This window comes from Salmo salar, chromosome ssa29, assembly GCF_905237065.1.
Source record: "Salmo salar chromosome ssa29, Ssal_v3.1, whole genome shotgun sequence".
NCBI lineage: Eukaryota > Metazoa > Chordata > Actinopteri > Salmoniformes > Salmonidae > Salmo > Salmo salar.
Genome location: NC_059470.1, coordinates 28,069,452 through 28,141,540, shown reverse-complemented (window position 1 = coordinate 28,141,540; position 72,089 = coordinate 28,069,452). Strand labels below are relative to the sequence as shown.

The window sequence follows — 72,089 nt, the reverse complement described above, 5'->3', positions numbered from 1 at the left end:
GAAGTAGTTATTTCAGTCTAATACAAACAGGCCTAGAACAAAATCGGAGAGAATTATGCTATAAGGAGTAATCCAAATTACATAACATGGTCCCAATTATATAACAACGCAGTGATGCATGCATCCAACGACACAAAATACATTCAGCGTGAGGCTGAACGCTTGCTTGCATAGTGCAGCCAAGGAGTTCATGAAGCCAGCTCTTCATATCGATAGGTTTTAAAGGCAAGGCGCCTGTGTACAACAGCGTTTGTGTCTGGTTAAAAATGACATGATCTAAAGACATTTGGAAATCGGGTGTAGCATCGACAGGTTGCACGGAGAGAGGTGAGAGGCTTTACTGATCGCGATGGAGCAGGGCTGCATATGGGGGTCGTGGGTCGAAGGGAAACATTCTGGCAGAGGGCTTGCGTCTGGTCATGGAGCTCAGAGCGATTTAAAAGCTTCTTATGGTGAGGACAAGGAACATGTCGGAAAAATAGCGTAGACTGAGCTGCAGAGTTGCCTATTCCTGTTGTATTTTCTACATGCACATATACAGTGATATGCCCTTCCAAGCCCTACCCAAAAGTGCAGTATTCAATAGAAAAAGTATAACTAACAAGTAAAAAAAATGTAAATATGGGAAATAAGAAATGAGAGGAAATATATACATGTGCCATTGCCAAATGTTCAATGTGCAGGGATACTGGAGTATAGAGGTAGATATGTACATGTAGGCAGGGATACTGGAGTATAGAGGTAGATATATACATGTAGCCATGGATACTGGAGTATAGAGGTAGATATGTACATGTAGCCAGGGATACCGGAGTATAGAGGTAGATATGTACATGTAGCCAGGGATACTGGAGTATAGAGGTAGATATGTACATGTAGCCAGGGATACTGGAGTATAGAGGTAGATATGTACATGTAGCCAGGGATACTGGAGTATAGAGGTAGATATGTACATGTAGCCAGGGATACTGGAGTATAGAGGTAGATATGTACATGTAGCCAGGGATACCGGAGTATAGAGGTAGATATGTACATGTAGGCAGGGATACCGGAGTATAGAGGTAGATATGTACATGTAGCCAGGGATACTGGAGTATAGAGGTAGATATGTACATGTAGCCAGGGATACTGGAGTATAGAGGTAGATATGTACATGTAGGCAGGGATACTGGAGTATAGAGGTAGATATGTACATGTAGCCAGGGATACTGGAGTATAGAGGTAGATATGTACATGTAGCCAGGGATACTGGAGTATAGAGGTAGATATGTACATGTAGCCAGGGATACTGGAGTATAGAGGTAGATATATACATGTAGCCAGGGTTACTGGAGTATAGAGGTAGATATGTACATGTAGCCAGGGATACTGGAGTATAGAGGTAGATATGTACATGTAGCCAGGGATACTGGAGTATAGAGGTAGATATATACATGTAGCCAGGGATTAGGAGAAAGTGACATGGAGAAACGTAAATAATAATATTAACAATTATAATTACATTATAATTATAATAATAAACAGTATGGCAGCAGCATAAGTGGTGGGTGTGTGCGTGTTGGTGTGTGTGTGTAGGTACGTGTGTGCGTGTTGGTGAGTGGGTGTAGGTACGTGTGTGCGTGTTGGTGAGTGTGTGTAGGTACGTGTGTGGGTGTGTGCGTGTTGGTGAGTGGGTGTAGGTACGTGTGTGGGTGTGTGCGTGTTGGTGAGTGGGTGTAGGTACGTGTGTGGGTGTGTGCGTGTTGGTGAGTGGGTGTAGGTACGTGTGTGGGTGTGTGCGTGTTGGTGAGTGGGTGTAGGTAGGTGTGTGGGTGTGAACTGTGAATGTGTGCCAGAGCGTGAGTGTATGCGTCATATGCGGGTATAAGCCTACATGTAAACATGACTGTAAAGTGACGGTCAGCAGGAATATATAAATACTTATGGTAATATGCCAATGGTAATATATACATGTAAACCGTAGTAATAGTGACCAGTAGCTGGATAAATAGATAGATACTAAAAGTAATTGTAATCAACAGTCAATGAACGGCAGTGTAGTGGTAGTAATACATATAATCAATAATAATTTTAGCAGCATCGTAGGCGTAAGCAGAAGTTGTTAGCCATCTTATGGCCAGAGGATAGAAGCTGTTTAGGAGTCTGTTGGTCTGAGGCTTGATGCACAGGTACCGCCTGCCGGACGGGAGCACGAACAGTCCACTCCAGGTGGCTGGAGTCATTGGCAAATTTTCGGGCCATTCTCCGATTCAAGGCCTGTATTTGAAGTGTAGATTATTTGATATAACTGTGGCCTTGTAAAATAATGATATGAAGAACATGTAAAATAAATGAAAATATAAAAACAAGTCGAGAAGCCACCGCTTTATTACAAATGCCTGTTTATGTTGGACATGGACATTTGAAGATGCAAATATGTTAGCCCGAGCCAACTCCATGCCAAAAGCCAGCCCTATGATTCATTTCAAAATCCGGATTGGAGTTCTACACGTAAAACTTCTGCAGTCCTATTCTTCACTGCACTAATCTCTTAAAGTTTACGTTATTTTAGTCCCAGTGCTGAGAGATCCTATATCAGGATGTATGCCTATAGCCTAGGCTATTTTTAGATAAGCATACATACAAATGAGTTAGTTTATGAGGATCTGCTTAGAATCAAATTGGGCTTAACTATAGCCTAAGTAAATACATGCATTTACATTTGTTCATATTGCTTTTTATCATGACGTAACAGGTACTCATAAAACATCATTCATACAGCTACATGCAGGGTTGGGGAATAACTGATTACATGTAATCTGATTACAAAAAAAAGTATAGGCCTAACTGTAATCAGTTCTGTTACCAGCAAACATATTGTAATCAGATTACAGATACTTTGAAAATGTAGATGATTACTTATTGGATAACCTTTACATTCAGAAAGGATGTTTGCGAAAAGAAATACATTGTCACATCTTTCTGTTTTCCCAATGACATTCAATTCCTCATTGAAAAAAAGGCGCGAGTTTAAGTTTGTTCCACCTGAGTCTGACCATAAGTCAGAGAGCGCTATTATGACACACCAAATGGATTTCATGTATCATTTTTGTCTTCTTCCAACGCGTTTTAAGGTTGAAAGTAATCAGATTACGATACCGAGTTTAGGCAATCCAAAAGTTACATTACTGATTACAATTTTGGACATGCAGGAAAATAACTGATTACATTTAGAAAGTAATTTACCCATCCCTGGCTACTTTTACACAATTTTTATATGGGTAATGAATACAAGAACAAATGATCGGTCCATAGGCATACTAATTTACAAACACTCATTTAAACTATAATCACTTACATGAGCAGACCTCGAGAAAAAGTGTTGCTTATGAAATTTTAAATAAAATTAAAGTCCTGCCTCGTGTCCTGACCGAACAATCAGTTTCTGAATCCATTTAAGGCAGATTGACACCGGAGCCCCGAGTGACCTCCGGGGTTAAAGGACTCATTTCACATCGACCCCAAACAGGCACAAACTATACCATACCAACTTAGTCCCAGTTCTTATTCTCATGATTTATTATTATTTATAACATTGAAGAATTGTTGAAGGTAGCAAATAGGCAATTCGTTCTCCATGGTCCACATTTTACCATCGACAAGGCTAATATCTGACAAATCTATAGTCAATTTCTAATCCTTTTGAACAAATGAGTGGACGTCCCTTATTTTAAAATATATTTCACAACAGCTGTTAGTTAGACGCACCTGACTTAAATATCAAACTATTAGAGCTGAAATAAGTATAGCGATTTCTCCTCTCTTGAAGCGCAACGGCCGATGACTCCACCATGTCTAACGTGATCTAACTTCATAAAAATAACAGTAAGTATATAACAGCGACTGCAATTGTTGCTATTGTAACCGTTTATCAGGAAAACGTTAACTTTATCCACGACAAACAGATATCGTAGGCCATAGGCTTCCGAATTGACAGAAAAACATTAATGCATGAAATCACACTGGAATTCCTTATGCAGATGGTTTAATATGCCTGTAGGCTATTATATATAGGTATATAGAGTTGTTAAGGCTCAATATAAGATACGTTAATTGTATCAATATTTTAAATTCACATTTGCCTATGAAATATGTTTCATGTAGGCTAGGCTAAAACAATGACATATTATTCTATAAAGTGTTATGTAGGCCAACAGCAGCTACAGAAAATATTCCCACCAGAATCTACTGAATATCATCATTGCCTAATATCCCAGCGGTAGCCTAATGCATTGGTTTTACTGTGACTACCTACCATTGCTTCTAACGATAAAACGTTAACATTTTAATTGTCAAGTAGCTTTATAGAAAAAAAGTATGTCGCTCTATTCTGCATTCTAAAATGACAGCTCAAAAACGAGCATTCTCGTCATTGATAAACGCCATTGTTTGTCGAGGCTGTGGACGTGCCCGCGCCCGCGTACACGCCTGCGGGTATTTAGAGACAATCACGTCCAGCGGTGACCTTTGGCCCCTCATACCATGAAATTAGGCTCCGCGACATGCGCTGAGTGAATGCCATGCACGACCACAACAACAAATATAGCTACAAATAGTCTATTGCTCTACAATAGCCGAACAAATGATTAGCTCATATTTATTCATTCATTTTTAACAACAAATAGGCTAGCCTATTTTCCATTAGGAAAAATGTCCAAGCAATGTCTAATTCATGGACACAACCTATACCCACAGTCCCTTAATTTTGAGATTAGTTAAATGTTTATGCTTATTAGGACACATTTTTATCTTAATTATAATTTATCTTAATAAATAACTGATTAACTGAAACTTAAATGAAGTCAAGTCATCAACTTTGGAATTAGCATGGATATCAAGCCTGAAAAGGAGTGCCACGGAAAAAGAGTAGGCTATTGAACACGAAATAAAAGGAGAAACATGAAAATGTCATTTCGGTGAATAGCAGATTTGTGAGAAAAGAGGGACGCTATAATGCATAGAAGCCTACACAAACACTTTTATTAGCCTAAATATGGACAAATGCAGCAGGCTGTTATACACTACAAGACCAAAAGTATGCGGACTCCTGCTCATCAAACATCTCATTCCAAAATCATGGGCATTAATATGGAGTTGGTCCCCCTTCGCTACTATAACAGCCTCCGCTCTTCTGGGAAGGCTTTCCGCTAGTCGTTGGAACATTGCTGCAGGGACTTGCTTCCTTTCAGCCATAACAGCATTAGTGAAGAAGGGCACTGATGTTGTGCAATTAGGCCTGGCTCACAGTCGGAGTTCCAATTCAACCCAAAGATGTTCGATGGGGTTGAGGCCAGGGCTCTGTGCAGGCCAGTCAAGTTCTTCCACACCTATCTCGACAAACCATTTCTGTATGGACTTCGCTTTGTGCACAGGGGCATTGTCATGCTGAAACAGGAAAGGGCCTTCCCCAAACTGTTGCCACAAAGTTGGAAGCACAGAATCGTCTAGAATGTCATTGTATGCTGTAGTGTCAAGATTTCCCTTCACTGGAACTAAGGGGCCTAGCCCGAACCATAAAAAACAGCCCCATTCCTTCTCCACCAAACTTTACAGCGGGCACTATGCATTGTGGCAGGTAGCATTCTCCTGGCATCTGCCAAACCTTTTTATTAGGGGCGGCAGGGTAGTCTAGTGGTCAGAGTGTTGGGCTAGTAACTGAAAGGTTGCAAGTTCAAATCCCAGAGCTGACAAGGTACAAATCTGTTGTTCTGACCCTGAACAAGGCAGTTAACCCACTGTTCTTAGGCCGTCATTGAAAATAAGAATTTGTTATTAACTAACTTGCCTAGTTAAATAAAGGTGAAATAAAAAACCAAGATTTGTTGTGTTGGACTGCCAGATGGTAAGTGTGATTAATCACTCCAGAGAATCCATTTCCACTGCTCTGGAGTCCAATGGTGGCAAGCTTTACACCATTCCAGCTGATGCTTGGTGTGGTGTGGTGTGGTGCTAAGGCCTGTGTGCGGCAGCTTGGCCATGGGTTTCCATGTTTGGAACTTGGTAGTGAGTGTTCAGAGGACAGACAATTTTTACGAGCTATGTGCTTCAGCACTCGGCAGTCCTGTTCTGTGAGCTTGTATAGCTCCTAAACGTTTCCACTTCACTAGAGCTAGAGCTGACAGCTCTAGCAGGGCAGAAGCGTGACAAACTGACTTGTTGGAAAGGTGGCATCCTATGAAGGTGCCACGTTGAAAGTCACTGAGATCTTCAGTAAGGCCATTCCACTGCCAATGTTTGTTTGTATCAAACAAGCTAGGCCTACACTTTTCATTGGAAATACTCCCTTCTTTTCACATTTAAAGTTATACAGTTCTTAAATTGCTGCATTTTGAAACACAATAGGAAACTTTGTCTGGCTCTCCTGCTTCCACTCAGGTTTCAGCCAACTTTTGGACCACTTCTTTAAATTGGGTATTCAGGGTCTGGAACAAAGGGGAAAAGCAGGGTATTCAGGCCACATTGTATTTAACCCTTAAGGGAGCGCAGGAGCAACGGCCTTTCAACCCACCTCTTTTACGCTTCCCGAAATCAAACAGGATATATGAATGAATAATACAACGTGACGTGACCAACCCGGTGTTCCGGTTGTTCATGTCACGGTGGATCTCCGTTAATGGTTTGGTTGGATTGGGTTTTGTTTGGAGGGTAATCCGACCCGGACCTTAACCCCGGGGGGAACCGCAGCGTCAACAGACGTAGTCGAACATCTTATAGGCCCAATACTTTAAATATGCGAAACTTCAAAACATGTACTAAATTCAAATTGCTTTTGCTGGAATCCAATATGGCTGAGGAAATATTCCTGGTTTATATTGCATGCTGAACGGATGTCAAGCCCTTTTGTGAACGCAAGCCTGCTTATATGATACTCACTTATATGTCAAACTACACAGCCTGTTCTTTGATGTGTTCGATAGTGAGAGTTGTCTGAAGCCAATCAAGCAATTATCAGATCAGAAAAAATACATGATGTCTATTCATGGAATAGCTGGTGAAGAACGTGAACCTTTTGGATGTTGCATTGAACTTAAGTGACATATTTGTATTATCTAATTGTCTTAAAATGTGACAAGGACACGTTCCAAGTTAAAGCGGCAATCAGAAATGAACAACAAAGCATTTATAGACAAAGCTATGGATGTAAGGACTGACCATCCACAATATCAAAACTATAGTTTTTTAACCAATTATAGTTTGGTGGGTGCTTATTTTTGTCATTTTTCACACATGTACAAGTCTGTATTAAAAGTATTGCCCCTTTAGGTGAAAATTACCCAAATTCCCCTTGGGACCCCCTCAGAGTGGGGTCACAGCCAGGGTCGGCCATTATCAATGGTGACCATGGAGCAATTAGGGGTAAGTGCCTTGCTCAAGGGCACATAGGAATAGTTTTCACCTTGTCGGCTCGGGGATTCGAACCAGCGACCTTTCTTTCAGTTACTGGTCCAAACTTCTAACCACTTGGCTTCCTGCCACGCTTTAATTTATTCACAAACATTGGATTAAAACAAGCTTATATATGGGGTTCTGATTGGGTACGACAGTTGAACTAAGCTCGTAAGGCATTTACGAGTTATACTCTTCAAGAATCAATGTGTACATACAATATAATGATTCATCAATGTGTACATACAATATAATGATTCATCAATGTGTACATACAATATAATGATTCATTTCTAAGTCTAAAAAGGAATGTAGCAACTACAGATTGGCCCTTTAGGTCAAAATGTAGGCCTCATTATTTCCCAATTCTATTGAAGCAATTGAATATTGATCAGTAATATTTTGATGTAAAATATGAAATCGATCAGCAGTGAGGAATGTGATGTAAAATCAGGAAATAAAGGTCGATCCATAGAGATGATAAGATTTTTTGCCTGTGAGAAATAATGACAATCTGATTAATCAAGAAAACGCACCTTTGCTGACAATTTGAAATGTTGCAGTGTTTGTGCCTTCATTTAGAAACCTCAACTGCCCCATGGGTACCTTACTGGTATTTGGCCTAGGCTTATTCAATAGGCCTAAATAAATAGTTAGGTTCAGTAGGCGAGCCTATCCACAATACCGGCTACTTCATTTCCCCAAGCTCTATAATAGCATTAACAATTTTTTTTTTTACAAGGCTTTAGCAAAATACTCTAGGATACGTTTGGTTTCGTCTAGGCATATTCATACAGCATGGAGTTAACTATTTATGAACAAGGCCTATAATTTCCGTTTATTACAATTCAATTATTGTTCTGTAGTGCATATATTTGACCTGCAGTCGAACCTGCTGGTTACCAACGTGATATATAGCCTAGGCTACATTCATATCGGCTATGCAACTTGAAAGTGATGCCAGTTATTTTTTGTTTGTTAAAACGTAATCCTCTCAAACCTAATATGACATGAAAGTGCAAATCTCGAAAAATATTTTCAGATTGAACCAACAAACAAACAAGAAAATGCAAACAGTCAGTCTGTGAAAAACCAAGCCTGGATAATTGTTCATATGTATCCTTTATGAAAAACAAAATGGCTTTCTGAGTGGAAAGTTTAAGGGAAGTACTCAGTCTAAGTAGGCTACAAGGCAGTGACAGTCTTTATAGTGACTTGTTGGAATATTATAGACCTACATCCTCAAGTTAATTATTCATTTGCACATCATTATATTGTTTGTTGGATCATCTTATTTAAAACGTACTTTACTGAGAGTCCAGAGATTATCCGTGTTTCATTACACTGGTATTCATACTGATCCCTGCATGCTATATAGGGCAGGTTTCCCCCAACTTTTTTTGGTTTTAATTTTTGGATATAAAGACTAAAAACTCCAGTAAATCAGCTCCAAGTGATTTTAATTGAGGAAATCTGTTCCAAAATATTCCCATGCATAATAGAGAGATATATGTGACTGTATCCCACTGGGCACAGACGTCAATTCAACGTCAATTCCACGTTGGTTTAACATAATTTAATTGAAATGATGTAGAAACAACGTTGATTTAACCAGTGTGTGCCCAGTGGGATACAAATGTAAGCAAGGTTTGAAATGATTATGTTTTAGTCAAACAGTATATCTGTTTGGGCTTCTTGCGGTCATTTTGCAGTCTACAAATTATTTGTAATTATGTTCGGCCCCTGACGTTCCGCTCAAATCGGCCAGAATCGGCCAGCGGCTGAATTTGGTTGATGATGCCTGCTATATGGGGTGTTACATTATGCAACTGTGTTCTATAAAATACTCTGTCACGGGGTCAGTCATTTATATTAAAACATTCGAAACAAAATGTTTAAGAAAATGATGGTTGACTGTAATAAGTATTGAAAATAATAAAACAGAATGAATCATTTTGAAGAATTGCTCGATATACATGGGCTATTCATTCAGTTAATGCTGAAAAAAGTTAATACAAATTCTAATCAAACGGAGGCAAAATGTTCCAATTCCGAAATGTTTTAATATCCATTTAACATGGATGTGATTCTTTGTATTCAGAAAAAATTATAAAAACAAAGTCGTTATCATGCTCGGTTTGTCACCGAGGAAAGGGTGACAGTTGAATGACAATGCATAATTTTAACCTGACAATGACTGAGCAGATGTCACGCATTTAAACAGGCCTAAAATCTTCTTTTCAAAATACTTGTCATTACATTAGAACTCTGTATTGGCATATCAACTGTTACGCGTTCACCGTGCGACGTAAACAACGCTTACATACGCAGTAGTCTAACAAAATCTGTTTCTACCGCGGAAGAACGAGACTGTTGTGCTGTGCTCGGTGCGGTGGTGTTCTGCCATAGTAGCCTAGGCTACACGGAGAATAAGCGTCTCTCTGCGTGTGTGCTGCGCTCTGCCGCAGTAGATGGGTTATGTTTTGTGAGCCTTGGTGGGCTGATCATTAACTGATTATAGACCTAGAATAAAAAAACAGCCAAGACAACGAATTACCTGTTAATAACTGTGAATTATGTGGACTTTGTTCTGTCTGCAGTTAGGCTATTCGTTTGTTTTCTTAAGTGACCATTTATATAAATGGGGTGTTAATTATATATATATAAAAAAATGTCATTTTTAACAGTGAGGAGAAAATTAGGCTTCTACTGGGGAGTAAGACACACACAGCTAAAATATATTCTGCAGCCCGTTGTAGGCGATGACACAATCTACAAGCGCCCCCTCCCGGCCACTGAAGGATATGACGCGCTCTCTTAAAGGGGATGTCAGGAATACCGGAAATAACATTTAAGGTGGAACGAGGGAGATACAGGCGCACCATCTGGGTGTTCTGCAAGGGATCCATAGAGCCCGCGAGAGAGTTGGTGTCAGGCTTTGGTGGTGTCATGTCTTTTGCTATTTAGTGTTTTATACCCAAACACATTACATTTATAATATTGCCGTGTTTGAGTAGGCAGTGTGAATTAGCTGCGGGTGGATTTGAAACTATTCAAGCTTCAGTCTCGGGTCTATAATTAACTGATCGGTGCATGATGCCTGGATGGCAGCAGATCAGATGTTGTTGCATGAAGCTAAATGATGAACAGCAGTGATGCCCTATGCCCCTCAACTCAACTCTGGACCGCGAAGCCAGTTCCACTGCATAAAAAAAAAAAAATCCTCTCTAAACAGGGATTGATTTAGACATGGGGCACCATGTGTGTGCAATTAATAATTAGGTAGAAGAGAAAGGCAGTGTAGGCTCCAGACCTCGTAGGGTAAGAGTTGAATACCCATGCATCCCCTGTGGTTTATGCTCTGTGTATAAACCTAATCTCAACCACCATTTCCTTTTTTACCTCTGTTGATTTTTATTTTACCTTTATTTAACTAGGCAAGTCAGTTAAGAACAAATTCTTATTTACAATGACGGCCTACCCCGGCCAAACCCTAACCCGGACGACACTGGGCCAATTGTGCGCCGCTCTATGAGACTCCCAATCACGGCCGGTTGTGATACAGCCTGGAATCAAACCAGGGTCTGTAGTGACGCCTCTAGCACTGAGATGCAGTGCCTTAGCCCAATAACCCACGGAGTCTACTTGGCCGGCCTCTACTTGGCCAGCCTCTACTCTCCACTAAAACGGTCACATAGCCTATATTACAAATAGCTTCCATAATAATCGAACAAAAAAAGAACTAGGCCTATTCCAAACAAATTCTCAGTAAAAGATCTAAGAAATAACTGTAGTAAGCATAGAAGCAGAGGATGAATGCCAACTGAATATGTATTAAACAATAGCTAAAAGGGGCTATGGGCTATGCATGGTAGGCCTCCACTTAAAAACAAAGTTATATCAAGAACTTAAAAGGGTTCCTCATCTGTCCCAATAGGAGAACCCGTTTTGATTACAGGTAGAACCCTTTTTACATGGGACCAAAAGGGGTTCTAACTGGTACCAAAGGAGGTTCTCATATGGGGACAGCCGATGAACCATTTTGGAACCCTTTTTTCTAAGGCGGCATTACAGCCATTATATATAGGCTATCTGAACAGCGTGTTGCTGGTGTTATTTCTGTGACAACTCAATCTCACCTCAGACTTTTTACTCCGCTGCTCTGGGGTTGACTCTACCAGACCCGTGTTCCCGTCAGCTGAGCAACGCTGAGACACTTGTATACTGACGCAGCATTAAAACGTGTGTGATGCAGGATTTTAATGCGTGATAGGCTCAACTCAATTCAGTTAGCGAAATGAAATGAGACAGATCGAGTCTACCTATATCAATGACTGCATGTAGATGTGTATTTTCTTTTGGGGGAAATACATTCACAATAGCCAGTGAGCAAAACACTAGGCCTGGACACATTTTTTTTTTTAAATAAATGAAAAACGTTTGACAAAACTAAGGAATCAATTATACTTTATTTCTAAATAAACAACAAAAAATATTCATAACGATAACTATTTTGTGAACATTAGCACATTGTTTCGTTTCGTCGTGTTCCTCATCGCTCTAAAACCAGAAAATAATTTTGATCCTATGAGATGCCACAATTTATAGGTATCAATTATTAATCAAATAGTATCAAAAGGCCAAAGCATAATTCAATTCAATAGGTCTAATATTTGATAAGATAATAGGCCTAAAACAACCGCATGGCTGTCAAAAACACCTTGGTAACCAACTCTGCTTAAATGAGCTATTTCAATGGAATTTAACACCCATTTCAGACGGAATGAACTGTAATATTTAACTTTACACAAAAATAGTAGTCTAGTTAAATAAATATATATAGAAATAAAAGGCCCACCTTTCATAAACGAAAATGTTGAAAAAAAGCTGTAATGATTTACATGTTGAACATGGCTATTTAACTCTGACCCTACGAGGTCCGGAGCCTGCTGGCTTTCTGTTCTACCAGATCATTAATTGCACCCAATAAGTTCCTGATTAGAGAGGAACAATGAAAAAACGCAGTGGAACTGGCTTCGAGGTCCATTGTTGAGTTTGATGGCCATAACCATGCAATTGTTTAGTCAAATACAAGAGAGAAAACTTCATTAAAAGGGCTTGCTGTCTGCAGTGACTATGCTTGTGTCAATGAATGATGTCATTTGTGAATCTATTTTAGTCTCCTTTATGTAGCCTGGTTTTAGTCGTGTGTGTCTCTCCTGCCTGTGCTGACTTAACACTTCCTCTCCAAAGAAATAAATAAAAAAGACTCACTGGCACTATCTGGAAAAATAAAGGACATATTAAATGTATAAAGCCCAAAAGACAGTCAGTGAAAATAATGACCATGTACAAAGTGGTCAAAACAGAGGTCAGTTTAGCAGCCGGTGCTTTATTGTATTGAAGCGAATGAGGATGGAATCGAGTGTATTATAATTATCAACATTATGTGTCAAACAATAAACATCATAGAACATGAGTTAACATTTCTCACAGGACACCAGCGGTTACGCCCACGGACCACCGGGAGACAGCAATACACACACACACACAATGCTTTAGCAATGTGTAGCAAGGACTCTGGGTCATATTACACACCTCACAATTTCCAAATAGTTAAAACCCCATAAACGTCACCATGTGTCTGTCCTCATATCTGTAATCATTAACACCTATCCGTGTGACACACACACACACACTTCATTCAGTCTTCCAGAATTCATACGTTAAAAAAATAAACACACAGTCAAACTGATACAGTCACACCGTACAATATTTTCCAAGCTCATGTGTGGTCATTTTGACTGTAGATGGATGCGCGTAGATGGGAAAAGTTGCTTTTCGCAAAATGTTGGGTTTAGTACGGCCTTTACATAGCGGAGGTTGAAGGATCAGCCAACGATGGACAAAACCGCCCATCTACGTCCCAGTGGACTGGGGAACAGTGGGGAGGGTAGTCCATAGTAGGAGTCCAAGTCTGTGACATGGGAGCACCTTCTCTATGGATCCAGCCACCATCTTCTCAGAGCAAAAACACATCCCCTGTGGGTGAGGGCAGGGAGAACTGTCCTGTGGGTGAGGGCAGGGAGAGCTGGCCCGTGGGTGAGGGCAGGGAGAGCTGGCCCGTGGGTGAGGGCAGGGAGAACTGGCCCGTGGGTGAGGGCAGGGAGAGCTGTCCTGTGGGTGAGGGCAGGGAGAGCTGTCCCGTGGGTGAGGGCAGGGAGAGCTGGCCCGTGGGTGAGGGCAGGGAGAGCTGGCCCGTGGGTGAGGGCAGGGAGAGCTGGCCCGTGGGTGAGGGCAGGGAGAGCTGGCCCGTGGGTGAGGGTAGGGAGAGCTGGCCCGTGGGTGAGGGCAGGGAGAGCTGGCCCGTGGGTGGGAGGTGGAGCAGGTAGACATTTCCTCTTCACCACTGATCCTGGGTCAGCTTAGAGTGAAGGTTAGGGAGCCGGCATGCAGTGGTTAAGGTTAGGGCTTAGGGAGCAGGCGTGCAGTGGTTAAGGTTAGGGCTTAGGGAGCAGGCATGCAGTGGTTAAGGTTAGGGAGCAGGCGTGCAGTGGTTAAGGTTAGGGTTTAGGGAGCAGGCGTGCAGTGGTTAAGGTTAGGGCTTAGGGAGCAGGCGTGCAGTGGTTAAGGTTAGGGCTTAGGGAGCAGGCGTGCAGTGGTTAAGGTTAGGGCTTAGGGAGCAGGCGTGCAGTGGTTAAGGTTAGGGTTTAGGGAGCAGGCGTGCAGTGGTTAAGGTTAGGGCTTAGGGAGCAGGCGTGCAGTGGTTAAGGTTAGGGCTTAGGGAGCAGGCGTGCAGTGGTTAAGGTTAGGGCTTAGGGAGCAGGCGTGCAGTGATGATGCAGCAACGTTAACATAAGATGGTGGAAGGGGGGAGCAACTCCTAACAGAGTCTAGACTGCATCTGTTCCCTAAACAGTGCACTATTTTTGACCAGAACCTGGCTAACCCTAATCCTAAACCTAATCCTAAACCTGAACCTAACCCTAAACCAAACCCTAATCCTAAATGGGCTCTTGTAAAAATGATTTCACTGTTACAGGGAATAGGATGCCATTTAATTCAGACGCATTCAAACTTCGGAGGAAGTCGTCAGCGGACAAGCACGACAAACACCATTACGACAGTCACACAAACCACAACACACGGGTCCCTACCGAGCAGCGGGGACGCAGGGTTAAGATCATCCCAGAGGCAGTCTCCACACCAAGAGGTAGACACACTGATCCAAGTTCAGATTTGCAGTACCACCCCCCCTCCTAATGGTGAAGGTTAGGATTTAGGGGAAGTAAGCGCCATCTGTGCCTAATGACTAAGTTCTACCCATAACCTCAGCATCAGAGACGGCCATTTTAGTTTTTATGTTTGAAAACTGAACTAGTCAAAATAATAATACAATTGTAACAATTTGACTCAACAATAATATATTGAAAACACCTTCTACACAGGAAGGGAAAACGTTGAAAATAAAACCCTATTATTAAAATAACATTTTAACTTTGTAAAAAAACAAAAAGTCATTAAAAAAGACAAAATGAAATCATTTGGAGTATAAAGGCACACCTCTTACACAGTGTATACGATGAAAACACAGTTGAAAGCATGGTAAGGAGAGACTGATGGGGTTAAGACTAGGAGAGTGACAAGGGATCTAAACAGCCAAGACAGGAGGACGATACCGTGGCCCTGCAGCATGTATTGGTTTTACAGTACATACAAGCATTCTTCATATAACACAACACTCTCATTAACTCAAACGGTGGTGCTTTAAAATACAATTATATTTCATGATTAAAATGCAACGTAAAAATATATGTGAATAGAATCTATGCATCTAAAACAAACAAACCATAATATGGAGTTTTTTTTGCTTGGGTTAGAACAGTGGAGGACGACGTCACTGGTTTAGTTGGTTACCCATCACAGGTACAACACCAGGCAGATTCTTCTCACTTGGTACAAGTCAGAGCTATATAGAGATAGATAGATATATCTCTGGAACAGGTATATTACGTTTCCCTTGTTAAAACCACGTCACCCAGTCGTTTCCCTTGTTAAAACCACGTCACCCAGTCGTTTGCCTTGTTAAAACCACGTCACCCAGTCGTTTGCCTTGTTAAAACCACGTCACCCAGTCGTTTGCCTTGTTAAAACCACGTCACCCAGTCGTTTGCCTTGTTAAAACCACGTCACCCAGTCGTTTGCCTTGTTAAAACCACGTCACCCAGTCGTTTGCCTTGTTAAAACCACGTCACCCAGTCGTTTGCCTTGTTAAAACCACGTCACCCAGTCGTTTGCCTTGTTAAAACCACGTCACCCAGTCGTTTGCCTTGTTAAAACCACGTCACCCAGTCGTTTCCCTTGTTAAAACCACGTCACCCAGTCGTTTGCCTTGTTAAAAACACCTCACCCAGTCGTTTGCCCTGTTAAAACCACGTCACCCAGTCGTTTGCCTTGTTAAAACCACGTCACCCAGTCGTTTGCCTTGTTAAAACCACGTCACCCAGTCGTTTGCCTTGTTAAAACCACGTCACCCAGTCGTTTGCCTTGTTAAAACCACGTCACCCAGTCGTTTCCCTTGTTAAAACCACGTCACCCAGTCGTTTGCCTTGTTAAAACCACGTCACCCAGTCGTTTCCCTTGTTAAAACCACGTCACCCAGTCGTTTCCCTTGTTAAAACCACGTCACCCAGTCGTTTCCCTTGTTAAAACCACGTCACCCAGTCGTTTCCCTTGTTAAAACCACGTCACCCAGTCGTTTCCCTTGTTAAAACCACGTCACCCAGTCAGGATCGTATGCATAACATTTGGTTACTTTTAGTATCTGTGCAAAATATAAAAATGTACCACCTCAATTCAAACCCGGACAAATTCAATGTGAGATAAAACAACAACGATGCGACAAAAGTCTGAATAACAGGCAGACAACAAGGTTAAAAGGAGAGGCTGACAGGTTGGCATGACGTCACCACTTAAACAACAGCCCCTTCCTTCCCTCTCATGAAACACTGACACACAGCAAACTCAGGCCTGAACCTTGTATAGAGATCTTTAACTGTCTCAGGGTTCTCCTTCTCAGTCCTGGAACACTAATAGTCATGGAGGCTTTTGTTCCAGCCCTGCTGTAACACCTGATTCAAATAACTAATTAAGGTCTTTCGTCTGGACCACAACCAGCTGAATCAAAAAACCAACTAATTAAGGTCTTCTGTCTGGACCACAACCAGCTGAATCAAATAACCAACTAATTAAGGTCTTCTGTCTGGACCACAACCAGCTGAATCAAATAACCAACTAATTAAGGTCTTCTGTCTGGACCACAACCAGCTGAATCAAATAACCAACTAATTAAGGTCTTCTGTCTGGACCACAACCAGCTGAATCAAATAACCAACTAATTAAGGTCTTCTGTCTGGACCACAACCAGCTGAATCAAATAACCAACTAATTAAGGTCTTCTGTCTGGACCACAACCAGCTGAATCAAATAACCAACTAATTAAGGTCTTCTGTCTGGACCACAACCAGCTGAATCAAATAACCAACTAATTAAGGTCTTCTGTCTGGACCACAACCAGCTGAATCAAATAACCAACTAATTAAGGTCTTCTGTCTGGACCACAACCAGCTGAATCAGGTGTGTTAGTGCTGGACAGGAGTAAAGCCTTCATACCCAGTACTCCTCCATGGCTGGGGTTGGAGGCCCCTGATACAGACAGATGTGGGTAAGACTCTGGTTCAGCCTGGTTCGATACTAGAGGTAAACACTAGGCCGTCTGTATCTGTCCTGAACGCACCCCTCCGCATTCTCTGCTGCGCACTACACTCAGGCCTTGTCCCAAACCCACCTCTAGTCCCTCCTACACCCTAGCCACTACTCATCTAGACACTTTCCCTAGCCCCTCCTACACCCCTATCAGACATTTTGGGGCTGAGTTAGATAGCTCCAAACAGTGCTTTTGTTGTGGTACATGTAACAGAACGAGAGATCATATCTCTAACATAAAAGTGCAACAATTTGTTTAAGGTGCTGATGGCAATTCAGGTTCAAAGGTCCATGAGGTATCATACCATCGCCCTGCCCTATCCCACAGGAAGTCAGACACACCACCTTCCTAATACCCTTTCCTGGTACCCTGCCAGAATGACATAAACCCGATCAGTCAATGATGTGGTAAATCTCTAAAGCCTAATGGAACTGAATGAAACTGTTGGACCAGTCGGACCTTGTGTCATTTCTGGTCTCCTCTCTGGCCATCCTTCCAGGTACCCTGCTATTCTCCTCTCTTCATCCTCGCTATTCTTAACTTGTACTCAGCCAGCGCGCTCACTAACACAGACACACACTGCACTACCACACACACACACACTGCACTACCACAGACACACACAGACACACACACACACACACAGACACACACACTGCACTACCACTACCACAGACGCAGACACACTGCACTACTGACCAGCTCCCAGTCTGACTAGACACAGCTTATCCTAACATCTCTTGTATATAGAGGGAGTGCTGGATGGAGGGACATATAGGAAGGTAGCTTTGGCAGGGCTAAATGGCAATTGGATGGTCTGGCCGACGGCCTATTGGAATAATACTTCCTACTTCCTGAAGACGAGCGAATGGTTTGGACTAGCCTCAAGGTGCACTTCCTATTTACTTCTACCTGCACTATTTACTCCGAGAGTGACCTCACTATTGTTATCCAATCACTGAGCCCTGTTCTTCCTCATTCTAACCCCACCCCCTCCCAAAGGGGAATACAAAACAACAAACAATGCAGGGTGAGGACGTGGTGTAAAAAAAACTATATTCCCAAAGTACACAAAACAAACAAAGACAAAACTACTGACTAGAACACCGCGTAACAGAGATCAAGTCAACAGAGACGATCCACCTATTCTCCTATCACACCTTATGGTCCCGCGTAACAGAGATCAAGTCAACAGAGACGATCCACCTATTCTCCTATCACACCTTATGGTCCCGCGTAACAGAGATCAAGTCAACAGAGACGATCCACCTATTCTCCTATCACACCTTATGGTCCCGCGTAACAGAGATCAAGTCAACAGAGACGATCCACCTTCACCTTTGGTCGGGTCCACCTATTCTCCTATCACACCTTATGGTCCCGCGTAACAGAGATCAAGTCAACAGAGACGATCCACCTATTCTCCTATCACACCTTATGGTCCCCAGTAACAGAGATCAAGTCAACAGAGACGATCCACCTATTCTCCTATCACACCTTATGGTCCCGCGTAACAGAGATCAAGTCAACAGAGAAGATGAATGTAAACAAATGATGGTTTTAGCTGCAGAGGGACACCCCTGCTAAAGGAGAAATGGAGAGAGAGATAAAAACCACCTCCACTCTCAGCAGCCCCCCCCCCCACTCCCGGGGGCTATGAGAGAATAGTGGTGATGAAGTCGTAGAACCTCTTGGAGTACTGCTCTGGGTTCACCGTGGAGATCTCCGCTCCCGCCTGCAGGGGGAGACACATGGTGGACGAGTCAGTCAGGAAGAAACACAATCACACAAAAATCACACTAAACAAGGTGCAGGTAGGCAGGCAGGCAGGCAGGCAGGCAGGCAGGCTCACTCACTCACTCACTCACTCACTCACTCACTCACTCACTCACTCACTCCGTGTTTGACGGTCTTGGCAGCGTGAGCGGCCTTCTTCTTGGCATCGTAATGCTGCAGAATATCAATGACTGCCATGAAGTACACCTCCTTCCTAGGAGCACCTGGACACAGACACACAGGATTATCCCTACACCTCCTTCCTAGGAGCACCTGGACACACAGGATTATCCCTACACCTCCTTCCTAGGAGCACCTGGACACACAGGATTATCCCTACACCTCCTTCCTAGGAGCACCTGGACACACAGGATTATCCCTACACCTCCTTCCTAGGAGCACCTGGACACAAAGACACAGGATTATCCCTACACCTCCTTCCTAGGAGCACCTGGACACAAAGACACAGGATTATCCCTACACCTCCTTCCTAGGAGCACCTGGACACAAAGACACAGGATTATCCCTGCACCTCCTTCCTAGGAGCACCTGGACACACAGGATTATCCCTACACCTCCTTCCTAGGAGCACCTGGATACACAGGATTATCCCTACACCTCCTTCCTAGAAACACCTGGACACAAAGACACAGGATTATCCCTACACCTCCTTCCTAGGAGCACCTGGACACAAAGACACAGGATTATCCCTACACCTCCTTCCTAGGAGCACCTGGACACAAAGACACAGGATTATCCCTGCACCTCCTTCCTAGGAGCACCTGGACACACAGGATTATCCCTACACCTCCTTCCTAGGAGCACCTGGACACACAGGATTATCCCTACACCTCCTTCCTAGGAGCACCTGGATACACAGGATTATCCCTACACCTCCTTCCTAGAAACACCTGGACACAAAGACACAGGATTATCCCTACACCTCCTTCCTAGGAGCACCTGGATACACAGATAGAGGATTATCCCTACACCTCCTTCATAGTTGGGATTTCTCACCATCTCCTAAACCCCTCCTCCTCTCCTCTCCACTCACCATCATTGCTCTTGATGGCATAGACATCTATGGTGGGGTCAAACTCCCCGGGGGACAGGGGCTTGGTGCTGTCCAGGGTGTTACTGGGGGAGTCAGGGGGAGTGCCAATCCCGCCATCGCTCTCCCCCTCATCGTCCCCCTCGTTGTCCTCACTCTCCACCTCCTCCTGCTCAGCCCGCTCCACGTCATGGATCCCCACCAGGAGACTGTAGTCCATCAGCTTCAACTGGGCCAGGAACTGGAGGGAGGGAGGGAGAGAGGGAAGGAGAGAGGGAGGGAGAGAGGGAGCGAGGGAAGGAGAGAGGGGGGAGGGAGGGAGGGAAGGAAGGAGAGAGGGAGGGAGGGACAGAGGGAGAGAGGGAAGGAGAGAGGGAGGGAGAGAGGGAGGGAGGGAAGGAGAGAGGGAGGGAGGGAGAGAGGGAAGGAGAGAGGGAGGGAGGGAGGGAGGGAGGGAGGGAGGGAGGGAGGGAGGGAGGGAGGGAGGGAGGGAGGGAAGGAAGGAGAGAGGGAAGGAGAGAGGGAAGGAGAGAGGGAAGGAGAGAGGGGAGGGAGGGAGGGAGGGAGGGGAGGGAGGGAGGGAGGGAAGGAGAGAGGGAGGGAGGGAAGGAAGGAGAGAGGGAAGGAGAGAGGGAAGGAGGGAGGGAGGGAAGGAAGGAGAGAGGGAGGGAGGGAAGGAAGGAGAGAGGGAAGGAGAGAGGGAGGGAGGGAAGGAGAGGGAGGGAGGGAGGGAGGGAGGGAGGAGGGAAGGAAGGAGAGAGGGAGGGAAGGAAGGAGAGAGGGAGGGAAGGAAGGAGAGAGGGAGGGGGAGGGAAGGAAGGAGAGAGGGAGGGAGGGAGGGAGGGAAGGAAGGAGAGAGGGAAGGAGAGAGGGAGGGAGGGAGGGAGGGAAGGAAGGAGAGAGGGAAGGAGAGAGGGAGGGAGGGAGGGAAGGAAGGAGAGAGGGAGGGAAGGAGAGAGGGAAGGAGGGAGGGAGGGAAGGAAGGAAGGAGAGGGAGGGAGAAGAAAATTAGTTGAGGGAGACCGGATTAATCCAGACCCAAGTATTAATTCACTCACATCAGAAGAAATAACAGAACCACACACACACACACACACACACACACACACACACACACACACACACACACACACACACACACACACACACACACACACACACACACATACACACATACACACACCTCCACGTCTTTACGTAGCTTCTCCAGGAACATCTTCTTGTTGTCGTCGTCGATGTAGATCTTCTGTCCATCGTTGATGAAGTCATTGTCCTTGTAGGTGGGCAGCTCCTTGGCCTGATGCCCCACACAGAAACACAGTCAGGACAACAGAGGACACACCTGGACCCTACAGCTATTCACACTAATAACAAAAAGTGCCAGGATTTACACTCTTTAAAATGACCCTCTGACTTACTGACTCATTGAATACATTGATATGAATCCTGTTTTTCTGTGACACCCTCATAGCAGCAGCAGTTTGAAACAGACAGTGGGAGCTCTATGGGGCTTGTGAGTTTCCATTGGGCTATCTGGCTGCAGTACCATGTGTGACCTGGGGTCTGTGCGGGGCGCTTGTGTGTTATGTGAGTGAGGAGGGGGCATTATTCTGTGGTACTGAGGAAGGAGTGAGCAGGAAATGAGGTCACAGCAGCAGCAGCTCAGCTCAGGGAGCTGACAGAAGCAATTCTATAGCAGCACCAGGAAATGAGCCACACACACACACACTGAGCCAAGATCTAACACACAGAAATGGATACACACAGAATTGTCACAGATGGACACAAACACACACACAGCAACAAACACACACACAGCAACAAACAGACACACAGCAACAAACACACAGACCGCAAACAGTGGTGCCAATGCCGAGGCACCATCGCACACTCAAACGGCTGAACGTTGTGACAATGTTGAGTCAGAACGAAGAGACACTCGTACCAGCTACAGACATCATCCTGAAAATGATATTTATCCACCCATTCTGTCCACTCATCCTTAATCTCTCCCATCTTCCTGATCAACCCTCTAACAGGGTAATGATCAGTCCAGGTCAGTACAGACATCTTCCTGATCAACCCTCTAACAGGGTAATGATCAGTCCAGGTCAGTACAGACATCTTCCTGATCAACCCTCTAACAGGGTAATGATCAGTCCAGGTCAGTACAGACATCTTCCTGATCAACCCTCTAACAGGGTAATGATCAGTCCAGGTCAGTACAGACAAGCCCATACAAGCAGTATATCCCATAGATACATAATGGTTCAGAGGTAGACTGGGGTGACATGGTAGAGAAGCAGAACAGATGAAGTAGGATGAAAACAGCCAAGAGAGAGATAGATGGGGTAGAGAAAACAAGAGAAAGAGGTCAGAGAGAGAGAGAGAGAGAGATGGGGTAGAGAAAACAAGAGAAAGAGGTCAGAGAGAGAGAGAGAGAGATAGATGGGGTAGAGAAAACAAGAGAAAGAGGTCAGAGAGAGAGAGAGAGATAGATGGGGTAGAGAAAACAAGAGAAAGAGGTCAGAGAGAGAGAGAGAGATAGATGGGGTAGAGAAAACAAGAGAAAGAGGTCAGAGAGAGAGAGAGAGAATAGATGGGGTAGAGAAAAAAGAGAAAGAGGTCAGAGAGAGAGAGAGAGAGATAGATGGGGTAGAGAAAACAAGAGAAAGAGGTCAGAGAGAGAGAGAGAGATAGATGGGGTAGAGAAAACAAGAGAAAGAGGTCAGAGAGAGAGAGAGTAGATGGGGTAGAGAAAACAAGAGAAAGAGGTCAGAGAGAGAGAGAGAGTAGATGGGGTAGAGAAAACAAGAGAAAGAGGTCAGAGAGAGAGAGAGAGATAGATGGGGTAGAGAAAACAAGAGAAAGAGGTCAGAGAGAGAGAGAGAGAGATAGATGGGGTAGAGAAAACAAGAGAAAGAGGTCAGAGAGAGAGAGAGAGATAGATGGGGTAGAGAAAACAAGAGAAAGAGGTCAGAGAGAGAGAGAGATAGATGGGGTAGAGAAAACAAGAGAAAGAGGTCAGAGAGAGAGAGAGATAGATGGGGTAGAGAAAACAAGAGAAAGAGGTCAGAGAGAGAGAGAGAGATAGATGGGGTAGAGAAAACAAGAGAAAGAGGTCAGAGAGAGAGAGAGAGATAGATGGGGTAGAGAAAACAAGAGAAAGAGGTCAGAGAGAGAGAGAGAGAGATAGATGGGGTAGAGAAAACAAGAGAAAGAGGTCAGAGAGAGAGAGAGAGATAGATGGGGTAGAGAAAACAAGAGAAAGAGGTCAGAGAGAGAGAGAGAGATAGATGGGGTAGAGAAAACAAGAGAAAGAGGTCAGAGAGAGAGAGAGAGATAGATGGGGTAGAGAAAACAAGAGAAAGAGGTCAGAGAGAGAGAGAGAGATAGATGGGGTAGAGAAAACAAGAGAAAGAGGTCAGAGAGAGAGAGAGAGATAGATGGGGTAGAGAAAACAAGAGAAAGAGGTCAGAGAGAGAGAGAGATAGATGGGGTAGAGAAAACAAGAGAAAGAGGTCAGAGAGAGAGAGAGAGATAGATGGGGTAGAAAAACAAGAGAAAGAGGTCAGAGAGAGAGAGAGAGATAGATGGGGTAGAGAAAACAAGAGAAAGAGGTCAGAGAGAGAGAGAGAGATAGATGGGGTAGAGAAAACAAGAGAAAGAGGTCAGAGAGAGAGAGAGAGATAGATGGGGTAGAGAAAACAAGAGAAAGAGGTCAGAGAGAGAGAGAGATAGATGGGGTAGAGAAAACAAGAGAAAGAGGTCAGAGAGAGAGAGAGAGATAGATGGGGTAGAGAAAACAAGAGAAAGAGGTCAGAGAGAGAGAGAGAGATAGATGGGGTAGAGAAAACAAGAGAAAGAGGTCAGAGAGAGAGAGAGAGATAGATGGGGTAGAGAAAACAAGAGAAAGAGGTCAGAGAGAGAGAGAGAGAGATAGATGGGGTAGAGAAAACAAGAGAAAGAGGTCAGAGAGAGAGAGAGAGAGATAGATGGGGTAGAGAAAACAAGAGAAAGAGGTCAGAGAGAGAGAGAGAGATAGATGGGGTAGAGAAAACAAGAGAAAGAGGTCAGAGAGAGAGAGATAGATGGGGTAGAGAAAACAAGAGAAAGAGGTCAGAGAGAGAGAGAGATAGATGGGGTAGAGAAAACAAGAGAAAGAGGTCAGAGAGAGAGAGAGAGATAGATGGGGTAGAGAAAACAAGAGAAAGAGGTCAGAGAGAGAGAGAGAGAGATAGATGGGGTAGAGAAAACAAGAGAAAGAGGTCAGAGAGAGAGAGAGAGATAGATGGGGTAGAGAAAACAAGAGAAAGAGGTCAGAGAGAGAGAGAGATAGATGGGGTAGAGAAAACAAGAGAAAGAGGTCAGAGAGAGAGAGAGATAGATGGGGTAGAGAAAACAAGAGAAAGAGGTCAGAGAGAGAGAGAGAGATAGATGGGGTAGAGAAAACAAGAGAAAGAGGTCAGAGAGAGAGAGAGAGATAGATGGGGTAGAGAAAACAAGAGAAAGAGGTCAGAGAGAGAGAGAGAGAGATAGATGGGGTAGAGAAAACAAGAGAAAGAGGTCAGAGAGAGAGAGAGAGATAGATGGGGTAGAGAAAACAAGAGAAAGAGGTCAGAGAGAGAGAGAGAGATAGATGGGGTAGAGAAAACAAGAGAAAGAGGTCAGAGAGAGAGAGAGAGATAGATGGGGTAGAGAAAACAAGAGAAAGAGGTCAGAGAGAGAGAGAGAGAGATAGATGGGGTAGAGAAAACAAGAGAAAGAGGTCAGAGAGAGAGAGAGAGATAGATGGGGTAGAGAAAACAAGAGAAAGAGGTCAGAGAGAGAGAGAGAGATAGATGGGGTAGAGAAAACAAGAGAAAGAGGTCAGAGAGAGAGAGAGAGAGATAGATGGGGTAGAGAAAACAAGAGAAAGAGGTCAGAGAGAGAGAGAGATAGATGGGGTAGACAAAACAAGAGAAAGAGGTCAGAGAGAGAGAGACGTGGATTATTGGCCCAGTGCACAAGGTCGTCAGTCAGGTGACCGGAGTCCGTTTTGGAATGGCATTATCATAGAACTACAGGAAGTTTGTGACACGTCGGATGTGAATGACGTCGCTCGACAGTGAATCCGCCTCAGCTTGGGGAGAGAGAGAACAGGAGAACTGCACCAGATACCCAACTGGAGTATCACAAAATACCCAGCACCACCTCCAGGTAAATAAAACCTCTCAGCCGGGTCAATACTGAACGGTCATCCGTTTCAGCCACACACAGACTGAACGGTCATCCGTTTCAGCCACACACAGACTGAACGGTCATCCGTTTCAGCCACACACAGACTGAACGGTCATCCGTTTCAGCCACACACAGACTGAACGGTCATCCGTTTCAGCCACACACAGACTGAACGGTCATCCGTTTCAGCCACACAGACTGAACGGTCATCCGTTTCAGCCACACACAGACTGAACGGTCATCCGTTTCAGCCACACACAGACTGAACGGTCATCCGTTTCAGCCACACAGACTGAACGGTCATCCGTTTCAGCCACACACAGACTGAACGGTCATCCGTTTCAGCCACACACAGACTGCATCTGTGAAAATACTTTAAGCCAGGGGGTGTAGTGCACTACGTAAGGAATAGGGTGCCACTTCAGATGCGCCCACATCTGAGGTACAGCATTTCAGTTTTTTAGTTTTTTTAACTAGGCAGGTCAGTTAGGAACAAATTCTTATTTTCAATGACGGCCTAGGAACAGTGGTTTAACTGCCTTGTTCAGGGGCAGAATGACAGATGTTTATCTTGTCAGCTCAGGATTCGATCCAGCAAACTTTCAGTTACTGGCCCAACGCTCTAACCACTAGCCTACCTGCCTCTAACCACTAGCCTACCTGCCTCTAACCACTAGGCTACCTGCCTCTAACCACTAGGCTACCTGCCTCTAGCCACTAGCCTACCTGCCTCTAGCCACTAGGCTACCTGCCTCTAGCCACTAGGCTACCTGCCTCTAGCCACTAGGGTACCTGCCTCTAGCCACTAGGGTACCTGCCTCTAGCCACTAGGGTACCTGCCTCTAACCACTAGGCTACCTGCCTCTAACCACTAGGCTACCTGCCTCTAACCACTAGGCTACCTGCCTCTAACCACTAGGCTACCTGCCTCTAACCACTAGGCTACCTGCCTCTAACCACTAGGGTACCTGCCTCTAACCACTAGGCTACCTGCCTCTAGCCACTAGGCTACCTGCCTCTAGCCACTAGGGTACCTGCCTCTAGCCACTAGGGTACCTGCCTCTAACCACTTGGGTACCTGCCTCTAGCCACTAGGCTACCTGCCTCTAGCCACTAGGCTACCTGCCTCTAGCCACTAGGCTACCTGCCTCCTAGCCACTAGGGCTACCTGCCTCTAACCACTGGGCTACCTGCCTCTAGCCACTAGGCTACCTGCCTCTAACCACTAGGCTACCTGCCTCTAGCCACTAGGCTACCTGCCTCTAGCCACTAGGCTACCTGCCTCTAGCCACTAGGCTACCTGCCTCTAGCCACTAGGCTACCTGCCTCTAGCCACTAGGCTACCTGCCTCTAGCCACTAGCCTACCTGCCTCTAACCACTAGCCTACCTGCCTCTAGCCACTAGGGTACCTGCCTCTAGCCACTAGGGTACCTGCCTCTAACCACTAGGGTACCTGCCTCTAACCACTAGGGTACCTGCCTCTAACCACTAGGGTACCTGCCTCTAACCACTAGGGTACCTGCCTCTAACCACTAGGGTACCTGCCTCTAACCACTAGGGTATCTGCCTCTAACCACTAGGGTATCTGCCGCCCCAAAATATACTGTCATAAGTGTGTGTTTATGAGAGGAATGGGAGGTGAAAGTGATTGGCTGAGAGTCAATAGCCATAAAGGAAATGGGCAGCAGTATGAAAACGTGTTCCAGAATAAACCAGGTCATCTGGCTCTTTACGAGGAATCCTGTAGCCATCATTACATGAATCTGAAGAAAGCTCTGAAAATAAAATCAGATACGATTGATCTGATATATTGAGTATGACTGGCCTTGGTTCTACAATACGATTGATCTGATATATTGAGTATGACTGGCCTTGGTTCTACAATACGATTGATCAGATATATTGAGTATGACTGGCCTTGGTTCTACAATACGATTGATCTGATATATTGAGTATGACTGGCCTTGGTTCTACAATACGATTGATCAGATATATTGAGTATGACTGGCCTTGGTTCTACAATACGATTGATCAGATATATTGAGTATGACTGGCCTTGGTTCTACAATACGATTGATCAGATATATTGAGTATGACTGGCCTTGGTTCTACAATACGATTGATCAGATATATTGAGTATGACTGGCCTTGGTTCTACATTACGATTGATCAGATATATTGAGTATGACTGGCCTTGGTTCTACTATACGATTGATCTGATATATTGAGTATGACTGGCCTTGGTTCTACAATACGATTGATCAGAGACAGAGAAAGAGCGAGAGACCGACAGAGAGAGCGACAGACAAACAGACAGAGCGAGAGACCGACAGAGAGAGCGACAGACAAACAGACAGAGCGAGAGAGCGACAGACAGAGAGCGAAAGACCGAGAGAGAGAGAGAGCGCCAGACAGATAGACAGAGAGCGCGACAGACAGAGAGCGCGCGACAGACAGACAGAGAGAGAGAGAGAGCGACAGACAGACAGAGAGAGAGAGAGCGCGCGCGACAGACAGACAGAGAGCGCGCGACAGACAGACAGAGAGAGAGAGAGAGCGACAGACAGACAGAGAGAGAGAGAGCGACAGACAGACAGAGAGAGAGAGCGACAGACAGACAGAGAGAGAGAGCGACAGACAGACAGAGAGAGAGAGAGAGCGACAGACAGACAGAGAGAGAGAGAGCGACAGAGACAGAGAGAGAGAGCGACAGACAGACAGAGAGAGAGAGAGCGACAGACAGACAGAGAGAGAGAGAGAGCGACAGACAGACAGAGAGAGAGAGAGAGAGAGAGCGACAGACAGAGAGAGAGAGAGAGAGTGACAGACAGACAGACAGAGAGAGAGCGACAGACAGACAGAGAGAGAGAGAGCGACAGACAGACAGAGAGAGAGAGAGCGACAGACAGACAGAGAGAGAGAGAGCGACAGACAGACAGAGAGAGAGAGAGCGACAGACAGACAGAGAGAGCGCGACAGACAGACAGAGAGAGAGCGCGACAGACAGACAGAGAGAGAGCGCGACAGACAGACAGAGAGAGAGCGCGACAGACAGACAGAGAGAGAGCGCGACAGACAGACAGAGAGAGAGCGCGACAGACAGACAGAGAGAGAGCGCGACAGACAGACAGAGAGAGAGCGCGACACAGACAGAGAGAGAGCGCGACACAGACAGAGAGAGAGCGCGACAGACAGACAGAGAGAGCGCGACAGACAGACAGAGAGAGCGCGACAGACAAACAGAGAGAGCGCGACAGACAAACAGAGAGAGCGCGACAGACAAACAGAGAGAGCGCGACAGACAAACAGAGAGAGCGCGACAGACAAACAGAGAGCGCGACAGAGAGAGAGATATATATAGAGCGATATAGAGAGATATATATATAGATATATAGATAGAGAGATATATATAGATAGATATACAGATAGAGAAAGATATATATATAGATAGATAGATAGATCGATAGATAGAGATATATATATATAGAGATATATATAGAGAGAGATATATATAGATAGAGAGATATACAGATAGAGAGATATACAGATAGAGAGATATAGATAGATATAGAGAGATAGATATAGAGAGATATATATATATATATATATATATATATATATATATAGATAGAGAGATGTATATAGATATATAGAGATATATATATATATGATAGAGATATATATACTGCTCAAAAAAATAAAGGGAACACTTAAACAACACAATGTAACTCCAAGTCAATCACACTTCTGTGAAATCAAACTGTCCACTTAGGAAGCAACACTGATTGACAATAAATTTCACATGCTGTTGTGCAAATGGAATAGACAACAGGTGGAAATTATAGGCAATAAGCAAGACACCCCCAATAAAGGAGTGGTTCTGCAGGTGGGGACCACAGACCACTTCTCAGTTCCTATGCTTCCTGGCTGATGTTTTGGTCACTTTTGAATGCTGGCGGTGCTTTCACTCTAGTGGTAGCATGAGACAGAGTCTACAACCCACACAAGTGGCTCAGGTAGTGCAGCTCATCCAGGATGGCACATCAATGCGAGCTGTGGCAAGAAGGTTTGCTGTGTCTGTCAGCGTAGTGTCCAGAGCATGGAGGCGCTACCAGGAGACAGGCCAGTACATCAGGAGACGTGGAGGAGGCCGTAGGAGGGCAACAACCCAGCAGCAGGACCGCTACCTCCGCCTTTGTGCAAGGAGGAGCACTGCCAGAGCCCTGCAAAATGACCTCCAGCAGGCCACAAATGTGCATGTCTCTGCTCAAACGGTCAGAAACAGACTCAATGAGGGTGGTATGAGGGCCCGACATGTGGCTGGAGTGTGTCAGCAGTTCCTGCAAGAAGAAGGCATGGACTGGCCCGCCCGTTCCCCAGAACTGAATCCAATTGAGCACATCTGGGACATCATGTCTCGCTCCATCCACCAACGCCACGTTGCACCACAGACTGTCCAGGAGTTGGCGGATGCTTTAGTCCAGGTCTGGGAGGAGATCCCTCAGGAGACCATATGCTGGTGCGGTTGGCCCTGGGTTCCTCCTAATGCAAGACAATGCTAGACCTCATGTGGCTGGAGTGTGTCAGCAGTTCCTGCAAGAAGAAGGCATTGATGCTATGGACTGGCCCGCCCGTTCCCCAGAACTGAATTCAATTGAGCACATCTGGGACATCATGTCTCGCTCTGTCAGCGTAGTGTCCAGAGCATGGAGGCGCTACCAGGAGACAGGCCAGTACATCAGGAGACGTGGAGGAGGCCGTAGGAGGGCAACAACCCAGCAGCAGGACCGCTACCTCCGCCTTTGTGCAAGGAGGAGCAGGAGGAGCACTGCCAGAGCCCTGCAAAATGACCTCCAGCAGGCCACAAATGTGCATGTGTCTGCTCAAACGGTCAGAAACAGACTCAATGAGGGTGGCATGAGGGCCCGACATCCACAGGTGGGGGTTGTGCTTACAGCCCAACACCGTGCAGGACGTTTGGCATTTGCCAGAGAACACCAAGATTGGCAAATTCGCCACTGGCGCCCTGTGCTCTTCACAGATGAAAGCAGGTTCACACTGAGCACATGTGACAGATGTGACAGAGTCTGGAGATGCCGTGGAGAACGTTCTGCTGCCTGCAACATCCTCCAGCATGACCGGTTTGGCGGTGGGTCAGTCATGGTGTGGGGTGGCATTTCTTTGTGGGGCCGCACAGCCCTCCATGTGCTCGCCAGAGGTAGCCTGACTGCCATTAGGTACCGAGATGAGATCCTCAGACCCCTTGTGAGACCATATGCTGGTGCGGTTGGCCCTGGGTTCCTCCTAATGCAAGACAATGCTAGACCTCATGTGGCTGGAGTGTGTCAGCAGTTCCTGCAAGAGGAAGGCATTGATGCTATGGACTGGCCCGCCCGTTCCCCAGAACTGAATCCAATTGAGCACATCTGGGACATCATGTCTCGCTCCATCCACCAACGCCACGTTGCACCACAGACTGTCCAGGAGTTGGCGGATGCTTTAGTCCAGGTCTGGGAGGAGATCCCTCAGGAGACCATCCGCCACCTCATCAGGAGCATGCCCAGGCATTGTAGGGAGGTCATACAGGCACATGGAGGCCACACACATGGAGGCCACTACTGAGCCTCATTTTGACTTGTTTTAAGGACATTACATCAAAGTTGGATCAGCCTGTAGTGTGGTTTTCCACTTTAATTTTGAGTGTGACTCCAAATCCAGACCTCCATGGGTTGATAAATTGGATTTTCATTGATTATTTTTGTGTGATTTTGTTGTCAGCACATTCAACTATGTAAAGATAAAAGTATTTAATAAGATTATTTCATTCATTCAGATCTAGGATGTGTTGTTTTAGTGTTCCCTTTATTTTTTTGAGCAGTATATATAGATAGAGAGATAGATATGGAGAGATATATAGATAGATATAGAGAGATATATAGATAGATATAGAGAGATATATATAGATAGAGAGATATATATATAGATAGAGAGATATATATATAGATATATAGATAGAGAGATATATATAGATATATAGAGAGATATATATATAGATATATAGAGAGATATATATAGATATATATATATATATATATATATATATATATATAGATATATAGAGAGATATAGAGAGATATATATATAGATATATAGAGATGTATAGATAGATATATAGAGATATATAGATAGATATAGAGATATATAGATAGATATAGAGATATATAGATAGATATCGAGAGATATATAGATAGAGATAGATATATAGATATATATAGATAGAGAGCTATATATAGATATATATATATAGATATATATAGATAGAGAGATATATATATAGATATATAGATAGATATGGAGAGATATATATAGATATATAGATATATATAGAGATATATATATATAGAGATATATATAGATATATAGATAGATATAGATATATATATAGATAGATAGAGAGATATAGATAGAGAGATATATATAGAGATATAGATATATAGAGATATAGATAGAGATATATATAGATAGATATATAGATATATAGAGAGATATAGATATAGATAGAAATAGAGATATAGAGATATATATAGATATAGATAGATATATATAGATATATGATATAGATAGATATAGAGATATATATAGATATAGAGATATATATAGATATATATAGATAGAGACATATATATATATAGATTTAGAGAGATATATATATAGATTTAGAGAGAGATGTATAGATATAGAGAGATATATATATAGATAGAGATATATATATATAGATATATAGATAGATATAGATATATATATATAGATATAGAGATATAGATAGATATAGAGCGATATATATATAGATAGATATAGAGAGATACAGTTGAAGTCGGAAGTTTACATACACTTTAGCCAAATACATTTACACTCAGTTTTACACAATTCCTGACATTTAATTCTTGTAAAAATTCCCTGTCTTAGGTCAGTTAGGATCACCACTTTATTTTAAGAATGTGAAATGTCAGAATAATAGTAGAGAGAATGATTTATTTCAGCTTTTATTTCTTTCATCACATTCCTAGTGGGTCAGAAGTTTACATACACTCAATTAGTATTTGTTAGCATTGCCTTTAAATTGTTTAACTTGGGTCAAATGTTTCGGGTAGCCTTCCACAAGCTTCCCACAATAAGTAGGGTGAATTTTGGCCCATTCCTCCTGACAGAGCAGGTGTAACTGAGTCAGGTTTGTAGGCCTCCTTGCTCGCACAGGCTTTGTCAGTTCTGCCCACACATTTTCTATGGGATTGAGGTCAGGGCTTTGTGATGGCCACTCCAATACCTTGACTTTGTTGTTGTCCTTAAGCCATTTTGCCACAACTTTGGAAGTATGCTTGGGGTCATTGTCCATTTGGAAGGCCCATTTGTGACCAAGCTTTAACTTCCTGACTGATGTCTTGAGATGTTGCTTCAATACGTCCACATAATTTTCCTACCTCATGATGCTATCTATTTTGTGAAGTGCACCAGTCCCTCCTGCAGCAAAGCACCCCCACAACATGATGCTCCCACCCCAGTGCTTCATGATTTGGATGGTGTTCTTCAGCTTGCAAGCCTCCCCCTTTTTCCTCCAAACATAACGATGGTCATTATGGCCAAACAGTTCTATTTTTGTTTCATCAGACCAGAGGACATTTCTCCAAAAAGTACGATCTTTGTCCCCATGTGCAGTTGCAAACCGTAGTCTGGCTTTTTTTATGGTGGTTTTGGAGCAGTGGCTTCTTCCTTGCTGAGCGGCCTTTCAAGTTATGTCGATATAGGACTCGTTTTATTGTGGATATAAATACTTTTGTACCGGTTTCCTCCAGCATCTTCACAAGGTCCTTTGCTGTTGTTCTGGGATTGATTTTCACTTTTTGCACCAAAGTACGTTCATCTCTAGGAGACAGAACGTGTCTCCTTCCTGAGCGGTATGATGGCTGCGTGGTCCCATGGTGTTTATACTTGCGTACTATTGTTTGTGCAGATGAACGTGGTACATTCAGGGGTTTGGAAATTGCTTCCAAGGATGAACCAGACTTGTGGAGGTCCACCATTTTTTTCTCTGAGGTCTTGACTGATTTCTTTTGATTTTTCCATGATGTCAAGCAAAGAGGCACTGAGTTTGAAGGTAGGCCTTGAAATACATCCACAGGTACACCTCCAATTGACTCAAATGATGTCAATTAGCCTATCAGAAGCTTCTAAAGCCATGACATCATTTTCTGGAATTTTCCAAGCTGTTTGAAGGCACAGTCAACTTAGTGCATGTAAACTTCTGACCCACTGTAATTGTGATACAGTGAATTATAAGTGAAATAATCTGTCTGTAAACAATTGTTGGAAAAATTATTTGTCATGCACAAAGTAGATGTCCTAACCGACTTGCCAAAACTATAGTTTGTTAACAATACATTTGTGGAGTTGTTGAAAAACGAGTTTTAATGACTCCAACCTAAGTTTATGTAAACTTCCGACTTCAACTGTATATAGATATAGATAGAGAGATATAGAGAGATATAGATAGAGATATAGATAGATATAGAGAGATATAGATATAGAGAGATGGATATAGATAGAGAGATAAAGATAGAGAGATATAGATAGATATAGATAGAGATATAGATAGATATAGAGAGATATAGATATAGAGAGATAGATATAGATAGATATAGATATAGCATGCCTGGCCTTGTTCCTTACGTCTCTTACGTGTTTCATGGCGCAGTAAAAGCGCGTGGCGATCCGCAGCGTTTGCAGCCTTTGCTGAACGTTAGATTTGGGCCGCGGGGGTGCATCCTCAGGAGGGCGTGGCTGCTGGAAGAGGGGAGCGAGGGGGGGGATGGAGGAGGAGGAGAGAGCCGGGGAAAGGAAGGAAGGAAGTTGAAAGGAAAGTGTTTAAGAAATACAAACCGTATTAGTGTAGTTTAAAGCGCGGCAAGGAGAGAGAGCTTCTGAAAGAGTGTACAGCCTGGCAAGTGCTGCTGGAAAAGCCAAGGTCGCAGGTTCAATTCCCACAGGGATCACATACAAACTAAATTGTATTCTCTCACTGAACCGCAAGTGGCTTTGGATCAAAGCGTCTGATAAGTGGAATATATTTGAAGTGACATCATATCTCAGCATTCTAGCTCGAATGGCAGAGTATTCAACACATGAAGCTATGTCAATCAAATCTGTCAAATAAAACATCCAGGTTGGATGTGAGGACAGTAGGACGTGAGTCCACAGTACGGTGAGGTTGGCCGGGGTGTTGGAGAAACAAGCCTGGAGATGCAGGAACATGCAGAAAACATGCATGAGAGAGCGAGAGAAGGGGCATGCAGCCAGTCAAGAGTGCTTGTTGTTTGTATGTGAAACACCACACACACACACACCATACCGCCATTACACACACACATTACGCCAGCTAACAGACATCTCCACCGTACCTTCATTCACCCCTCCAGTATTTCTGAATACATCTCAGTCACAACTTATCCAGACTGGAATCACACAACCTAACCTCAAACTGTACAAGATGTGTGTTTCTAAAGCCAGTCTGAACATGAGTGAACATACACACAGCGGGCGACCCCCACACAACATACACACAGCGGGCGACCCCCACTCAACATACACACAGCGCGACCCCCACTCAACATACACACAACGGGCAACCCCCACACAACATACACACAGCGCGTGACCCCCACTCAACATACACACAGCGGGCGACCCCCACACAACATACACACAGCGCGACCCCCACTCAACATACACACAGCGGGCGACCCCCACACAACATACACACAGCGCGTGACCCCCCCCCACTCAACATACACACAGAGCGTGACCCCCCCACTCAACATACACACAGAGCGTGATCCCCCCACTCAACATACACACAGCGCGTGACCCCCCCACTCAACATACACACAGCGCGTGACCCCCACTCTCAACATACACACAGCGCGTGACCCCCCACTCAACATACACACAGCGCGCGACCCCCACCACTCAACATACACACAGCGCGACCCCCACCACTCAACATACACACAGCGCGACCCCCCACCACTCAACATACACACAGCGGGCGACCCCCCACTCAACATACACACAGCGGGCGACCCCCCACTCACCATACACACAGCGGGCGACCCCCCACTCACCATACACACAGCGCGTGACCCCCCACTCAACATACACACAGCGCGTGACCCCCCACTCAACATACACACAGCGCGTGACCCCCCACTCAACATACACACAGCGCGCGACCCGCCCCCCACTCACTCAACATACACACAGCGCGACCCCCACCCAACATACACACAGCGGGCGACCCCCCACTCAACATACACACAGCGGGCGACCCCCCACTCAACATACACACAGCGGGCGACCCCCACACAACATACACACAGCGCGTGACCCCCCCACTCAACATACACACAGCGCGTGACCCCCCACTCAACATACACACAGCGCGTGACCCCCCACTCAACATACACACAGCGCGTGACCCCCCACTCAACATACACACAGCGCGACCCGCCCCCCCTCACTCACTCAACATACACACAGCGCGCAACCCCCCCACCCAACATACACACAGCGCGACCCCCCACTCAACATACACACAGCGCGCGACCCCCCCACTCAACATACACACAGCGCGTGACCCCCCCACTCAACATACACACAGCGCGTGACCCCCCACTCTCAACATACACAGCGCGTGACCCCCCACTCAACATACACACAGCGCGTGACCCCCCACTCAACATACACACAGCGCGACCCCCCACCACTCAACATACACACAGCGCGACCCCCCACCAGTCAACATACACACAGCGCGCACCCCCACCACTCAACATACACACAGCGGGCGACCCCCCACTCACTCACTCAACATACACACAGCGTGCGACCACCCCACCCAACATACACACAGCGCGCACCCCCCCCCACACAACAGACACACAGCGCGACCCCCCCCCACTCAACATACACACAGCGCGTGACCCCCCACTCTCAACATACACACAGCGCGTGACCCCCCACTCAACATACACACAGCGCGTGACCCCCCACTCAACATACACACAGCGCGTGACCCCCCCACTCAACATACACACAGCGCGACCCCCCACCACTCAACATACACACAGCGCGCGACCCCCCACCAGTCAACATACACACAGCGCGACCCCCACCACTCAACATACACACAGCGGGCGACCCCCCACTCACTCACTCAACATACACACAGCGTGCGACCACCCCACCCAACATACACACAGCGCGCGACCCCCCCCCCCACACAACAGACACACAGCGCGACCCCCCACTCAGACACACAGCGCGCGACCCCCCACTCAACAGACACACAGCGCGCGACCCCCCACTCAACATACACACAGCGCGCGACCCCCCCCACTGAACATACACACAGCGCGTGACCCCCCCACTCAACATACACACAGCGCGTGACCCCCCACTCTCAACATACACACAGCGCGTGAACCCCCACTCTCAACATACACACAGCGCGTGACCCCCCACTCAACATACACACAGCGCACGAACCCCCCACTCAACATACACACAGCGCGGACCCCCCCCACTCAAAATACACACAGCGGGCGACCCCCCACTCAACATACACACAGCGCGTGACACCCCGCGACCCCCCCACTCAACATACACACAGCGCGTGACACCCCCCCCCACTCACTCACTCAACATACACACAGCGCGCGACCCCCCACCCAACATACACACAGCGCGTGACCCCCCCACTCAACATACACACAGCGCGTGACCCCCCACTCAACATACACACAGCGCGCGACCCCCACCACTCAACATACACACACACAGCGCGCGACCCCCCCACTCAACATACACACAGCGCGTGACCCCCCCACTCAACATACACACAGCGCGACCCCCCACTCAACATACACACAGCGCGACCCCCCCCCACTCAACAGACACACAGCGCGACCCCCCCCACTCAACAGACACACAGCGCGACCCCCCACTCAACATACACACAGTGCGTGACCCCCCCACTCACTCACTCAACATACACACAGCGCGCCCCCCACCCAACATACACACAGCGCCCCCCACCCAACATACACACAGCGCGCGACCCCCCACCCAACATACACACAGCGCGCGACCCCCCAATCAACATACACACAGCGCGTGACCCCCCCACTCACTCACTCACTCACTCAACATACACACAGCATGTGACCCCCCACTCAACATACACACAGCTGTGACCCCCCACTCAACATACACACAGCGCGTGACCCCCCACTCAACATACACACAGCGCGTGACCCCCACTCAACATACACACAGCGCGACCCCCCCCACTCAACATACACACAGTGCGTGACCCCCCCACTCACTCACTCAACATACACACAGCGCGACCCCCCACTCAAGATACACACAGCGCAGGACCACCCCACTCAACATACACACAGCGCGACCCCCCCACTCAACATACACACAGCGCGACCCCCCACTCAACATACACACAGCGCGCGACCCCCCACTCAACATACACACAGCGCGCGACCCCCCACTCAACATACACACAGCGCGCGACCCCCACTCAACATACACACAGCGCGCACCCCCACTCAACATACACACAGCGCGACCCCCACTCAACATACACACAGCGCGACCCCCCACTCAACATACACACAGCGCAACCCCCACTCAACATACACACAGCGCGACCCCCCCCACTCAAAATACACACAGCGCGCGACCCCCCACTCAACATACACACAGCGCGCGACCCCCACTCAACATACACACAGCGCGCGACCCCCCACTCAACATACACACAGCGCGCGACCCCCCACTCAACATACACACAGCGCGACCCCCACTCAACATACACACAGCGCGACCCCACCACTCAACATACACACAGCGCGCGACCCCCCCACTCAACATACACACAGCGCGTGACCCCCCCCCACTCAACATACACACAGCGCGCGACCCCCACCACTCAACATACACACAGCAGCGACCCCCACTCAACATACACACAGCGCGACCCCCCCACTCAACATACACACAGCGCGTGACCCCCCCCACTCAACATACACACAGCGCGACCCCCCCACTCAGACACACAGCGCGACCCCCCCCCACTCAGACACACAGCGCGACCCCCCACTCAACATACACACAGTGCGTGACCCCCCACTCACTCACTCAACATACACACAGCATGCGACCCCCCACTCAACATACACACAGCGCGTGACCCCCCACTCAACATACACACAGCGCGACCCCCCCACTCAACATACACACAGTGCGTGACCCCCCCACTCACTCACTCAACATACACACAGCGCGCGACCCCCCACTCAAGATACACACAGCGCAGGACCCCCCACTCAAGATACACACAGCGCGACCCCCCCACTCAACATACACACAGCGCGACCCCCCACTCAACATACACACAGCGCGCGACCCCCCACTCAACATACACACAGCGCGCGACCCCCACTCAACATACACACAGCGCGCGACCCCCACTCAACATACACACAGCGCGACCCCCAATCAACATACACACAGCGCGTGACCCCCCCACTCACTCACTCACTCACTCAACATACACACAGCATGTGACCCCCCACTCAACATACACACAGCATGTGACCCCCCACTCAACATACACACAGCGCGTGACCCCCCACTCAACATACACACAGCGCGACCCCCCCACTCAACATACACACAGTGCGTGACCCCCACTCACTCAACATACACACAGCGCGACCCCCCACTCAAGATACACACAGCGCAGGACCCCCCACTCAACATACACACAGCGCGACCCCCCACTCAACATACACACAGCGCGACCCCCCCACTCAACATACACACAGCGCGACCCCCCACTCAACATACACACAGTGCGTGACCCCCCCACCACTCACTCAACATACACACAGCGCGACCCCCCCACTCAAGATACACACAGCGCGCGACCCCCCCCACTCAACATACACACAGCGCGCGACCCCCACTCAACATACACACAGCGCGACCCCCCACTCAACATACACACAGCGCGACCCCCACTCAACATACACACAGCGCGCGACCCCCACTCAACATACACACAGCGCGCGACCCCCACTCAACATACACACAGCGCGACCCCCAATCAACATACACACAGCGCGTGACCCCCCCACTCACTCACTCACTCACTCCAACATACACACAGCATGTGACCCCCCCACTCAACATACACACAGCATGTGACCCCCCCACTCAACATACACACAGCGCGTGACCCCCCACTCAACATACACACAGCGCGCGACCCCCCCCACTCAACATACACACAGTGCGTGACCCCCCTCACTCACTCAACATACACACAAGCGCGACCCCCCCACTCAACATACACACAGCGCAGGACCCCCCACTCAACATACACACAGCGCGCGACCCCCCACTCAACATACACACAGCGCGACCCCCCCACTCAACATACACACAGCGCGCGACCCCCCACTCAACATACACACAGCGCGCGACCCCCCACTCAACATACACACAGCGCGCGACCCCCCACTCAACATACACACAGCGCGACCCCCACTCAACATACACACAGCGCGCGACCCCCCACTCAACATACACACAGCGCGCGACCCCCACTCAACATACACACAGCGCGCGACCCCCACTCAACATACACACAGCGCGCGACCCCCACTCAACATACACACAGCGCGCGACCCCCACTCAACATACACACAGCGCGCGACCCCCACTCAACATACACACAGCGCGACCCCCACTCAACATACACACAGCGCGACCCCCACTCAACATACACACAGCGCGACGACCCCACTCAACATACACACAGCGCGCGACCCCACTCAACATACACACAGCGCGCGACCCCCCACTCAACATACACACAGCGCGACCACCCCCACTCAACATACACACAGCGCGCGACCCCCACTCAACATACACACAGCGCGCGACCCCCACTCAACATACACACAGCGCGACCCCCACTCAACATACACACAGCGCGTGACCCCACTCAATGTGAGAAGGCGTTTAATGAATTCACAAGTCATGTAATGGAGCCGTGAAATCAAACTGTTAGGACAAAACAGTGCATAACGTGAAGGCCTGGGTAAAAGCAGCAGCAGGTTATTGTGGTCGTAGTTGCTGTAGTAAAATGAACAAGTCCTTCCATATCTTGGCTAGTCTTATCGCTGATCTGGCAGTAGTAATGTCACAGTGGAATCTGTTTCTCTTCCTCAGATAGCCCTGCTGGTTCTGCTGTTCCACCCGGCCCGAGATTCTACCGTCGCCAGGGGTCTCTCTCTCCTACCTCCCTCTCACACACTTACCTACAACAGAAAAACACACAGACACAACTCTCTCCACCCCCACACACACACAAAGTCCAAATACAGTATGCTGCAAAGTTCAGTCTCACACACCAGTTCACATCACACTCAGGGGAAACTCAGAATCTTTTCCACACTGCAGGGAAAGTTCCTGCCGACGGGGAAGGTTGCAGAATCACAAAGCCTGTGGTCTGTTTGTAGAACTACCATTGGCTGAATCAGAGCCATGTACTTCAAATGGATGACTATGGGCTGAATCATTCATTCATTCCCACTCAGAGAAAGTCTGCTCTCATTACCAGAAAACAGCCTCATACAACAAACAGCATCTGATCAAATAATCCAGCAATGTACACACACACACACACACACACACACACACACACACACACACACACAACACACACACAAAGCAGGGGAAGAAATGGCACTGCTGTAGCAGTAGTAAAGTGATGGCGCAAACGGAACTGAAGACAGAGCATGCAACAGTATGGGGGAGTGTAACGGGCAGGTAGGGGGGGAGTGTAACGGGCAGGTAGGGGGGAGTGTAACGGGCAGGTGGGGGGGGAGTGTGTAACGGGCAGGTAGGGGGGAGTGTGTAACGGGCAGGTAGGGGGGAGTGTGTAACGGGCAGGTAGGGGGGGGAGTGTAACGGGCAGGTAGGGGGGGAGTGTGTAACGGGCAGGTAGGGGGGAGTGTAACGGGCAGGTAGGGGGGGGAGTGTAACGGGCAGGTAGGGGGGAGTGTGTAACGGGCAGGTAGGGGGGAGTGTGTAACGGGCAGGTAGGGGGGAGTGTGTAACGGGCAGGTAGGGGGGAGTGTGTAACGGGCAGGTAGGGGGGGAGTGTAACGGGCAGGTAGGGGGGAGTGTGTAACGGGCAGGTAGGGGGGGAGTGTAACGGGCAGGTAGGGGGGGGAGTGTAACGGGCAGGTAGGGGGGAGTGTGTAACGGGCAGGTAGGGGGGAGTGTAACGGGCAGGTAGGGGGGGAGTGTAACGGGCAGGTAGGGGGGAGTGTGTAACGGGCAGGTAGGGGGGGAGTGTGTAACGGGCAGGTAGGGGGGAGTGTGTAACGGGCAGGTAGGGGGGGAGTGTAACGGGCAGGTAGGGGGGGAGTGTGTAACGGGCAGGTAGGGGGGGAGTGTAACGGGCAGGTAGGGGGGAGTGTGTAACGGGCAGGTAGGGGGGAGTGTGTAACGGGCAGGTAGGGGGGGAGTGTAACGGGCAGGTAGGGGGGAGTGTGTAACGGGCAGGTAGGGGGGAGTGTGTAACGGGCAGGTAGGGGGGAGTGTGTAACGGGCAGGTAGGGGGGAGTGTAACGGGCAGGTAGGGGGGGAGTGTGTAACGGGCAGGTAGGGGGGGAGTGTAACGGGCAGGTAGGGGGGGAGTGTGTAACGGGCAGGTAGGGGGGAGTGTGTAACGGGCAGGTAGGGGGGGAGTGTAACGGGCAGGTAGGGGGGGAGTGTGTAACGGGCAGGTAGGGGGGGGTGTGTAACGGGCAGGTAGGGGGGGAGTGTAACGGGCAGGTAGGGGGGGAGTGTGTAACGGGCAGGTAGGGGGGGAGTGTGTAACGGGCAGGTAGGGGGGGAGTGTAACGGGCAGGTAGGGGGGGAGTGTGTAACGGGCAGGTAGGGGGGAGTGTTAACGGGCAGGTAGGGGGGGAGTGTAACGGGCAGGTAGGGGGGAGTGTGTAACGGGCAGGTAGGGGGGGAGTGTGTAACGGGCAGGTAGGGGGGGTGTGTAACGGGCAGGTAGGGGGGGGAGTGTGTAACGGGCAGGTAGGGGGGGAGTGTGTAACGGGCAGGTAGGGGGGGAGTGTAACGGGCAGGTAGGGGGGGAGTGTGTAACGGGCAGGTAGGGGGGAGTGTAACGGGCAGGTAGGGGGGGAGTGTAACGGGCAGGTAGGGGGGGAGTGTGTAACGGGCAGGTAGGGGGGGGAGTGTGTAACGGGCAGGTAGGGGGGGAGTGTGTAACGGGCAGGTAGGGGGGAGTGTAACGGGCAGGTAGGGGGGAGTGTGTAACGGGCAGGTAGGGGGGGAGTGTGTAACGGGCAGGTAGGGGGGGAGTGTAACGGGCAGGTAGGGGGGAGTGTGTAACGGGCAGGTAGGGGGGAGTGTGTAACGGGCAGGTAGGGGGGAGTGTAACGGGCAGGTAGGGGGGAGTGTAACGGGCAGGTAGGGGGGAGTGTGTAACGGGCAGGTAGGGGGGGAGTGTGTAACGGGCAGGTAGGGGGGAGTGTAACGGGCAGGTAGGGGGGGAGTGTGTAACGGGCAGGTAGGGGGGGGAGTGTAACGGGCAGGTAGGGGGGAGTGTGTAACGGGCAGGTAGGGGGGAGTGTAACGGGCAGGTAGGGGGGGAGTGTAACGGGCAGGTAGGGGGGAGTGTGTAACGGGCAGGTAGGGGGGAGTGTAACGGGCAGGTAGGGGGGAGTGTGTAACGGGCAGGTAGGGGGGAGTGTAACGGGCAGGTAGGGGGGAGTGTGTAACGGGCAGGTAGGGGGGAGTGTAACGGGCAGGTAGGGGGAGTGTGTAACGGGCAGGTAGGGGGGAGTGTGTAACGGGCAGGTAGGGGGGAGTGTAACGGGCAGGTAGGGGGGAGTGTGTAACGGGCAGGTAGGGGGGAGTGTGTAACGGGCAGGTAGGGGGGAGTGTAACGGGCAGGTAGGGGGGAGTGTAACGGGCAGGTAGGGGGGAGTGTGTAACGGGCAGGTAGGGGGGAGTGTAACGGGCAGGTAGGGGGGAGTGTAACGGGCAGGTAGGGGGGAGTGTGTAACGGGCAGGTAGGGGGGAGTGTAACGGGCAGGTAGGGGGGAGTGTGTAACGGGCAGGTAGGGGGGAGTGTGTAACGGGCAGGTAGGGGGGGAGTGTAACGGGCAGGTAGGGGGGAGTGTAACGGGCAGGTAGGGGGGGAGTGTAACGGGCAGGTAGGGGGGAGAGTGTAACGGGCAGGTAGGGGGGGGAGTGTAACGGGCAGGTAGGGGGGAGTGTAACGGGCAGGTAGGGGGGGAGTGTGTAACGGGCAGGTAGGGGGGGAGTGTGTAACGGGCAGGTAGGGGGGAGTGTAACGGGCAGGTAGGGGGGAGTGTAACGGGCAGGTAAGGGGGAGTGTAACGGGCAGGAAAGGGGCGAGTGTAACGGGCAGGAAAGGGGCGAGTGTAACGGGCAGGAAAGGGGCGAGTGTAACGGGCAGGAAAGGGGCGAGTGTAACGGGCAGGAAAGGGGGAGTGTGTAACGGGCAGGAAAGGGGGAGTGTGTAACGGGCAGGAAAGGGGGAGTGTGTAACGGGCAGGAAAGGGGGAGGGTAACGGGCAGGTAGGGGGAGGGTAACGGGCAGGTGGGGGGAGGGAAACGGGCAGGTGGGGGGAGGGAAACGGGCAGGTGGGGGGGAGGGAAACGGGCAGGTGGGGGGGAGGGTAACGGGCAGGTGGGGGGGAGGGAAACGGGCAGGTGGGGGGAGTGTAACGGGCAGGTGGGGGGAGTGTAACGGGCAGGTGGGGGGGAGTGTAACGGGCAGGTGGGGGGGGGAGTGTAACGGGCAGGTGGGGGGGAGTGTAACGGGCAGGTGGGGGGAGTGTAACGGGCAGGTGGGGGGGAGTGTAACGGGCAGGTGGGGGGGGAGGTGTAACGGGCAGGTGGGGGGGAGTGTAACGGGCAGGTGGGGGGGAGTGTAACGGGCAGGTGGGGGGGAGTGTGTAACGGGCAGGTGGGGGGAGTGTGTAACGGGCAGGTGGGGGGGAGTGTGTAACGGGCAGGTAGGGGGGAAGTGTAACGGGCAGGTAGGGGGGAAGTGTAACGGGCAGGTAGGGGGGAAGTGTAACGGGCAGGTAGGGGGGAGTGTAACGGGCAGGTGGGGGGAGTGTAACGGGCAGGTGGGGGGGAGTGTAACGGGCAGGTGGGGGGAGTGTAACGGGCAGGTGGGGGGGAGTGTGTAACGGGCAGGTGGGGGGGGAGTGTAACGGGCAGGTGGGGGGGAGTGTAACGGGCAGGTGGGGGGAGTGTAACGGGCAGGTGGGGGGGAGTGTAACGGGCAGGTGGGGGGGGAGTGTAAAGGGCAGGTGGGGGGGGAGTGTAACGGGCAGGTGGGGGGGGAGAGTGTAACGGGCAGGTGGGGGGGAGTGTAACGGGCAGGTGGGGGGGAGTGTAACGGGCAGGTGGGGGGAGGTGTAACGGGCAGGTGGGGGGGGAGGGTGTAACGGGCAGGTGGGGGGGAGGGTGTAACGGGCAGGTGGGGGGGAGGGTGTAACGGGCAGGTGGGGGGGAGGTGTAACGGGCAGGTGGGGGGGAGTGTGTAACGGGCAGGTAGGGGAGGGTGCAACGGGCAGGTAGGGGAGGGTGCAACGGGCAGGTAGGGGAGGGTGCAACGGGCAGGTAGGGGAGGGTGCAACGGGCAGGTAGGGGAGGGTGCAACGGGCAGGTAAGGGGGAGTGTGCAACGGGCAGGTAAGGGGGGGAGTGTAACGGGCAGGTAAGGGGGAGTGTGCAACGGGCAGGTAAGGGGGGGGTGCAACGGGCAGGTAAGGGGGGAGTGTAACGGGCAGGTAAGGGGGGAGTGTAACGGGCAGGTAAGGGGGGGAGTGTAACGGGCAGGTAAGGGGGGGAGTGTAACGGGCAGGTAAGGGGGGGAGTGTAACGGGCAGGTAAGGGGGGGAGTGTAACGGGCAGGTAGGGGGGGAGTGTAACGGGCAGGTAAGGGGGGGAGTGTAACGGGCAGGTAAGGGGGGAGTGTAACGGGCAGGTAAGGGGGGAGTGTAACGGGCAGGTAAGGGGGGAGTGTAACGGGCAGGTAAGGGGGGAGTGTAACGGGCAGGTGGGGGGGTGTAACGGGCAGGTGGGGGGGGAGTGTAACGGGCAGGTAGGGGGGAGTGTAACGGGCAGGTAAGGGGGGAGTGTAACGGGCAGGTAAGGGGGGAGTGTAACGGGCAGGTAGGGGGGGAGTGTAACGGGCAGGTAGGGGGGGGAGTGTAACGGGCAGGTAAGGGGGGGAGTGTAACGGGCAGGTAAGGGGGGAGTGTAACGGGCAGGTAAGGGGGGGAGTGTAACGGGCAGGTAAGGGGGGAGTGTAACGGGCAGGTAAGGGGGGAGTGTAACGGGCAGGTAAGGGGGGAGTGTAACGGGCAGGTAAGGGGGGAGTGTAACGGGCAGGTAAGGGGGGAGTGTAACGGGCAGGTAAGGGGGGAGTGTAACGGGCAGGTAGGGGGGGTGTAACGGGCAGGTGGGGGGGTGTAACGGGCAGGTGGGGGGGGTGTAACGGGCAGGTGGGGGGTGTAACGGGCAGGTGGGGGGGGTGTAACGGGCAGGTAGGGGGGGTGTAACGGGCAGGTAGGGGGGGTGTAACGGGCAGGTAGGGGGGTAGAGGTGAGTGTAACGGGCAGGTGGGGGGGAGTGTAACGGGCAGGTGGGGGGGAGTGTAACGGGCAGGTGGGGGGAGTGTAACGGGCAGGTGGGGGGGAGTGTAACGGGCAGGTGGGGGGGAGTGTAACGGGCAGGTGGGGGGGAGTGTAACGGGCAGGTGGGGGGGAGGTGCAACGGGCAGGTAGGGGGGGAGTGCAACGGGCAGGTAGGGGGGGGTGTAACGGGCAGGTAGGGGAGGGTGTAACGGGCAGGTAGGGGAGGGTGTAACGGGCAGGTAGGGGAGGGTGTAACGGGCAGGTAGGGGAGGGTGTAACGGGCAGGTAGGGGAGGGTGTAACTCGGGCAGGTAGGGGAGGGTGTAACGGGCAGGTAGGGGAGGGTGTAACGGGCAGGTAGGGGAGGGTTTAACGGGCAGGTAGGGGAGGGTGTAACGGGCAGGTAGGGGAGGGTGTAACGGGCAGGTAGGGGAGGGTGTAACGGGCAGGTAGGGGGAGGGGTGTAACGGGCAGGTAGGGGGGTAGGGGGTGTAACGGGCAGGTAGGGGGAGGGGTAGTGCAACAGGCAGGTAGGGGGGGGGAGTGCAACGGGCAGGTAGGGGGGTGCAACGGGCAGGTAGGGGGGGTGCAACGGGCAGGTAGGGGGGGGTGTAACGGGCAGGTGGGGGGGTGCAACGGGCAGGTAGGGGGGGGTGTAACGGGCAGGTGGGGGGTGTAAGGGGGGAGTGTAACGGGCAGGTAAGGGGGGGGGTGTAATGGGCAGGTGGGGGGGGGGTGTAATGGGCAGGTGGGGGGGGTGTAATGGGCAGGTAGGGGGGGGTCTTAACAGAAAAGGGTGGATGGTTTGAATACCCCCCCATGTAGTGGACAGAATGGCAGGTCAGGTAGGCAACACAGAAGCTGTGTTGGTTTAAATCACCAGGTCTGAAGACACAGCTCCCTCTCGCCCTCCCCTCTCTCCCTCCCTCTCCCCCTCCCTCTCTCCCTCTCTCATCCTCCCTCCCTCCCTCCCTCTCATCCTCCCTCTCTCCCTCCCTCTCATCCTCCCTCCCTCCCTCCCTCTCTCCTCCCTCTCATCCCTCGCTCTCACCCTCCCTCCCTCTCATCCTCCCTCCCTCTCATCCTCCCTCCCTCTCATCCTCCCTCCCTCTCATCCTCCCTCCCTCTCTATCCTCCCTCCCTCCACATGGTGTTACAGGACAGGGAGAGGCCAGGAATCAGAATCCATACTCAGTGTCTATATAAATACATTAAACACACCATGTATAGGTCCAGAACTGGTTGTGTGTGTGTGTGTGTGTAAATGACTGTACCTTCTCCTTGTCGCTGGCCTCCCTGGCCACAGTGGAGCCCTGACAGACAAAAAGATGGCAGACATTTTATTATTGATATCCTTTTGTAAGCCTGTGACCCTCCCTCCCTGCCTCCCCCCACCCACCCTCCCTCCTCCCTGCCTCCCTCCAACCCACCCTCCCTGCCTCCCTCCAACCCACCCTCCCTCCCTCCCTCCCTGCCTCCCTCCAACCCACCCACCCTCCCTCCCTGCCTCCCCCCCACCCACCCTCCCTCCCTCCCTGCCTCCCCCCCACCCACCCTCCCCCCTCCCTCCCCCCCACCCTACCTCCCTGCCTCCCCCCACCCTCCCTCCCTGCCTCCCCCCACCCTCCCTCCCTCCCTCCCCCCACCTACCTTCAGGTCATATTTCTTGTAGACGGGGAGGCGGTGGGAGAAGATGTTCCTGGTGACGATCATGTAGGTCTCGTCTCCGTCCACCGTGAGGCGGTACATCCCCAGGAACTGAGGCAGCAGCGTGTTGCCATGACACTCCACTATGAACTAGGAGGAGGGGACTCACTTTGGTACTTCTTTAGGCTTGTGTGTGTGTGTGTGTGTGTGTGTGTGTGTGTGTGTGTGTGTGTGTGTGTGTGTGTGTACCTGGTGGTACTTCTTGAGGATGTTGTGCATCTCAGCCACATCCTCACTGGTGATGGTTTTGATGACGTAGTGTTTGTCGTAGGTGGTGTGAAAGCGAGCGCCAGTCCGACCCTGAGCATCACTATTCAACGGAGCCGCACGGGTCAGCGAATTCTACAGGAAGAGAAGAGTCAATCACTCATTTCTGGAGACATGAAACAGTGTTTGAATCTACAGAGAATGAGTGAGAAGGAGAGAGGGAGGGAGAGAAGATGGAGAGAGAGACAAAGAGAGAGAGACAGAGAAAGACAGAGAGAAAGAGAAAGAGAGAGAAAGAGAAAAAGATGAGAGAGAGACAGAAAGAGAGAGAGACAGAGAGAAAGACAGAAAGAGAGAGAGAAGATGAGAGAGAGAGACAGAAAGAGGGAGGAAAGATAGAGAGAGAAGATGGAGAGAGACAGACAAAGAGAGAGGCTGACTGTGTGAGTATCAGAAACAGCTGAAGTCAGGCAGGCCTCCAATCCCTCTACTGCACCCTCCAATTGCCCAGCCCTCCACCGGCGCCACTGTGTGTAACGACAAACACCCCTCCTTCCCCTGGGGTTGTGGCCCCCGCCTGCCACACAGCTGATGCCCTCCAGAACTACCCCAGATCCAGAACCCCCCCACCCTTCCTAGCCCCCTCCATGTCTGGTTGTCTTTCCACCGCCACTGAAATATAAACATGACAAACAGAGACAGCTGCAGAGGACCAGGAGCAATGACCTAGCATGCCAACACACACACACACACACACACCCCGAGAGAGAAACAAGACAGAAAGGAGAGAAAGATGCTGATAAGACATGAAAGAAAGGCCAAGATGTGGGAGAAACGCAGAGTGTGAGAGGGAGTGAGATGTTCACTCTGTACCTGGAAATCCTGGTCATCGATGCCAAACCTCTCTCTGAGGTTGCGGAACACCAGAGGACAGTACTCCTTAAACTTAAAATGGCTCGGCATGTTCTCCCTGCACACACATACATTTAACATTAGATAGCATTTACCTTAGGACCAGGGGTCCCCAAACTGGTGTGGCCCTCGACCCCAACATGTAAAACAAATGATGTAATCAACAGCCAATGTTTAGACTATGACAGTCTATTACAAATCAGTCTGAAATACTTTCAAAAGTACTGTCAATCTGAAGGAAGTATGGTTTGAAGTGAAATCAGAAAGGTATTTTGTATGATCTTCTGTTTAGAGAAGAGCATCATGGATTGTTCTATTCCCCTCCGTCTGATTTAGTGCCTGGTCTTGTGGTGATTGTAGAGGGACACTGCAGAGACATGGGTGTCCCTGGGAGTCTTATCTTCCAGTGATGGGGTCATAACATTCTGTACTTTAAACCATTCAAAAGATACAGGCACGTAGGTAGGTAGAAAACTGCTGTTTCTCTCGCAAAACTATTTTCAAATCAGGGTCGTGGCCCCTAGTTTGGGAAACGCTGGATTAGTGTGTGTGTGTGTGTCTGTACACTTACTTGTTGAAGAGGTGATTGTCCACCTTGATCTTGGAGTAGGCCTTGAAGTCATCAGGCATCAGCATGATGGGGATCTGAACATGGCTCAACTCATTGATCTGAGACAGAGACAGAATAGTGACGAAACATAAAATCCCATCAGTTTGAACGGTGAGTCCAGATACCTTTTCATTGAATCTAGATGAGCATACAGCACCTCTGACCTCATCACATCCCCTTCCTCTGCCTCGTTAGCTCAGTGATCAACATCCTGCTTGTGCAGGCTTTGGTTCCAGCCCAGTACCAACGCCTAAAGACTAAGAGCCACCCTCCTGAGGCAGGGACAGAGTTGTAGTCACACGCAGTCTCAGTCTCGCTAGACTACAACTCTGTCCCTGCCTCAGGAGGGTGGCTCTAAAGATCTCTGCTGTCTGGAGGCTCGCTAGACTACAACTCTGTCCCTGCCTCAGGAGGGTGGCTCTAAAGATCCCTGCTGTGCGAGACTGCGCGTGCGAGACTGCGCGTGCGCGCGTGTGTGTGTGTGAGAGAGAGAGTCATGTTGAGAGGTTGTTCAGGACCAGTCTGTTTATGGTTTTGTTAACTCGTTAATAGCAGCCACTCTCCTCTTCTAGGTGTGTGAGAAACATAACGAGGCCAAGGCCACTGTCCTCTTCTAGGTGTGTGAGAAACATAACGAGGCCAAGAACACTGTCCTCTTCTAGGTGTGTGAGAAACATAACGAGGCCAAGAACACTGTCCTCTTCTAGGTGTGTGAGAAACATAACGAGGCCAAGAACACTGTCCTCTTCTAGGTGTGTGAGAAACATAACGAGGCCAAGAACACTGTCCTCTTCTAGGTGTGTGAGAAACATAACGAGGCCAAGGCCACTGTCCTCTTCTAGGTGTGTGAGAAACATAACGAGGCCAAGACCACTGTCCTCTTCTAGGTGTGTGAGAAACATAACGAGGCCAAGGCCACTGTCCTCTTCTAGGTGTGTGAGAAACATAACGAGGCCAAGGCCACATCATGCTTTTCCAAGGAGAGAATAATCTGCTTTGCCATTTTTGTAAGAAGTTGCTTAAAATGTCCTAAAGTTAAAGTTGTACTGTAATGTAGTGAAAGACTTGTTGTTTTAATAGGTAGTGGACAATATCCACACAACAGATGGATGGATGGATGCATCTCTCCCCTACTGCTGCAGCATCCACACAACAGATGGATGGATGGATGCATCTCTCCCCTACTGCTGCAGCATCCACACAACAGATGGATGGATGGATGCATCTCTCCCCTACTGCTGCAGCATCCACACAACAGATGGATGGATGGATGCATCTCTCCCCTACTGCTGCAGCATCCACACAACAGATGGATGGATGGATGCATCTCTCCCCTACTGCTGCAGCATCCACACAACAGATGGATGGATGGATGCATCTCTCCCCTACTGCTGCAGCATCCACACAACAGATGGATGGATGGATGCATCTCTCCCCTACTGCTGCAGCATCCACACAACAGATGGATGGATGCCTGCATCTCTCCCCTACTGCTGCAGCATCCACACAACAGATGGATGGATGGATGCATCTCTCCCCTACTGCTGCAGCATCCACACAACAGATGGATGGATGGATGCATCTCTCCCCTACTGCTGCAGCATCCACACAACAGATGGATGGATGGATGCATCTCTCCCCTACTGCTGCAGCATCCACACAACAGATGGATGGATGGATGCATCTCTCCCCTACTGCTGCAGCATCCACACAACAGATGGATGGATGGATGCATCTCTCCCCTACTGCTGCAGCATCCACACAACAGATGGATGGATGGATGGATGCATCTCTCCCCTACTGCTGCAGCATCCACACAACAGATGGATGGATGGATGGATGCATCTCTCCCCTACTGCTGCAGCATCCACACAACAGATGGATGGATGGATGGATGCATCTCTCCCCTACTGCTGCAGCATCCACACAACAGATGGATGGATGGATGCATCTCTCCCCTACTGCTGCAGCATCCACACAACAGATGGATGGATGGATGGATGCATCTCTCCCCTACTGCTGCAGCATCCACACAACAGATGGATGGATGGATGGATGCATCTCTCCCCTACTGCTGCAGCATCCACACAACAGATGGATGGATGCCTGCATGAAGTGACATGACGTGGTTTCTGTGAGAAGTACAGGCAGTGGGTGTGTTACCCCAACTTACCCTACATTAGTAACTGTGTTTATGCAAGTTTTTAGGGGACATAAAAAAATGCATCAATAGGATGCCAACTAGTTAAAACTATCCCATTTGGGATGGAGCTATTGATTAGCCCAATAGGATAAACACTAAATGCAGATGGCCTGAAGCATGGGGTTGTCTCTCTAGTTACAGCCACTACGCTGCATCAGTTGGACTACAGCTGATAATAGTTACTGCTGATCGTTTGGACCGGATCGTTTGGACCGGATCGTTTGTGGAAGCAGAAATTGTATTTTAGATAGTGTCAGCGTAATTATATTTACATTCATTTTGGAGTAGAAAGTCCTTTAAAAAAATGTCACCAGAACTGAGCTTCTCAGTTTATCATCATACAAATGATCCAGATACACTGATGAGGTAAACTAGCGAACTAGATCACACACACACACACACACAAATGTAAAGAGAGACCATTGTAAGTATGTTGATTTATTTTCCCTTTTGTACTTTAACTATTTGCACATCGTTACAACACTGTATATAGCTATTATAAGACATATGAAATGTCTCTATTTCTTTGAAACTTTTGTGACTAATGTTTACTGTTCATTGTTTACTTCACTTTCGTCTATTAACATATGTTTCCCATGCCAATAAAGCCCTTTTGAACTGAGGTAGCGAGAGAGAGGGACAGACCAACCAACCTGCACATTTTTTTAAATCTTTATTTAACTAGGCAAGTTAGTTAACAACAAATTCTTATTTACAATGATGGCCTAGGAACAGTGGGTTAACTGTCTTGTTCAGGGGCAGAACGACAGATTTTTACCTTGTCAGCTCTGGGATTCGATCTTGCAACCTTTTGATTACAAGGCCGCCTGCCTCTTAACCCGCCAGGCCGCCTGCCTCTTAACCCGCCAGGCCGCCTGCCTCTTAACCCGCCAGGCCGCCTGCCTCTTAACCCGCCAGGCCGCCTGCCTCTTAACCCGCCAGGCCGCCTGCCTCTTAACCCGCCAGGCCGCCTGCCTCTTAACCCGCCAGGCCGCCTGCCTCCACATATGACTCAGAGGTATTTACCTCCTGAAATTTAAAGAAAGAATTGCAGGATTTCTTTAACTGCATGTTGAGGGGAACATCTGCATTTTGTTAGGGAAAAGGTAGAGACAGCAGATCTTGTTGCAGACGATGTCCTGGCCTGTCATAATATAACAGACGATAGATCCTGCCATATCAACATGAGCCCTTGTAGATTCAAATTTTACAATTGTTGCTATTAGTTACATTTTTGGTGTATTACTTCTATGCATAATTGTTTATGTTGAAATATACAGTACCAGTCAAAAGTTTGGACACATCTACTCATTCAAGGGTTCTTTATTTATACTATCTTCTACATTGTAGAATAATAACTCATCCCAAGCCACCTCAATTGGGTTGAGGTCGGGTGATTGGAAAGGCCAGGTCATCTGATGCAGCACTCCATCACTCTCCTTCTTGGTCAAATTGCCCTTACACAGCCTGGAAGTGTGTTTTGGTGTATTTTGGGTCATTGTCCTGTTGAAGAACAAATGATAGTCTCACTAAGCCCAAACCAGATGGGATGGCGTATCCCTGCAGAATGTTGTGGCAGCCATGCTGGTTAAGTGTGCCTTGATTTCTAAAGAAATCAGACAGTGTCACCAGAAAAGCACCATTACACCACCTCCTCCATGCTTCACAGTGGGAACCACACATGCGGTAATCATCCGTTCACCTACTCTGTGTCTCACAAACACACAGTGGTTGGAACCAAAAATCTCAAATTTGGACTCATCAGACCAAATGACATATTTCCACCGGTCTAATGTCCATTGCTCGTGTTTCGGGGCCCATGCAAGTCTCTTCTTACTGGTGTCCTTTAGTAGACGTTTCTTTGCAGCAATTCAACCATGAAGGCCTGATTCACACAGTCTCCTCTGAACAGTTGATGTTGAGATGTGCCTGTTATTTATTTGGGCTACAATTTCTGAGGCTGGTAACTTTTTTACGACTGCAAAAATGTTCCGTATTGACTGACTTTCATGTCTTAAAGTAATGGACTGTCGTTTCTCTTCACTTATTTGAGTGATTGTTGCCATAATATGGACTTAGTATTTTACCAAATAGGGCTATCTTCTGTAAACCACCCTACCTTGTCACAACACAACTGATTGGCTCAAACACATTAAGGAAAGAAATTCCACAAATTAACTTTTAACAAGGCACACCTGTTAACTGAAATGCATTGCAGGTGACTAAAGCTGTCATCAAGGCAAAGGGTGGCTACTTTGAAGAATCTCAAATATGTTTTGATATGACTACATGTGTGTTATTTCATAGTTTTGACCAGAGGAAAGAGTGCCTCCTACTGGCCCTCCAACACCACTTCCAGCAGCATCTGTTCTCCCATCCAGGGACTGACCAGGACCAACCCTGCTTAGCTTCAGAAGCAAGCCAGCAGTGAGATGCAGGGTGGTATGCTGTCATACATTGTCCACAGGGTAAGGAAACCAATGTGTCATTTAGTAATTTGGGTGAACTATCCCTTTAATTCTGAGGTTGGGGGGGGTTATTAAAAGTTTTTTGTTTTGTTTTTTTATCCACATAGCAGGAACAGCACCAGCTAGTGGTCAGAACCCGGTAATAACAGGAAGGGACATACACCTAACAACTTCAATGACTATATTGTCAGAACAGGGGAAAACATTACATAGGATGAAGAAACAATATGCTGTGAGACACAGCTCCATCCTACTGGTCAGACAGGACTGATTCTATATACTTGTTGTCGGGGTGGGATTGGTGTGGGGACTGGAGGGTTCATGGGTGGGATTGGTGTGGGGACTGGAGGGTTCATGGGTGGGATTGGTGTGGGGACTGGAGGGTTCATGGGTGGGATTGGTGTGGGGACTGGAGGGTTCATGGGTGGGATTGGTGTGGGGACTGGAGGGTTCATGGGTGGGATTGGTGTGGGGACTGGAGGGTTCATGGGTGGGATTGGTGGACTGGAGGGTTCATGGGTGGGATTGGCGTGGGACTGGAGGGTTCATGGGTGGGATTGGTGTGGGGACTGGAGGGTTCATGGGTGGGATTGGTGTGGGACTGGAGGGTTCATGGGTGGGATTGGTGTGGGACTGGAGGGTTCATGGGTGGGATTGGTGTGGGACTGGAGGGTTCATGGGTGGGATTGGTGTGGGGACTGGAGGGTTCATGGGTGGGATTGGTGTGGGGACTGGAGGGTTCATGGGTGGGATTGGCGTGGGACTGGAGGGTTCATGGGTGGGATTGGTGTGGGGACTGGAGGGTTCATGGGTGGGATTGGTGTGGGACTGGAGGGTTCATGGGTGGGATTGGTGTGGGGACTGGAGGGTTCATGGGTGGGATTGGTGTGGGGACTGGAGGGTTCACGGGTGGGGTTGGTGTGGGGACTGGAGGGTTCATGGGTGGGATTGGTGTGGGGACTGGAGGGTTCATGGGTGGGGTTGGCGTGGGGACTGGAGGGTTCATGGGTGGGATTGGCGTGGGGACTGGAGGGTTCATGGGTGGGTTTTGAGAGTTTCTTTGGATTCCTCAGTTAGAAAAAAAAGTTTGTCGAAATTGGACGTTAGGTACTATATTTAATAAATATATATGAATCCTATAAATTAAAATGATTAACTTGGGTGCAACCAATTAGCTTAATTTCTCAAAGATAAAATTATATTTCAACAAAATAATGTTGCAGGAATGCAGCTGTTTCTACAGAAATGATTTCAGAACAATCTGAGATGGTCATGGCTTACTGAAATGACATCAACGACCAAACCACCCATTCATGCCAATAAAGCATTTATTGAATTGAATTAAGAGAGAGACGGAGAGATAGCCATTGAGGCTGCAGCTTAACCAGTATCTGGTCCAGGACGAAAGGAGGCAAGGAAAGGAAGCTAGTGGACTTCAGAAGGGGGCAGAAAGTTGATGATGGAACTTGGATGTTAAGGAGAGAGACTACTGAGAGAGAGACAGACTGGCAGTGAGGTGGGGTGCCAGGCAACAACGTCACGCAGAGACTGATGCATCCTGAGTACTTCAGGAGACGTCACCACATCACAAAGCTCTGTTTCAGACACAGTACAGAGGCAGGAGAGAAGACAATGCCCCTGCACACACACACACACACACACACACACACACACACACACACACACACACACACACACACACACACACACACACACACACACACACGGCACTGGGCCAACCTTCAGGAGGACAGCACAGTGGCAGGAAGCAGCAGCGATGTATTCTGGGGGCTGACGGTGACAGACTACAAATCTCTCCCCTTAAGGAAGCATGATTACTAATCTCTCTGTAGAATTATATCATCATGACGCACTCATCTGTTCAGTCAGACAGGATTTAGCTCAGAATGAAGAGAACCACAGAGAACAGCATTCTCCAGACCTCTAGAATGAGTAGCCCGACCGGGCCGGTCTATGGCTGTGTCCCTAATTGTACCCTATCCCCTTCACAGTGCACTACAGTGCCCTATGGGCCCTAGCAAGGTCAAAAGTGAAATATAAAGGGAATAGAGGGCTGTTCGGGACGCATTGTAGTCACTGTATTCCTTGGCTTGTTCGAATCAACTCTGAGTGAAGCTAAGTGGTGACGACTGCAGCTCTCATGTTGCGTTTAATCTCCTCCTCTGATGATGGCTCCAAACGTCAGTCTCTTATCTCTTCACTCGCTCAGCCCGGCCAACTTTCACAGTACCACTTCCTGTTCGTCGTCGCCTTGGTGACAGAGTCTGGTGTTTCCACCACAGAGCGGAGTGAGCAAGCTCCGTGCCCCGGTGGACAGGAAGTGGGAGAGGAACTCAGTCAGCACACGGAGGCTTCTCTCTCCCTCTCTCACAACACCCTCTGACAGACAGGCCCACAGCTCTCTGAACGACACAGCTCTCTGACAGACAGGCCCACAGCTCTCTGACAGACAGGCCCACAGCTCTCTGACAGACAGGCCCACAGCTCTCTGACAGACAGGCCCACAGCTCTCTGACAGACAGGCCCACAGCTCTCTGAACGACACAGCTCTCTGACAGACAGGCCCACAGCTCTCTGACAGACAGGCCCACAGCTCTCTGAACGACACAGCTCTCTGACAGACAGGCCCACAGCTCTCTGACAGACAGGCCCACAGCTCTCTGAACGACACAGCTCTCTGACCGACCGACCCACAGCCCTCTGACAGACAGGCCCACAGCTCTCTGAACGACACAGCTCTCTGACAGACAGGCCCACAGCTCTCTGAACGACACAGCTCTCTGACAGACAGGCCCACAGCTCTCTGAACGACACAGCTCTCTGACAGACAGGCCCACAGCTCTCTGAACGACACAGCTCTCTGACAGACAGGCCCACAGCTCTCTGAACGACACAGCTCTCTGACAGACAGGCCCACAGTTTTCTTTATTATAAATTGTATAATAGTGAAGACATCAAAACCATGAAATGACACATATGGAATCATGTAGTAACCAATAAAGTGTTCAACAAATCTAAATATATTTTATATTTGAGATTCTTCAAAGTAGCCACCCTTTGCCTTGATGACAGCTTTGCAAACTCTTGGCATTCTCTCAACCAGCTTCATGAGATAGTCACCTGGAATGCATTTTAATTAACAGGTGTGCCTTGTTAAAAGTTAATTTGTGGAATTTCTTTCCTTCTTAATGCGTTTGAGACAATCAGTTGTGTTGTGACAAGGTAGGAGTAGTATACAGAAGATAGCCCTATTTTGTAAAAGACCAAGTCCATATTATGGCAAGAACAGCTCAAATAAGCAAAGACAGTCCATCATTACTTTAAGACATGAAAGTCAGTCAACACGGATTTTTTTATTTTATTTTTTTTAAGTTTCTTCAAGTGAAGTCGCAAAAACCATCAAGCGCTATGATGAAACTGGCTCTCATGAGGACCATCACAGGAAAGGATGACCCAGAGTGACCTCTGCTGCAGAGGATAAGTTCATTAGAGTTACCAGCCCAAATAAATTCTTCAGAGTTCAAGTAACAGACACATCTCAACATCAACTGTTCAGAGGAGACTGAGTGAATCAGGCCTTCATGGTCGAATTCTTGCAAAGAAACCACTACTAAAGAACACCAATAAGAAGAAGAGACTTGCTTGGGCCAAGAAACACGAGCAATGGACATTAGACCAGTGGACATCTGTCCTTTGGTCTGATGAGTCCGAATTTGAGATTTTTGGTTCCAACCGCCATGTCTTTGTGAGACGCAGAGTAGGTGAATGGATGATCTCTCCATGTGTGGTTCCCACCGTGAAGCATGGAGGAGGTGGTGGTGTGATGGTGCTTTGCTGGTGACACTGTCGTGATTTATTTATAATTCAAGCCACACTTACCCAGCATGGCTACCACAGCATTCTGCAGGAATACACCATCCCATCTGGTTTGCACTTTGCGGGCCTATCATTTGTTCTTCAACAGGACAATGACCCAACACACCTCCAGGCTATGTAAGGGCTATTTGACCAAGAAGGAGAGTGATGGAGTGCTGCATCAGAAGGCCTCCACAATCACCCGACCTCAACCCAATTGAGATGTTTTGGGATGAGTTGGACCGCAGAGTGAAGGAAAAGCAGTCAACAAGTGCTCAGCATATGTGGGAACTCCTTCAAGACAGTTGGAAATTCATTCCAGGTGAAGCTGGTTGAGAGAATGCCAAGAGTGTGCAAAGCTGTCAAGGGAAAGGGTGTCTACTTTGAAGAATCTAAAATATATTTTGATTTGTTTAACACTTTTTTGGTTACTAATTGATTCCATATGTGTTATTTCATAGTTTTGATGTCTTCACTATTATTCCACAATGTAGAAAATAGTAAAAAATAAAGAAAAACCCTTGAATGAGTAGGTGTTCTAAAACTTTTGACTGGTACTGTATATATAGATTTTTAGCAAATATTTTCTTACTTTTAAAATAATTCTGCATTGTTGGTTAAGGGCTTGTAAGAAAGCATTTCACAGTAAAGTCTATATCTGTTGCATTCGGTGCATGTGACAAATAAAATGTGATTTTACACACACCCTTCACTTCTGGTGGGGTCTACTGTACACGCATTGATAGCCACGCAGGGCAACGAGGGCACTAGGATATATACTGTTGGTGACTAAAGATATATTCATTTTAAATCAATGTCATGGTCTCCTCTGGCATAACACATCATATTTCTGTCTGCTCTACGGCATGCTACAGCTACCTGGATGCAGCGGGGACACACACACACACACACACACACACACACACACACACACACACACACACACACACACACACACACTAGAGGGCGCAACAGAGGTCCCAACCCCAACTGTGCACAAAAGATGACCTCTCCTCTCCTGCTTCATCAAGTTGCCCCTCTCCAACCCGACCACCCAAACACAAGAAGTGTGATGGACCATGTGGAAAGACACGCACGTACACCACACACTCTGGATGTGCTCGGCTGGTCCCTGGGGAATCCAGGTCCTTTGTGATATCCCATCTATTCTGTTCTTCACCCATGTTCACCACATACTAGCTGCAGGTCAATCCTGTGGCTATTAATAGGAACAGCCTCTTACGTCACACACAGACCCAGAGAGCGAGGGGTAGAGGGACAGAGGAATAGGCAGCAGGGGAGAGAGCGAGGGGTAGAGGGACAGAGGAATAGGCAGCAGGGGAGAGAGCGAGGGGTAGAGGGACGGAGGAATAGGCAGCAGGGGAGAGAGCGAGGGGTAGAGGGACAGAGGAATAGGCAGCAGGGGAGAGAGCGAGGGGTAGAGGGACAGAGGAATAGGCAGCAGGGGAGAGAGCGAGGGGTAGAGGGACAGAGGAATAGGCAGCAGGGGAGAGAGCGAGGGGTAGAGGGACGGAGGAATAGGCAGCAGGGGAGAGAGCGAGGGGTAGAGGGACGGAGGAATAGGCAGCAGGGGAGAGAGCGAGGGGTAGAGGGACGGAGGAATAGGCAGCAGGGGAGAGAACATGATCTCTAACTGTCCAATGCGCTGAATATTTTTTATTTATTTCACCTTTATTTAACCAGGTAGGCTAGTTGAGAACAAGTTCTCATTTACAACTGCGACCAGGCCAAGATAAAGCAAAGCAGTGCGACACAAACAACAACACAGAAACAAGAATAAACAAACATACAGTCAATAACACAATATATATATATATATATATATATATATATACACACACAGTGTATGCAAATGAGGTAAGATAAGGGAGGTAAGGCAATAAATAGGCCATAGTGGTGAAATAATTACAATTTAGCAATTAAACACTGGAGTGACAGATGTGCAGAGAATGAATGTTACTGTTGTCGACTTGCTTACGAGCCCTTCCCAATGATGTAGTTTAAAAAGAATAAAGAAATAGTAACGCGAGGAATAAAATAAAATACACAAGCATCGGGCGATATACAGAGAGTACCAGATCAATGTGCAGATGTATGAGGTACATACACGAAGGCAGGGTAAAGTCACTAGGATAGATACCATTGGCTAGAATTCCAGTCAACGCTAGTTAGCATTGGCTCGCGAAACTACCTCTAACTTCCTTGATACTGGACACAGAGACATAACAATGGTACCATCAGTTCATCTGACTCTGGAAGTAGATAAAAATACCTCATTGCCAAAATCCCCAAGTATCCCTTTGTCAAGCCCTGCTATGCATTCACCTGTATTGTGAATGGACCTAGAGCTTCATTTATCCAGTTCGTCAGGAGATTTACCTTTCAAATAAATGACTATCATTGTTGTTTTGTAATTATATTGTTTTTACCAAAGTCAAATGAATACATACATGGCTGTGTCAAAACAATGTACATAACATTTTTATAATGTAATGACATTGAACTCAAAAGATGCCCAACGATTGAACAGAGCAGTAACTGACTTGATCTGTCCGGACCAAGTGCCATTCTGTGACTTAGCTGACTTGATCTGTCTGGACCAAGTGCCATTCTGTGACTTAGCTGACTTGATCTGTCTGGACCAAGTGCCATTCTGTGACTTAGCTGACTTGATCTGTCCGGACCAAGTGCCATTCTGTGACTTAGCTGACTTGATCTGTCTGGACCAAGTGCCATTCTGTGACTTAGCTGACTTGATCTGTCCGGACCAAGTGCCATTCTGTGACTTAGCTGACTTGATCTGTCCGGACCAAGTGCCATTCTGTGACTTAGCTGACTTGATCTGTCCGGACCAAGTGCCATTCTGTGATACTAAACCTGGTATCAGTATCTAAGTCAAAATTCTGGTATCCTGACAACACTAGTATACAAAACAGTAAGAATTCTTACCATGAAAAACACTCACCAGGTGTAGATGAAGGGGAGGAGACAGGTTAATGAAGGATTTTTAAGCCTTGAGACAATTGAGACATGGATTGTGTGTGTGTGCCATTCAGAGGGTGAATGGTCAAGACAAAAGATGAAAGTGTCTTTGAACGGGGTATGGTGGTAGGTGCCAGGCGCACCGGTTTGTGTCAAGAACTGCAATGCTGCTGGGTTTTTCATGCTCAACAGTTTCCTGTGTGTATCATGAATGGTCCACCACCCAAAGGACATGAGGTCAACTTGACACAACTGTGGGAAGCATTGGAGTCAACATGGGCCAGCAACACTGTGTAACGCTTTAGACACCTTGTAGAGTCCATGCCCTGATGAATTGAGGCTGTTCTGAGGGCAACTCAATATTAGGAAGGTGTTCCTAATGTTTGGTATACTCAGTCAGTGTATGCTACACATCAAATCATTTAAATGAACCACTGAAATAGCGCCTACAAAGTGCCCACAGCGGTGTTTAGACAGGCAGGCATTTCTGATCAAAAATGTTTACACTAATTGGTCTTTTGACCAATCACACCTGATCTTTTCACAAGGTCATTTTCAGAGCTGATCTGATTGGTCAAAGTGAGATTTTTTTTTTATCTGAATATGGCAGCCTGACTAAACGTAGCCAATTAGAGCCAACCGCTGTATGTATGATGGTGCTTATTCACCAGAGATGTGTACAGACATTCTAGAAAACAGTATTTCTCAACGTCCTGTCCATGTATGGAGTGCCACAGGTTACTGCCTGGGATGTTGCTGGGCTGCATGTCAACAGTGAGGGTCTCTCTAATCTAAGTCCTATATCCTCAGGGTCTCTCTCTCTCTAAACTAAGTCCTATATCCTCAGGGTCTCTCTAAACTAAGTCCTATATCCTCAGGGTCTCTCTCTCTCTAATCTAAGTCCTATATCCTCAGGGTCTCTCTCTCTCTAATCTAAGTCCTATATCCTCAGGGTCTCTCTCTCTCTAATCTAAGTCCTATATCCTCAGGGTCTCTCTCTCTCTAATCTAAGTCCTATATCCTCAGGGTCTCTCTCTCTCTAAACTAAGTCCTATATCCTCAGGGTCTCTCTAATCTAAGTCCTATATCCTCAGGGTCTCTCTAATCTAAGTCCTATATCCTCAGGGTCTCTCTCTCTCTAAACTAAGTCCTATATCCTCAGGGTCTCTCTAATCTAAGTCCTATATCCTCAGGGTCTCTCTCTCTCTCTAAACTAAGTCCTATATCCTCAGGGTCTCTCTCTCTCTCTAAACTAAGTCCTATATCCTCAGGGTCTCTCTCTCTCTAAACTAAGTCCTATATCCTCAGGGTCTCTCTCTCTCTAAACTAAGTCCTATATCCTCAGGGTCTCTCTCTCTCTAATCTAAGTCCTATATCCTCAGGGTCTCTCTCTAAACTAAGTCCTATATCCTCAGGGTCTCTCTCTCTAATCTAAGTCCTATATCCTCAGGGTCTCTCTAATCTAAGTCCTATATCCTCAGGGTCTCTCTCTCTCTAATCTAAGTCCTATATCCTCAGGGTCTCTCTCTCTCTAATCTAAGTCCTATATCCTCAGGGTCTCTGTCTAATCTAAGTCCTATATCCTCAGGGTCTCTCTCTCTCTAATCTAAGTCCTATATCCTCAGGGTCTCTCTAATCTAAGTCCTATATCCTCAGGGTCTCTCTCTCTCTAAACTAAGTCCTATATCCTCAGGGTCTCTCTAATCTAAGTCCTATATCCTCAGGGTCTCTCTCTCTCTAATCTAAGTCCGATATCCTCAGGGTCTCTCTCTCTCTAATCTAAGTCCTATATCCTCAGGGTCTCTCTCTCTCTAAACTAAGTCCTATATCCTCAGGGTCTCTCTCTCTCTCTCTCTAATCTAAGTCCTATATCCTCAGGGTCTCTCTCTCTCTAAACTAAGTCCTATATCATCAGGGTCTCTCTCTCTCTAAACTAAGTCCTATATCCTCAGTCTCTCTCTCTAAACTAAGTCCTATATCCTCAGGGTCTCTCTCTCTCTAAACTAAGTCCTATATCCTCAGGGTCTCTCTCTCTCTAAACTAAGTCCTATATCCTCAGGGTCTCTCTCTCTCTAAACTAAGTCCTATATCCTCAGGGTCTCTCTCTCTCTAAACTAAGTCCTATATCCTCAGGGTCTCTCTCTCTCTAAACTAAGTCCTATATCCTCAGGGTCTCTCTCTCTCTAAACTAAGTCCTATATCCTCAGGGTCTCTCTCTCTCTAAACTAAGTCCTATATCCTCAGGGTCTCTCTCTCTCTAAACTAAGTCCTATATCCTCAGGGTCTCTCTCTCTCTAAACTAATTCCTATATCCTCAGGGTCTCTCTCTCTCTAAACTAAGTCCTATATCCTCAGGGTCTCTCTCTCTCTAATCTAAGTCCTATATCCTCAGGGTCTCTCTAAACTAAGTCCTATATCCTCAGGGTCTCTCTCTCTCTCTAAACTAAGTCCTATATCCTCAGGGTCTCTCTCTCTCTCTAAACTAAGTCCTATATCCTCAGGGTCTCTCTCTCTCTCTAAACTAAGTCCTATATCCTCAGGGTCTCTCTCTCTCTAAACTAAGTCCTATATCCTCAGGGTCTCTCTCTCTCTAAACTAAGTCCTATATCCTCAGGGTCTCTCTCTCTCTAATCTAAGTCCTATATCCTCAGGGTCTCTCTCTCTCTCTAATCTAAGTCCTATATCCTCAGGGTCTCTCTCTAAACTAAGTCCTATATCCTCAGGGTCTCTCTCTCTAATCTAAGTCCTATATCCTCAGGGTCTCTCTAATCTAAGTCCTATATCCTCAGGGTCTCTCTCTCTCTAATCTAAGTCCTATATCCTCAGGGTCTCTGTCTAATCTAAGTCCTATATCCTCAGGGTCTCTCTCTCTCTAATCTAAGTCCTATATCCTCAGGGTCTCTCTAATCTAAGTCCTATATCCTCAGGGTCTCTCTCTCTCTAAACTAAGTCCTATATCCTCAGGGTCTCTCTAATCTAAGTCCTATATCCTCAGGGTCTCTCTCTCTCTAAACTAATTCCTATATCTTCAGGGTCTCTCTCTAATCTAAGTCCTATATCCTCAGGGTCTCTCTCTCTCTAAACTAAGTCCTATATCCTCAGGGTCTCTCTCTCTCTAATCTAAGTCCTATATCCTCAGGGTCTCTCTCTCTCTAAACTAAGTCCTATATCTTCAGGGTCTCTCTCTAATCTAAGTCCTATATCCTCAGGGTCTCTCTCTCTAATCTAAGTCCTATATCCTCAGGGTCTCTCTCTAAACTAAGTCCTATATCCTCAGGGTCTCTCTCTCTGTAAACTAAGTCCTATATCCTCAGGGTCTCTCTCTCTAATCTAAGTCCTATATCCTCAGGGTCTCTCTCTCTCTAATCTAAGTCCTATATCCTCAGGGTCTCTCTCTCTAAACTAAGTCCTATATCCTCAGGGTCTCTCTCTCTCTAATCTAAGTCCTATATCCTCAGGGTCTCTCTCTCTCTAATCTAAGTCCTATATCCTCAGGGTCTCTCTCTCTCTAATCTAAGTCCTATATCCTCAGGGTCTCTCTCTCTCTAATCTAAGTCCTATATCCTCAGGGTCTCTCTCTCTAATCTAAGTCCTATATCCTCAGGGTCTCTCTCTCTCTAATCTAAGTCCGATATCCTCAGGGTCTCTCTCTCTCTAATCTAAGTCCTATATCCTCAGGGTCTCTCTCTCTCTAAACTAAGTCCTATATCCTCAGGGTCTCTCTCTCTCTCTCTCTAATCTAAGTCCTATATCCTCAGGGTCTCTCTCTCTCTAAACTAAGTCCTATATCATCAGGGTCTCTCTCTCTCTAAACTAAGTCCTATATCCTCAGGGTCTCTCTCTCTCTAAACTAAGTCCTATATCCTCAGGGTCTCTCTCTCTCTAAACTAAGTCCTATATCCTCAGGGTCTCTCTCTCTCTAAACTAAGTCCTATATCCTCAGGGTCTCTCTCTCTCTAAACTAAGTCCTATATCCTCAGGGTCTCTCTCTCTCTAAACTAAGTCCTATATCCTCAGGGTCTCTCTCTCTCTCTCTCAAACTAAGTCCTATATCCTCAGGGTCTCTCTCTCTCTCTAATCTAAGTCCTATATCCTCAGGGTCTCTCTCCTCTCTAAACTAAGTCCTATATCCTCAGGGTCTCTCTCTCTCTCTAAACTAAGTCCTATATCCTCAGGGTCTCTCTCTCTCTCTAAACTAAGTCCTATATCCTCAGGGTCTCTCTCTCTCTAAACTAAGTCCTATATCCTCAGGGTCTCTCTCTCTCTAATCTAAGTCCTATATCCTCAGGGTCTCTCTCTCTCTCTAATCTAAGTCCTATATCCTCAGGGTCTCTCTCTAAACTAAGTCCTATATCCTCAGGGTCTCTCTCTCTAATCTAAGTCCTATATCCTCAGGGTCTCTCTCTCTAATCTAAGTCCTATATCCTCAGGGTCTCTCTCTCTCTCTCTCTAATCTAAGTCCTATATCCTCAGGGTCTCTCTCTCTAAACTAAGTCCTATATCCTCAGGGTCTCTCCCTCTCTCTAAACTAAGTCCTATATCCTCAGGGTCTCTCTAAACTAAGTCCTATATCCTCAGGGTCTCTCTCTCTAATCTAAGTCCTATATCCTCAGGGTCTGAAGACAGAGTAGGAATGTCTGAGGCTTTGGGTGTCAGACAGTTTGTTATCCCCCCGTGTGGAGAGGGAACTGTCTGCTGTCACTCACTACACCAATCACACAGCCAAGGCTTTAAAATCACAAACGCAATTTGTGTTTGAATGACCTACAGTAGAGGTGCTGCATCAAATCAAGTAATCTAGTGACTTCTCTGTTCTCTCTACCATGGCCGTCTAGTGACTACCGGTTGAGTTGTCTATGTCGGTCCTGATGCTCCAGCAACAGGAATGCAGAGTACTGGCGAATTTCCAGAAAGTTCTAGTGAGTGGATGGGTTTAATTGATGGGTCTCTCAGGAGATAAGGAGGATTCTGTTCCTGTGCCAGCCTCAGAGTGTGTGTGTGTGTGTGTGTGTGTGTGTGTGTGTGTGTGTGTGTGTGTGTGTGTGTGTGTACATTGTCAGGCTTCCCCCTCTCTCCATTCCAGTGATGTCGCTAGCAGACATTCCATCTGACCCCTACTCAAACCTCGGGCATAGACAGCAGCTCCCACACAATCAGCAGGCTTTCTCCAACCAGAATTCTACAAGAACCTCAACTATCACCCTCAATACAGTGGATCCCCTAGGATTTGTTTTTTTTAGCAGAGGTGGCAAAGTTAGCGTTGGAGGGGTAGGGGTAGTGGGCGTGGCCAATGGCGTGGTCTCCGACCAAACTTTTACAGACCCTCCTCTTGGCCACAGAGGGAGGATTTGGCTGCTTTAAAGCAAATTTCCTGAAATCTACACATTTTGTCATGAGGCTGGGAGATTGTTTTCTTATGCTATCTGAGGGACTCAAAATATAACACAATTAAAATGGGGGCTCCATCCATGACATTTTTTACATTTTAGATTCTGCCTGTCTAGTTTGTATTTTGGTGGTTAGTTCTTAAAGATGATGTAAACGACATACTTTATATCTGGTTTTAGTTGTTTGAGTTCACACTGAAAACATCTTATTGTCCCAAATAAAATAAATGGTGGTTAAGCAGTAGGGAAAGAAATAAGCTCTTAACTGATCAGTTAGTGCAATGTTGCAAAGTCCAGAAGAAAGGGACTGGTGACCAGGAGGTGGGAACCTGGAAAACAAGCAGCTTCTGGCATAAAACTCTTCTATCCATCACTCTGTCCAGTGTTAGGCAGTGCAACAACACAAAAGGTTTGAACATGTAGGCTAGGGCAAACTGGCTGGGAATCAAACCCAGATACTGTCTGACTAAAGAGGACCACATTAGCCCACTGAGCCAGCCCTCTCTGGGAGCTAACATAAGTATTCCAGTCCGAGGTGTGGTCACGACAAGCCTGGTGAAGCAAACTACCACTGGGATAGAATTCCATGTAGGGCTAAACTGTTGTGGTAGTGACACGCTGGTTGAGATACAGTTGAAGTCGGAAGTTTACATACACTTAGGTTGGAGTCACTAAAATTTGTTTTTCAACAACTCCACAAATGTATTGTTAACAAACTATAGTTTTGGCAAGTCGGTAAGGACATCTACTTTGTGCATGGCACAAGTAATTTTTCCAACTATTGTTTACAGACAGATTATTTCACTTATAATTCACTGTATCACAATTCCAGTGGGTCAGAAGTTTACGTACACTAAGTTAACTGTGCCTTTAAACAGCTTGGAAAATTCCAGAAAATTATGTCATGGCTTTAGAAGCTTCTGATAGGCTAATTGACATCATTTGAGTCAATTGGATGTATTTCAAGGCCTACCATCAAACTCAGTGCGTCTTTTCTTGACATCATGGGAAAATCAAAAGAAATCAGCCAAGACCTCAGAAAAAAAAGTTGTGGACCTCCACAAGTCTGGTTAATCATTGGGAGCAATTTCCAAACACCTGAAGGTACCACGTTCATCTGTACAAACAATAGTACGCAGCCATCATACCGCTCAGGAAGGAGACGCGTTCTGTCTCCTAGAGATGAACGTAATTTGGTGCGAAAAGTGCAAATCAATCCCAGAACAACAGCAAAGGACCTTGTGAAGATGTTGGAGGAAACAGGCACAAAAGTATCTATATCCACAGTAAAACGAGTCCTATATCGACATAACTTGAAAGGCCGCTCAGCAAGGAAGAAGCCACTGCACCAAAACCTCCATTAAAAAGCCAGACTACGGTTTGCAACTGCACATGGGGACAAAGATCGTACTTTTTGGAGAAATGTCCTCTGGTCTGATGAAACAAAAATAGAACTGTGCCTCAAGGTATTGGAGTGGCCATCACAAAGCCCTGACCTCAATTGGGATATTGAAGTTCTAAACCTCAGTTTGCTGAATTCTTTAGCCTACATCTGAGTGTCTCTTCAAAATATGAATGATCACCATATTCAGGGTGTCTCCATTCTATTCTCTCTGCAATGCTACACTGGCCTTTTAAAAGAAGAGCTGTTTACTGTATGTTTTATATCTGGCATGCTTAATTAGAGGCTACAGACATAAACTGAGGGGTTTTAAATAGTGAGCAGAGGTTATTTATTAGCTGGGTCTGAAAGGATTACCCCAGCCCAGCCAGCAGAGGAAACCAGAGTTAGCTTTAAACAGAAAAGGAGTCCAAGAATAAACCTTGGCTGTGTAAGAGTGAAGTGTTGGCCAGACAGTGTGTGTTCTCCCTCAGTCACGCTGCATCAGAGGCTGGTCAGTCCACCTCAAAATTCTACATGAAAACAGTCTCTTAGGGTGCAGGGTTACTAGTGTGTAATGCAAGAGGGGGGGGAGACACACTATATGGAAACAGTGTTGATTGTGATCTGCTCAGGGCCTAACTAAGCAAAGACTAGCATGTCACGAGCCACAAGAGGTTTGTAGCCCCAGTCACGTCTGTAAGTCAGGAAGAGGATCCAAGGGAGGTACAGCTGAAGTCGGACGTTTACATACACCTTAGCCAAATACATTTAAACTCAGTTTCTCACAATTCCTGACATTTAATCTCAGTAAAAATTCCATGTCTTAGGTCAGTTAGGATCACCGCTTTATTTTAAGAATGTGAAATGTCAGAATAATAGTAGAGAGAATGATTTATTTCAGCTTTTATTTCTTTCATCACATTCCTAGTGGGTCAGAAGTTTACATACACTCAATTAGTATTTGGTAGCATTGCCTTTAAATTGTTTAACTTGAGTCAAATGTTTCGGGTAGCCTTCCACAAGCTTGTGTGTGTGTGTGTGTGTGTGGGGGGGCACCACCACTGTCTGGCCAACACTTCACTCTTAGACACAGCCAAGGTTTATTCTTGGACTCCTTTTCTGTTTAAAGCTAACTCTGGTTTCCTCTGCTGGCTGGGCTGGGGTAATCCTTTCAGACCCAGCTAATAAATAACCTCTGCTCACTATTTAAAACCCCTCAGTTTATGTCTGTAGCCTCTAATTAAGCATGCCAGATATAAAACGTACAGTAAACAGCTCTTCTTTTAAAAGGCCAGTGTAGCATTGCATAGAGAATAGAATGGAGACACCCTGAATATGGTGATCATTCATATTTTGAAGAGACACTCAGATGTAGGCTAAAGAATTCAGCAAACTGAGGTTTAGAACTTCAATATCCCAAACAATGACAACATTCTAGTTCCAATGCAAATGAGTATGTTATGTCATGAAACATTGGGACAGTGTGCCTATGTTAGGCTATATGGCTCTAACTGAGCCTTCTGTGCATTCAGTGACTGAAAGAGACAGTGAGGAAGGGATCGATGATAAGCTCTCTGACATGGGAATATCTGTTCTCACAAGATACTGGACCCTGGGAGCTCGGAGAGTTTATACCACCCACCAACACACTAAGCTACTTGTAGTATGTCACATCAAGAGTGCAGAGTTGACTAGTATTATTACAACTGTTCTATCAGCAATTCACATTGACCAAAGTCAGCGTGGCAAGTTATGGAGAATCGAGACATGACAGACAATCTATCCAACACCCTCTGAAAGGCCAATTAGTTAACTAGTTACAACTGAATTGCTGCCAAGTGGAATTAAAAATCAAGCCTGTTGCGATAAGGTGCTGATTTACATTGCCAGGACGATACCTACTACTAGCCGTCATCCCTGATTTGCGCCTGACAGTCTCGAGTTTGTCAAGTCAAATCACACTTTGACACATAGCTGACACTATTTCTAGCTAGTTGAACTTTATGTTTAGTAGTACTGGGTCATGAAAACATCGATTTGACCACCACTAACCAACCCCAACAGACAGACTCACCGAATGGTTGACTCCCCACATGAGGACGCTGAGCAGAGGGTCACTGGCTCGGAAAAGCTTCACTTTCTGAGCCACGAAGTGTTTCTTCTTCGTCTTCGTTTTGCTCGCAATAGATGCGGCAATGCTCGCTGTAGCCATCTTTAGTGGCAATGGGCTGGATATCACTCAGTCAGTGACAGTTCGTTATGGAGCTGGGAGAGGAGCCTCTCAATGATCACCTACACTCTGCATTTAACTAGCGAGCAATCAAAAACAACTGTAGTCTTTTCTGTATTAGCTAGATACTCCAATTTGCCTTAGGTTTTAACGGAGCTCGCCTGCCTACTACACACTCCGACCTTAGCTAGCTTTTGCAGAGCAGCGGCTTTACTGGCCAAAGCTAACGATAGCTTGCTAACAAGCCAGCTAAACTAGAAAGCTAGTCAGTCCTTTTAGATTTTCTCCCTCTTACGCGTTCGTTGGTCAGCCCCAAAATATGCTAGTGTCCCAACCGTTATCCCAGTGCCAAAGAGGAGAAATCTAAAATCTACGGTTTATCAAATCTGTGTTATTTCCTACGATGCTTCCGGCTCGGTGTTGCGCTGTCGACTGACAGCTCTAAGGAGGGAGGTGGTAGCGTTCATCTCTGCCTCCCTCAGTCAGTGGGTGTGTGGCATGTCAGCGTCTCGTCAGCAACACTAAAACATCATGTCCGGGTCGCGGAATTTCGGCAATTTCCCCCAAATCCCCTCCGTAATAGTACAAAGGTGTAATTAACCTGTATTTATTTATTCATTATATACAAATGCCCACAATGCAATACACGGCATATTAAATACATATTCGTTTATAGAGAGAAAACTATTCTAGGTGCCGAAGTAAAGTGGGTCTGGGATTATTCTGCGTTTAAAACAACTGGGAACTCGGAAAAGAACGAGATCCGCCTGGAAAAAAATCGATTTGAACGGTCATCCAAATTGGAATTCCAACTCTGGAACTCGGGCCTTTTTCTATAGCTCCGACTTTTCTGACCTGAAGTTCACTGGCGTCGTGATTTGACCAAATCATTTTCAGAGTTCAGAGTTGTTTTGAACGCAGCATTACTCACTAGGGTGTGTAGAGTCTAGTGTCCTCCGTAATTATTGGGGCAGTGACATTGTTGTTGTTGTTTTGGCTCTGTAATCCAGCATTTTGGATTTGAAATTATACAATGACTATGACGTTAAAGTGCAGATTGTCAGCGTTAATTTGAGGGAATTTGTATCCATATTGGGTGAACCGTTTAGAAATTACAGCACTTTTTGTACATAGTCCACCCATTTTAGACCTACTATAGTTAGGTGCCGTTGTACTCTGGAATACATGTACATTTAACAAGATAACAGTACTACAAGAATCAGAGCGCTGCCTAACCTAAGTACACTGATCTCTTTCCTCCATTGGAAAATCCTATAAAACTGTCCCACTTGAGATAACTATGGTCGGTAAAGCGGGACAACTAAAACATGACTGAATTACAAAATTGAAAGATAATATTGGCAACTTTTTAAAATGTATTTTGATGCACCAGTACATAGTATGCACATTTATATCACAATTTGGCACAGTGCATTATTTATGACAGTTTTATAACCTTAACATCAAAACAGAAAAATCTATGTCACTGATCTTACTATGTGCTTCGCGGGATGAGCTTCCTGATTGAAGCTTGCTTTGTCCTATTTTATGACGTCACACAGATGAAGTGACGTAATTTAGATCATGTGATTTCTCTGCAAGGGATTAGTAACGCTAGTTTTGCACTTGTCAGACCATTAAATAACCGCATCAGGATTAAGCAGTCCCAGTTTGTATGATGTCCCACTTTTTCTGAATTCACCCTATGTCATTTATAGGCCTACACTGTATTGCATTTGGGACCAATGGAATGTGTGGAGTAGAAAGTGTTGCTGGGTATTTAAACCCCAGTCCCTCGTGAAATAACACCATATATAGATTATACAGACCCTACTGAGTAATCCCAACCTCACTTTTACATCAGCACATATAATCGCTTTTTCTCTAAAAGGCAATATGTAATTTATAGGCCTACAGTGGATTGCATTGGTACCAACGGAATGGGTGGAGTATAAAGTGCTGCTGGGTATTTAGACTACAGTCCCCCAAGAAATAACACCATATATAGACTCTAGTGCGGGATCA

At 47.6% G+C, this 72,089-nt stretch overlaps 2 protein-coding genes across 8 annotated transcripts; both read right to left on the bottom strand.

Moving 5' to 3' along the window:
• Positions 1-12,798: 12,798 nt before the first annotated feature.
• On the bottom strand, positions 12,799-13,894 carry spr2h (Small proline-rich protein 2H). The gene is given in 1 exon segment (NM_001146420.1): positions 12,799-13,894. A coding segment is annotated over 1 exon segment (477 nt). The 5' UTR covers positions 13,822-13,894; the 3' UTR covers positions 12,799-13,344.
• Positions 13,895-14,461: 567 nt separating this feature from the next.
• LOC106590533 (phosphatidylinositol 5-phosphate 4-kinase type-2 alpha) lies at positions 14,462-70,751 on the bottom strand. Of its 7 annotated transcripts, none has more exons than XM_045711013.1 (12): positions 69,909-70,728; positions 49,475-49,572; positions 48,865-48,961; positions 47,974-48,126; positions 47,728-47,874; positions 47,352-47,390; positions 33,973-34,074; positions 21,202-21,315; positions 20,022-20,259; positions 19,088-19,191; positions 18,609-18,926; positions 14,462-18,523 (listed from the first exon to the last, which is right to left on the bottom strand). In XM_045711013.1, exons 1-11 carry the CDS (start codon positions 70,044-70,046, stop codon positions 18,846-18,848), a joined length of 1,311 nt encoding a protein of 436 aa, XP_045566969.1. In that variant the 5' UTR covers positions 70,047-70,728; the 3' UTR covers positions 14,462-18,523; positions 18,609-18,845. The 7 variants fall into 7 exon arrangements, with proteins under 7 accessions (XP_045566969.1, XP_045566966.1, XP_045566967.1 ...); XM_045711010.1 differs by having other exon boundaries at positions 33,964-34,074; positions 69,909-70,725; XM_045711011.1 differs by having other exon boundaries at positions 33,973-34,077; positions 69,909-70,721.
• Between the last annotated feature and the right edge of the window lie 1,338 nt (positions 70,752-72,089).

Coding starts and splice junctions, on each gene's coding strand:
- LOC106590533 (XM_045711008.1), bottom strand. CDS start 70,046: ATGGCTACAGCGAGCATTGCCGCATCTATTGCGAGCAAAACGAAGACG. Junction 19,192..20,021: donor TGCCATCAAGAGCAATGATG/GTGAGTGGAGAG, acceptor GTCTGTGTCCAG/GTGCTCCTAGGAAGGAGGTG. Junction 18,927..19,087: donor CCAAGACCGTCAAACACGGA/GTGAGTGAGTGA, acceptor CTCCCCCTGCAG/GCGGGAGCGGAGATCTCCAC.